Source organism: Patiria miniata, unplaced genomic scaffold (genome assembly GCF_015706575.1).
Source record: "Patiria miniata isolate m_02_andy unplaced genomic scaffold, ASM1570657v1 HiC_scaffold_13, whole genome shotgun sequence".
Lineage (NCBI taxonomy): Eukaryota > Metazoa > Echinodermata > Asteroidea > Valvatida > Asterinidae > Patiria > Patiria miniata.
The window spans coordinates 11772223-11833170 of NW_024037051.1; the positions used below are offsets into that span (position 1 = coordinate 11772223).

A 60948-nucleotide genomic window follows, 5' to 3' on the forward strand; every position below is an offset into this window, starting at 1 on the left:
GCCATATTGCTTGGTCATTAGGGCCGCCATGAAACCTTGATTTTATTTACAGTTGGCGTCGATGCTCGTTCACACACCCCCAACAATCAGATTCGGTGATTGGTCCAATGCAAAGCTATTCCTCTGTCATCCGACTCGGTGCTTTCACGGTAATAAGCCATCAATAATAACAAATTTGACATGCGCAGCGGTGTATCGGGGGGGGGGGGGAGGAGGAGGGGGGGGAGTCGCACCCCACGCCCCCATTAGAGTTTTTTTTTTTTTTAATCAAATTCAGGATCTTGATTGGAACTGCACCAACTGAGTTTGGATCGTGGTTTCACAAACTGGGGATGATTATAAAAACTCCATTCGTCAATCGCTTTCTTATGTGATGTTCAATAGCATTGACGTGTGGCTTATTTCCGTGAGATCAAAATGCCTCCAATGAATTGCCACTTGGCTATATAGCTTCGCCATTAGCTTGAGCACACTTTTTTTTCTTCGCGTCATCCACACGTTATTCTATACATGCATTGACACACAGTTTAACCTTTTAACATACAGATTCAGTCATTTGTACATTGCCAGAATGTATTACATGAGTATACATTAAAATGACAGAAATATTATTGATGTCCCCTAAAGTGGCGCAGTACCTAACGGCTAACGTGATGACGGACTTCGATTGTTTTTGCCTCTAGTTCCTTGCTCGAGCAAAAGTTTTACCCCGAAATTTCACAGTTAGTGAAATGTTAAGCTCTAAACATTCCCGTTCGTAAACGTTGGTTGGTATATCCTTTATTACAATTAGCTAAAGAGCGAAATTTTACTCTGGTGCGATTTTCCGATTGTATTTTGAAGTGGGCAGTGAAGCCTTTAAAAAAGCGCCCAAAAAATAAGAAAATAATGGTTTGAAAAACATTTAGGCCTAGTTATAGAAGAGTGGAGATACTAATGGTTTATCAGAATTTGTCAACCTTAAAGATATTCTTACAAGGTTGACTTGGGAATTGGCCGATTTTGCGCCAAATTTCCCGACGCAACTGTTTTCGAATTTCGGACTCAGTTTCAGGACACTAAACTTGTTCACAAGGAGTTCATCTTCATGCATTAGGTAATAGTAGTAGTATTTAATTGAATGAATTTAAAACTTGTCAACAAAGAGATTTGGCAACACTCATGAGGAAAGTCGAGGAAAAAGTTGAGGCGCACCACTTTGGAAAACTCCACTATTTACATTGTAAAAACAGTGTAATGAATTTACAAAATAATATAAATGCGCAGATAATAATATAATACTGTACGTTATTAGTGCCTACCATTATGCACTCTATAGCCCGGTTCATACTCGGCACGAAAGCGAAAGCGAACGCGAATTTGTGACGTCATGGCAAGTATTCGCGCTGCGAATTCGTAAAAGTTGAACATGTTTCAACTCGGGCGAATTTCGCAGCGAATGTTTCATGACGTCAAATTCGCTTCGCATTCGCTTTCGCATGAAGAATGAACCGGGCTTATCGCAGAACAAGAAGCTTTACTGTTATGATTCTTGGTTTGACTCCTCGCACCTCCAAAATTAACAAAGAATAATTCAGCAAAACTACAACGTTATTCTTCTTGATCATAATATATGCCAAAAATAGTTGGCACGGCTGCCAACGCAGGAATTTATTGCAAGATCTATCATGACGGGATAGACTTGCAGGCCCGATGGCGCCGTTTTGTGTCACGTATCAAGGAACAACTTGCCGCGTAAAATCAGAAGTTCTTCATCTGAGACATGGCAGGAAAAACGATGAATTTTTGCTTCAAGAAGGCCATTGATTTTACATATACCTGAATATCTCTTGGGGGTATGCAGGATGCGAATAGTTTCTGTTCAGAACTCGCATTCAAGGTAGAGAAATAATCAGGTTGAAATTGGTTCAGTCAACGAGACCAGAAAATAATGTATGACTGCGACCACGTGTTTGTCCGATTCAGAACGTATCTATTACGTGTGGTTGTGCGAACTCTCCTGCTCAAACTTCCGCAATCCTCATTGTTACACGAATCGATGACTTCGGAGGATCAATCTTCACGGTAAGTCGTTCACCAAGCGCCCGTTTTCGTCGGCTGTCATGCAGTACATGCGAGGAGCAGTCGGCATCTCGCAGACGACGTTCCTGCCGATCCTTGGTGTGCAACCAACGGATTTCCATTTACCCTCGCCGTCCACGCCGTACAAGGCACAAACCGGAGTTTCTTTATTCTTAGGATTTCCAGGTGCCCAGTTGGTATAGCTCATTCCCTCATTCCCAGCGCACACGAAGCTAGAATCAGCAGACTTGCGCTTGCAGCCGATCCAAACTCCGGCCCCAGAAAGAGACTTGAGTCGTTCCGTCATCATCCGCCAGATGAAATCATTCTCAGGCTGAGAATTGGGCATCACCAGGTGGCTTCCTCTGCTCTCGCAGAACTCAGAAGCGTCCATCCAGCTCACACGGTTGAAGTAGATGGCGTAGCAGGACTGGTTCCAGTTCTTCCAGCCGGGAGGGCAAGCAGATCCTTGTGAGAACGCCCTCTGAAGTATTATGAGATATGCGACGAACTTGTCGTACCGAGATACCATTGTAGTATTGGTTTTGGGATCCAAGAACTTCAAAGCTGTAATACCATTAGAGTTTTGTACTTAAAGATTAATATCAAGTAAATCTCACAGACAAAGCACGAATGTTAGGACATGCCTGCACTCCAGATTTACTTCTGATGTTTTTGCTAGGCTAAAGCTTAGTCAGATGTGTTGCATCGCAATACACAGGTGACGGTTGACGTGTCTGCTCATCATGGAGTGCCACGCGATAATGGCGTCGGCGGGCTCGTAGGTCGCAAGAGGTAAGCCACTAGAGAGAGAGAGAGGTAAAAAAATATAAAGTCCATAGTCAAAGTTATAGTCAACTGTGTTCTTCCAGCATGATGGGTCGGAAAGCAGATGTCCCATGGAGCCTAACTACACGATGGAAATGAAGTAATTAAGTCATTAAAATTGCTGTTATTTGCCCTCGCTTAACGAGTTTTTATGAGGAGGGACCGTTGATGATTGAGGCGATGGAAACAATATTGAGGTATCTCTTTCTGCAACAGGTTGTCTGTTCTTTGCTTGTTAGGCCTTCTTTTTTATGAAAAAAATACCATTATTAAAAGAACTCTTTTTATATTTAATCACTTTTTCATTAGACTATATCAATATGGTATTAGATTGATTGATTTAAAAAAAAAAAAAGGATTCTATTTTTTTACATCCAATAGATGTTCTGGGTAGTATAGAACAGATGTTCAGTAGCCTGCAAGACCAGTTCTCCATGTACGAAACAGTGCAGTGTTTTATAAATTTGAAAAAGAAAACTACAGAATCAACCTTTGCCGAAGTCATCAGTGGGAATTTCAAATGCAATTTCTGCTTTGAAAGACATTAGGGGATTCCTAATGGGTCATGGTAATGAGACACTCAGCCGTTTCAGTCCAACTCTAAACCCCAGGGGCACATCAATTTGTATGGAGTACTTGCCGTTGTCTCTTGTGACTTTTCTCTTCTCGATCATTAACATGCAGGAAAAGAGCTGTCTCGTTTGTTGCCAGCGGTTAGTTGTAGATGGAAGGAAGTTCAACAGGTGAACAAGAAACGACAAAATAATCTACGTGGTCAGATTGTTTCCCCAGCAAAGGGGAAAGGGAGAGAGATAGCCTGTTTCCCAGCCCCTCTAAATATATGGGGACCGGTAGCTATACCTCCAATTTAAAGCCATTGATTGGATTACCGCAGCGCGCGCGCATCATTTTGAATCGTTGTGCGTGGACAATACTTGATCTGGTACACCGCCCCCTCTGGAGACATGCACACAATAGGGAACATTAAAAGAGGGCAATTTCTATAGGTGAATACGTTTCCACAAGGCTTTCACGAAATAGATTTCTGGATTTTACTCAAAAACTAGGAATTTCCAAGGTATGTTGGTCGCAAATGGTAGAGTTTTAGAAAAGGGATATTAAGTTCGCATATAATTTGCACACAGTAGGAGGATATGGCGTGTCAAACGTTGCAATATTCAATATTTTGCAATATATATGTTGGATGTTCAATATGTGTTTGTTATCTTTTACATTTATGTGCGATGTTCAATTTAAGTGTGCGATGTTTTTCATTATTTGCGCGATGTTTAATATATTTGTGCGGTGTTTTACAATAAAAGTGCGATGTTCAATATATGTGTGCGATGTTTTACAATTATATGCGATTTTCAATTTATATGTGCGATGTTTTTGACGATATATATGTGCGATGTTTTCAATATTATGTTCGATTTTTGCATTAAATGTGCGATGTTTTTCGATACAATTGTGTGTGTTGTTTTACAATATATTTGCGATATTCTCAAATATGTGAGCAATGTTTCACACATATGTTTGACATTTCGAGCTATTTGTATTCGATGTTTCATCGGTATGTTTGCATTCGATCTTTTGCAATATGCATTCGATATTTCCCTTTTCATTCGATGTTTCTTTAAGAGTCTGGCTACTAGACAGCGAAAGTCTGACTATTATGCCTAAAGTCAGTGTATGAGACGTCAGGGGATCGCGTAAAGTAATTAGAGCCAGACCTAAACGGTAAAAACCGGAATTGTGGGTAATTCTTTAAGCATACGCAATGCGTTCATCATTGTTTGGGCAGTACCCCCAGCTGTGCCTGTACTACCCATAGTGTTATGTACATCATCTATGCATTGAGGAATGCATGACACATGGTCTGAGCTCCAAGGCCGATGTGCACCTGTCCCGTTTAATGATCCAGTTACCTGATAATTTGTTAGCATAAGCTGATGTAAAATTGGGCAAAATTAGATGTTTATGAAAAAAAATCAAATTGTAAGGGGTTAACCTTGCATTTTTTTTTGAAAATTGCAGATTGTATGGGGTTAGATGTTTATGAAACATTTCAAATTGTATGGGGTGAACATAGCGAAATTGGGCAAAATCAGATGTTTCCGAAAAATTTCAGATGTAAGGGATTAAGGCCAAAAAAAAGTCTCCGGTTTCTGGTACGCGTGCGCGTCGCCGTAGCCATGCGCGTCGGCAAAATGAAAAAGTTTTTTTTTCAATGAACGATGATGTCTCAAAACCGCCAAACTCACTGGTTTGACTGCTGCAAAATTTTAACGTGTTTTTAGATGGGTTTATGATCGAGAATAAGCTTTATTTGGCCTCTCTGGTCTCCCATGATATTTGCACTAAGTTTAGTCGGGCACCATTTGCAGTCATCAGCCGACATTTGAAGCAAAAAAAAAAAAAGTAAAAAAAAAAAAAAAAGCCGCGTCGCCGCACCACTTTTTGGGCAAGCTCCATACCAGAAACCGGAGACTTTTTTTGGCCTTACCTTGCTTTTTTAGTGAAATTTTGCAAAGTTAGATGTTACGAAAAATTTCAAATTGAAAGGGGTTAACCTCGCATTGTTTTAAAACGAAAATTGGAAAAAACAAATGTTTCTGGAAAATTGCAGATTGTAAGGGGTTAACCTTGCTTTTTGAATAAGATTGGGGAAAATTAGATGTTCATGAAAAAAATTCAAATTGTAAAATTTGGAGCATATTTTACTAAAATTGGGCACAAATCAGATGCTTCTAAAAAATCCAGATGTAAAGTTTCCGCAAAAACAGCTTTTGAAAAAGAGCCCAATGTTGAACTTTATTGAGTCTGAGGTCTATCGAGGGGACGATCCTTATTTCAACTCCCGGAGATTCGCTGACAGTCTCTATTTTTCTTTTTAAGAAAGACGAAATAGCTGAAGAGGGAGGTGAGAATCTATATGTGCCCAGATACAAAGAGTAGAAATCTACGCGTCTGCCTTTTGAAAATACACAATTGCGGTGTTCATTGTTGCGTAATGATCCGCCTAGCACACGACTGTTTTGCCCATTAGGCTGTGTTATGCAGCTTCCTAACAAACCAAACACACTGGGCTCATTATATCGGCTTGTTTTTACCCATTAAGGTAAAGCAAATGGACCCAGAAATCTTCCTGGCGCGTTTGCTCACCTATAAAGACAACTTTTCTCAGTTTAAGGAAAATTCTAAGGTAACGAAATGGCCGAGTGGTTACGATTCGTCGTCCACGGTTAGCGGGGTCCCGGGTTCGAATCCCGCTGGTGTCTTTTTGGTTTTTAACGTATGAGTTCAATTATTCACTATAAGAGATTTAATTTCCCGTCGTAAAGTACCAACAGAACCTTAGCTTAATCGGTAAGCACTGCTGCTGGTACTGTCCGCGAGTTCCAGGTTGGCGCCTTCGTACAGGTTCAGGGCATGTGGTCCACTCGGAGGATCAGGGCTTAGGGGCCGCCCTGTTCCTCCCTTAGCTCTTTGCTTTTACATGGTGCCTGGCCCTCCGGGGTTATATGGATGGATAGGGAAGGAAGTGTGTATTGGTCGGGGACGCCGAGACCCCGGAAGAGAACTAAGGGATCGGCTGGGGCATTGTTATGGCTCAGACCGATCCCTGAAAGCTTGACTAGCACATAACTTTTTGATTTTTTTGACCCTCTATCTTTTATACTTTGGTTTAGTTTGATATCTACAGCTGCTCGGCAGGTATACGGGTAGTATCAAAACTGAAACAAAGGTGTATGTCATAAATCAATGAATATTTCATAATTGACTATAATCAAAACGGAGTTTCGTTTGATCAATTTGACTATCATTATATAATGACGCGATTGACAATTGACGTAAGAAACGCCATAAATTATACCGGGAAAGAATAAAGATGTACATTGTAATATAAATATTATTTATACATCTTTCAAATAACGTGTCTTTAATTGTGAGCATTCCAAACAATTCGCAATAGTAATATAATGGTATATGATAGCACGATCAATGCGTCTCTATTAAATTTAAAAATATAAAATTTAGGCCCCTATGTGTGAAATATTCTTTGATTGACTATGAGCATTCCATACGAATGAGTTAATTCGCAAAATATAGAAACAACAAAAGAGAAAGGAAAAAGAGAAAATTCCTTTACCCTAAAAACTGGAAAAATAATTTGTTTTAAAAAAGTCAAATGGGACACTTCATGTATTAATTTAACACTTTGCAAGGAGTTAGCCTTACATTTAAGCAAAATTGGGAAAAATCAGATGTTTGTGGAAAATTGCAGCTTGTAAGGGGTTAACCTTGCTTTTGTAGTAACATTTGGCAAAATAAGATGTGTATGAAAAATTTCAAATTGTAAGGGGTTAACCTTTCTTTTTTAGTAAAATTGGGAAAATTTAAATGTTTATGAAAAATTTCAGATTGTAAGGGGTTAACTTTGCATTTTTAGCAAAATTTGACAAAATCAGATTTGTATGAAAAATCAAAAATTGTAAGAGGTTAACCTTGCCAAATTAGGGCAAAATCAGATGTTTCTGGCAAATTGCAGATTGAAAGGGGTAAACCTTGCTTTTTAAAGCGAAATTGGGAAAAATCAGATGTTTCTTGAAAATTGAAGATTGAAAGGGGTTAACTTGGCATTTTTAGCATAACTGGGCAATATCAGATTGATATGAAAAATCTCAAATTGTAAGGGGTGAACCTTGTATTTTTAGCGAAATTGGTCAAAATCAGATCTTTCTGGACAATTTCAGATTGTAAGGGGTTAACCTTGCTTTTTTAGTGATGTTTGGCAAAATAAGATGTGAATGAAAAATTTCAAATTGTAAGGGGTTAACCGTGCTTTTTGTAGTAAAATTGGGCAAATTTAAATGTTTATGAAAAATCTCAAATTGTAAGGGGTGAACCTTGCATTTTTTAGCAAAATAGGGAAAAATCAGGTGTTTATGAAAAATGTTAGATTGTAAGGGGTTCACCTTGCATTTTAAGCAAAATTGGGAAAAATCAGATTTGTATGAAAAATCAAAAATTGTAAGAGGTTAACCTTTGCCCAATTATCCCCGCATGCTACCAAAGACACAAGAGACCGGAATCAGAGGCTGCACACTCAGCATTCATTGTTACCTGTGGCCTGAGCAGCCGTTTATTCATGCCAAACATCATGTTCCCGCCCGAAGCTGATAGCGCAGAACTGCAAATATATTTGGCAATAACGTAAAAGGTTGTTCCCGCCCGAAGCTGATAGCGCAGAACTGCAATTACATGTATACATAGCAACAATACCACAGATTGTTCAGCATTATTCTCACAGATTGTTCCCGCCCGAAGCTGATAGCGGAGAACAGCAATTACATGTATACATAGCAACAATACCACAGATTGTTCAGCATTATTCTCACAGATTGTTCCCGCCCGAAGCTGATAGCGCAGAACTGCAAATACATGTATACATAGCAACAATACCACAGATTGTTTAGCATTATTCTCACAGTTTGTTCCCGCCCGAAGCTGATAGCGCAGAACTGCAATTACATGTATACATAGCAACAATACCACAGATTGTTCAGCATTATTCTCACAGATTGTTCCCGCCCGAAGCTGATAGCGCAGAACAGCAATTACATGTATACATAGCAACAATACCACAGATTGTTCAGCATTATTCTCACAGATTGTTCCCGCCCGAAGCTGATAGCGCAGAACAGCAAATACATGTATACATAGCAACAATACCACAGATTGTTTAGCATTATTCTCACAGATTGTTCCCGCCCGAAGCTGATAGCGCAGAACTGCAATTATACTTAGCAAGTATAGTTAAAACAATCTTGTCCAAGTCTGCTCCCCTCCAAAGCTTGATAGCAAAACCGCAATTATAAGCAAAACAGTACTGACACTGTTAGTTCCGGTCCAAAGCTGGTGACGCGGAACTCTGCAATTAGCCATGAGCAACATAATAATAACTTCAAGTGTAACTTATGAATATATCAATCAGCAAAATAGGTAAGAGAATACAGACTGCATGCCTTTTGCGATTAATCCCTTAAACATCTTGTGCCTGAATTACCGACAAAGGCAGGGGTCAAGGGCTTTGCCCCCAAATCCCAGAAGCATCATAAATAATGAATAAAGTGGCCAATATCTGAGGCCTATTTGCGGTCTTGGAATGCAATTCCCGCCAAACTGTACTCCGTCGGTGATATTGCCGATTCTAAGAAAGGCGAAAACCCCCTCAAAAACCACAGAGGGAAAAAAGGGGGGAAATTCCTTTCTGGCTCCGCTAATAAATGGCAACCGAGTACTGCAAGTTCATGATCACTGCGTCAAACACTCTAGAATCGGCAAATTATCACTCAAACATATCGTGCAATACGAAAACATCAATTTTTACCATGGCAATGTTTATGCAGAATATGTGCAATTAGGTGGCTACGAACGGGGAGGAGGAGGGAATTTTTTCAGCAAGACAAAACTTTCTTGCCGGACCTAACTGCGTGGCTGCTCAAGCAAAAGTGACCGTGTGCTCGAACTTTCAGTAACAGTCCAATTACAGTGAACTAGTTCATGCACTTAAATCATCGTGGCCACAAGGGGAGTGACCTGGAATGGCTAACCTTCCAACCAGCCCTGTCAACGGTCCAGCGGTGATAAATTATTTGAAGCTTCAATTCCATTTGCCTCAAATCGATTAGGGCAAAATCAGATGTTTCTGGAAAATTGCAGATTGTAAGGGCATTTTTAGCATAACTGGGCAATATCAGATTGATATGAAAAATCTCAAATTGTAAGGGGTGAACCTTGTATTTTTAACGAAATTGGGCAAATCTTAAAATTAATGTGGCCTGACGTTGCGAACTTAGCAAGTTCTTCTTCAGAGGCTAAAACAGAAATGACAGAGATACATACATTAACATGGGGGTGCACACAAACATGCAGGGCTGAAAGAAGAAACACAAAAGGAGGATTAGGAGGGAAAGGTGTGGAAAGATGCAGGGGAGGGTGGATGAGAGAACAAAGAAACAAAGGGAGATGGCAAACCACAAGGGGTCTGGTGTAAACAGGGGAGGGACCAGAAAGGGGAAGGATCAAAGGTCACAGGGAGTGGGAACGGACAAAAGAGTGTGAGAGTGAAGGGATGATGCGGGGGGGGGACAGTATAGAGGTGGAAAGGAATGAAAGATGGCGGGAGATGTGTAAACGCAAACAAGGAAGACCAGATGGATTATCTGTAACAGAGGACAATGGAGGAAGAAAGGGATTAATCATTTCCAAGTTGGATGTTGAGACCATGTGGTTGAATAGTTCGAAGACGATTCATCCACACCTTCTCTCTGCTGAGGCGAACTGACTCTTTGCGATGGCCAAGAGATTCAATGCCCTGCAAAATCATATCAGAAATGGAGTGGTGAGGCAGGTTGAAGTGATGACCAACAGGGGTGTCTAGTTTCTTGGTGTTGACCGTTGACCGATGGGCATAGAAACGCTTCTTGGGCGTATTCTTAGTCTCACCTACATACTGCACTCCACAGACCCTGCAAGAAATGAGATATATGACATTAGAGGTGTTACAAGTGATGTTACCAATGGTTCTGTGGGTAGTGACAGAAGAGTGGCCAGAAAAGGAGTCAGACTCCTGGATATGAATCTGGCAGACAACACATCTGGAACTGCACTTGAAAGTACCATGCTGGGTGGGAGGGGATGCATCTAAGGATGGGACTTCAGCTCGAACAATCAAGTCCCGTAGATTTCGAGGACGCCTGTAAGCCAATGTGGGGCCGTTGGGGATGGCGCGGGCAAGGCGATCTGAAGTATGGAGGATATGATGATTGTCATTAGTGATTTTGCGGAGGGGAGGGAGATTGGGGTGAAACGTGGTAACCAAGGGAATCATGGGTTTGGCCATGGCATCAGGGGCCTTTCCCGTGAGAGCTTGATTTCTGGGGATAGATTTAGCTCTGGCAATGGCACGATGAACTTGGCGAGAGCTGTGACCCCTGGCCACCAAGTTGTTCTTCAGTATCTGTGTATGGCGGGAGAAATCGGAATCATTAGAACAAATTCTTCTGAGTCTGAGTGCCTGGCTAAACGCTATGCCAGTTTTGCAGTGCCTGGGGTGACAGCTGGAGGAGTGGAGGTACTGGTGGGTGTCTGTGGGTTTGGAATACAGGTCAGTGGTTAGTGAGTTGCCTTGCTTGCGGACGGTGACATCCAGAAAGTGGGTTTGGTGAGCCGAGAACTCCGATGTGAATTTGATGGTTCTGTGGAAGGAATTGATGTGGTTAGTGAAGGTCAAGAGACTGTCCTCATCACTGGTCCAGATGAAGAAAACATCATCAATATATCTCCACCAGATCCAAGGGCGACATGGGGCCGAGGCAAGAATGCGTTCTTCGAGGTCACCCATGAAGAGGCAAGCCATCGACGGGGCCATGCGAGTGCCCATTGCAGTGCCGTGTACCTGTAGATAGTGTTCACCAAGAAAGGAAAAATTGTTCTTCGTTAGTATAAGTCTCATGAGGGTGCCAACATCACTGATGGGAGGAGTCGTGTGTCCTGCCTTGGCCAGAGCCAAGGAGCAAGCACGAACTCCCTCCTCATGTGGGATGTTGATGTTGGCCGGCTGAGTACATTAGCCATACATGTATGTATATGTATTGAAATTGGGCAAAATGAGAGTTTTTCTGGACAATTTCAGATTGTAAGAGGTTAACCTTGCTTTTTTAGTGATATTTGGCAAAATAAGATGTGAATGAAAAATTTCAAATTGTAAGGGGGGTTAACCTTGCTTTTTTAAGTAAAATTGGGCAAATTTTAATGTGCATGAAAAATTTGAAATTGTTAGGGGTTAACCTTGCATTTTTTTGTAAAATACGGCAAAACCAGGTGTTAATGAAAAATTTCAGATCGTAAAGGGTTCACCTTGCATTTTTAGCAAAATTGGGAATGATCAGATTTGTATGAAAAATCAAAAATTGTAAGAGGTTAACCTTTGCCAAATTAGGGCAAAATCAGATGTTTCAGGAAAAGTGCAGATTGAAAGGGGTTAACCTTGCATTTTTAGCAAAATTGGGCAAAAGGAGATTTTTATGAAAAATCTCAAATTGTAATGGGTGATCCTTGCATATATTAGCATAATTGGGCAAAATCAGATGTTTTTGAAAAAAAATCCGATGTAAGAAATTAACCTTACTTTTTTCTTCAGTGAAATTTGGTAAAAATTAGGTGTTTATGAAAAATTTCAAATTGTAAGGGGTTAAGATTGCATTTTGTTTTAGCAAAATAGGGCAAAATCAGATGTTTATGGAAAATTTCAAATTGTAAGGGGTTAACCTTGCATTTTAGCAAAATTGGGCAAAATCAGATGTTTCTGGAAAATTTCAGATGTAAGGGATTATCCTTGCTTTGTTAGTGAAATTTGGCAAAGTTAGATGTTTATGAAAAATCTCAAATTGTAAGGGGTGAACCTTGTATTTTTAACGAAATTGGGCATAATCAGATCTTTCTGTCAAATTTCAGATTGTAAGGGTTTTTTTTAGAGATTTTTGGCAAAATAAGATGTGAATGAAAAATTTCAAATTGTAAGGGGTTGACCTTGCTTTTTTAGTAAAATAGGGCAAATTTAAATGTTTATGAAAAATCTCACATTGTAAGGGGTGAACCTTGCATTTTTTAGCAAAATAGGGCAAAATCAGGTGTTTATGAAAAATGTCAGATTGTAAGGGTTTAACCTTGCATTTTATCAAAATTTGGAAAAATCAGATTTGTATGAAAATTCAAAAATTGTAAGAGGTTAACCTTTGCCCAATTATGGCAAAATCAGATGTTTCTGGAAGTTGCAGATTGAAAGGGGTTAACCTTGCATTTTTAGGAAAACTGGGCAATATCAAATGTTTATGAAAAATCTCAAATTGTAAGGGGTGGAGCTTGCATTTTTAGCAAAATTGGGCAAAATCAGATGTTTCTAAATAATTCCAGATGTAAGGGGGTTAACCTTGCTTTTTTAGGAAAATTGGGCAAATTTTAATGTGCATGAAAACAATTCAAATTGTTAGGGGTTAACCTTGCATTTTTTAGCAAAATACGGCAAAACCAGGTGTTCATGAAAAATTTAAGATTGTAAAGGGTTCACCATGCATTTTGAGCAAAATTGGGAAAAATCAGATTTGTATGAAAAATCAAAAATTGTAAGGGGTTAACCTTTGCCCAATTAGGGCAAAATCAGATGTATCTGGAAAATTGCAGATTAAAAGGGGTTAACCATGCATTTTTTGAAAAAATGGGCAATATCAGATTTTAATGAAAAATCTCAAATTGTAAGTGGTGAACCTTGCATTTTTAGAAAAATTGGGCAAAATCAGATGTTTCTGAAAAATTTCAGATGTAAGGGGGTTAACCTTGCTTTTTAAGCAAAATTGGGAAAAATCAGATTTGTATGAAAAATCAAAAATTGTAAGAGGTTAACCTTTGCCCAATTAGGGCAAAATCAGATGTTTCTGGAAAATTGCAGATTGTAAGGGGTTAACTTGGCATTTTTAGCATAACTGGGCAATATCAGATTGATATGAAAAATCTCAAATTGTAAGGGGTGAACCTTGTATTTTTAACGAAATTGGGCAAAATGAGAGTTTTTCTGGACAATTTCAGATTGTAAGAGGTTAACCTTGCTTTTTTAGTGATATTTGGCAAAATAAGATGTGAATGAAAATTTCAAATTGTAAGGGGGGTTAACCTTGCTTTTTTTTAGTAAAATTGGGCAAATTTTAATGTGCATGAAAAATTTGAAATTGTTAGGGGTTAACCTTGCATTTTTTTGTAAAATACGGCAAAACCAGGTGTTCATGAAAAATGTCAGATCGTAAAGGGTTCACCTTGCAATTTTAGCAAAAATTGGGAATAATCAGATTTGTATGAAAAATCAAAAATTGTAAGAGGTTAACCTTTGCCAAATTAGGGCAAAATCAGATGTTTCTGGAAAAGTGCAGATTGAAAGGGTTAACCTTGCATTTTTAGCAAAATTGGGAAAAATCAGATTTGTATGAAAAATCAAAAATTGTAAGAAGTTAACCTTTGCCAAATTAGGGCAAAATCAGATGTTTCTGGAAAATTGCAGATTGAAAGGGGTTAACCTTGCATTTTTAGCAAAATTGGGCAAAAGGAGATTTTTATGAAAAATCTCAAATTGTAATGGGTGATCCTTGCAAAACCAGGTGTTCATGAAAAATTTAAGATTGTAAAGGGTTCACCATGCATTTTGAGCTAAATTGGGAAAAATCAGATTTGTATGAAAAATCAAAAATTGTAAGGGGTTAACCTTTGCCCAATTAGGGCAAAATCAGATGTTTCTGGAAAATTGCAGATTGAAAGGGGTTAACCTTGCATTTTTTGAAAAAATGGGCAATATCAGATTTTAATGAAAAATCTCAAATTGTAAGTGGTGAACCTTGCATTTTTAGAAAAATTGGGCAAAATCAGATGTTTCTGAAAAATTTCAGATGTAAGGGGGTTAACCTTGCTTTTTAGAAAAATTGGGAAAAATCAGATTTGTATGAAAAATCAAAAATTGTAAGGGGTTAACCTTTGCCAAATTAGGGCACAATCAGATGTTTCTGGAAAATTGCAGATTGAAAGGGGTTAACCTGGCATTTTAAGCAAAATTGTAAGGGGTGAACCTTGCATATATTAGCAAAATTGGGCAAAATCAGATGTTTCTGAAAAAAATTCCGATGCAAGGAATTAACCTTACTTTTCTTTTTGTGAAATTCGGTAAAAATTAGATGTTTATGAAAAATTTCAAATTGTAAGGGGTTCAGCTTGCATTTTTTTTTAGCAAAACAGGGCAAAATCAGATGTTTATGGAAAATTTCAAATTGTAAGGGGTTAACCTTGCATTTTAGCAAAATTGGGCAAAATCAGATGTTTCTGGAAAATTTCAGATGTAAGGGGTTAACCTTGCATTTTAGCAAAATTTGGTAAAGTTAGATGTTTATGAAAAATTTCAAACGATAAAGCGAAATTGGGAAAAAAATTGATGTTTCTGTAAAATTGCAGATTGTAAGGGGTTAACCTTGTATTTCTAGCAAAATTGGGCAAAAAGAAATGTTTATGAAAAATTTTAAACTGTAAGAGGTGTACATTGTATATTTAGTAAAATTTGACAAAATCCGATTTGTATGAAAAATCTAAAATGGTAAGGGGTTACCCTTGCTTTTTTAGCAAAATTTGGAGCATATTTTACTAACATTGGGTTGAATCAGATGCTTCTATGAATCCAGATGTAAAGTTTCCGCTAAAAATACAAGGTTCGCCCCTTACAATTTGAGTTTTTTTATATAAATTTGATATTGCCCAGTTATGCCTAAAAAGCAAGGTTAACCCCTTTCAATCTGCAATTTTCCAGAAACATCTGATTTTGCCCTAATTTGGCAAGGTTAACCCCTTACAATTTTTGATTTATCATACAAATCTGATTTTGCCCAATTTTGCTAAAACTGTAACCCCTTACAATCTGAAATTTTCCATAAACACCTGATTTTGCCCTATTTTTCCAAAAATGCAAGTTCAACCACTGACAATTTGAAATTTTTCATAAACATTTAAATTTTCCCAATTTTACTAAAAAAGTAAAGGTTAACACCTAACAATTTGAAATTTTCCATAAACATCTGATTTTGCCCTTTTTTGCTAAAGAAAATGCAATCTGAACCCCTTACAATTTGAAATGTTCCATAAACATCTAATTTTTACCAAATTTCACTAAAAAAAAAGTAAGGTTAATTCCTTATGTCGGAATTTTTTTCAGAAACATCTGATTTTGCCCAATTTTGCTTAAATGCAAGGTTAACCCATTTCAATCTGCAATTTTCAAGAAACATCTGATTTTGCCCTAATTTGGCAAAGGTTAACCCCTTACCATTTTTGATTTTTCATACAAATCTGATTTTTCCCAATTTTGCTAAAATTGCAAGGTGAACCCTTTACAATCTGAAATTTTTCATGAACACCTGGTTTTGCCGTATTTTGCTAAAAAATGCAAGGTTAACCCCTAACAATTTGAAATTTTCAGACGTAAGGGGGTTAACCTTGCTTTTTTAGTGCCCTAATTTGGCAAAGGTTAACCCCTTACAATTTTTGATTTTTCATACAAATCTTATTTTCCCAATTTCGCTAAAAAAGAAAAGTTAACCCCCTTACATCTGAAATTTTTCAAAAACATCTGATGTTGCCCAATTTTGCTAAAAATGAAAGGTTCACCCCTTACAATTTGAGATTTTTCATAAACATTTAAATTTGCCAAATTTTACTAAAAAAGCAAGGTTAACTCCTTACAATTTGAAATTTTTCATTCACATCTTATTTTGCCAAATATCACTAAAAGAAAAGCAAGTTAACCCCTTACAATCTGAAATTTTCCAGAAAGATCTGATTCTGCCCAATTTCGCTAAAAAAACAAGGTTCACCCCTCACAATTTGAGATTTTTCATATCAATCTGATATTGCCCAGTTATGCTAAAAATGCCAAGTTAACCCCTTACAATCTGCAATTTTCAAGAAACATCTGATTTTTCCCAATTTCGCTTAAAAAAGCATGGTTTACCCCTTTCAATCTGCAATTTTCCAGAAACATCTGATTTTGCCCTAATTTGGCAAGGTTAACCTCTTACAATCTGAAATTTTCCATAAACACCTGATTTTGCCCTATTTTCCAAAAAAATGCAAGGTTAACCATTAACAATTTGAAATGTTTCAAAAACATTTAAATTTTCCCAATTTTACTAAAAAAGCAAGGTTAACCCCTTACAATTTGAAATTTTTCATACACATCTTATTTTGTCAAATTTTACTACAAAAGCAAGGTTAACCCCTTACAATCTGAAATTTTCCAGAAAGATCTGATTTTGCCCAATTTCAATAAAAAATGCAAGGTTCACCCCTTACAATTTGAAATGTGGCATCTAAATTTTACTAAAAATGCAAGTCTAACCCCTTACAAGCTGCAATTTTCCAGAAACATCTGATTTTTCCCAATTTTGCTAAAATGTCAGGTTAACCCCTTGCAAACTGTTAAATCAATACATGAAGTGTCCCATTTGACTTTTTTAAAACAAATTATTTTTCCAGTTTTTAGGGTAAAGGAATTTTCTCTTTTTCCTTTCTCTTTTATTGTTGCTATATTTTGCGAATTAACTCATTCGTATGGAATGCTCATAGTCAATCAAAGAATATTTCACACATAGGGGCCTAAATTATATATTTTTTTATTTAATAGAGACGCATTGATCGTGCTATACCATATACCATTCTATTACTATTGCGAATTACTGTATTGTTTGGAATGCTCACAATTAAAGACACGTTATTTGAAAGATGTATCAATAATATTTATATTACAATGTACATCTTTATTCTTTCCCGGTATAATTTATGGCGTTTCTTACGTCAATTGGCAATCGCGTCATTATATAATGATAGTCAAATTGATCAAACGAAACTCCGTTTTGATTATAGTCAATTATGAAATATTCATTGATTTATGACATACACTTTTGTTTCAATTTTGATACTACCCGTAGACCTGCCTAGCAGCTGTAGATATCAAACTAAACCAAAGTATAAAAGATAGAGGGTCAAAAAAATCAAAAAGTTATGTGCTAGTCAAGCTTTCAAGGATCGGTCTGAGCCATAACAATGCCCCAGCCGATCCCTTAGTTCTCTTCCGGGGTCTCGGCGTCCCCGACCAATACACACTTCCTTCCCTATCCATCCATATAACCCCGGAGGGCCAGGCACCATGTAAAAGCAAAGAGCTAAGGGAGGAACAGGGCGGCCCCTAAGCCCTGATCCTCCGAGTGGACCACATGCCCTGAACCTGTACGAAGGCGCCAACCTGGAACTCGCGGACAGTACCAGCAGCAGTGCTTACCGATTAAGCTAAGGTTCTGTTGGTACTTTACGACGGGAAATTAAATCTCTTATAGTGAATAATTGAACTCATTCGTTAAAAACCAAAAAGACACCAGCAGGATTCGAACCCGGGACCCCGCTAACCGTGGACGACGAATCGTAACCACTCGGCCATTTCGTTACCTTAGAATGTTCCTTAAACTGAGAAAAGTTGTCTTTACAGGTGAGCAAACGCGCCAGGAAGATTACTGGGTCCATTTGCTTTACCCTAATGGGTAAAAACAAGTCGATATAATGAGCCCAGTGTGTTTGGTTTGTTAGGAAGCTGCATAACACAGCCTAATGTGCAAAACAGTCGTGTGCTAGGCGGATCATTACGCAACAATGAACACCGCAATTGTGTATTTTCAAAAGGCAGACGCGTAGATTTCTACTATTTGTATCTGGGCACGTATAGATTCTCACCTCCCTCTTCAGCTATTTCGACTTTCTTAAAAAGCAAAATAGAGACTGTCAGCGAATCTCCGGGAGTTGAAATAAGGATCGTCCCCTCGATAGACCTCAGACTCAGTAAAGTTCAACATTGGGCTCTTTTTCAACAGCTGTTTTTGTGGAAACTTTACATCTGGATTTTTTAGAAGCATCTGATTTTTCCCAAAAAATATGCTCCAAATTTTGCTAAAAAAGCAAGGTTAACCCCTTACCATTTTAGACTTTTCATACAAATCTGATTTTGCCGAATTTTACTAAATATACAAGGTATACCTCTTACAATTTAAAATTTTTCATAAACATTTCTTTTTGCCCAATTTTGCTAGAAATACAGGGTTAAGCCCTAACAATCTGCAATTTTCCAGAATCATCTCATTGTGTCCTATTTTGCTTTAAAAAAATTAATGCAAGGTTAACCCCTTACAATCTGACATTTTTTTCATGAACATCTAATTTTTCCCAATCGTATTTAAAAAGCAAGGTTAACCCTTACAATCTGCAATTTTCCAGAAACATCACATTTTTTTCCCAATGTCGCTTAAAAAATGCAAGGTTAACCCCTTATAATTTGAAATTTTTCATAAACATCTAACTTTGCCAAATTTCAATAAAAAAGCAAGGATAATCCCTTACATCTGAAATTTTTCGGAAACATCTGATTTTGCCCAATTTCGCTAAAATATGCAATGTTCACCCCTTACAATTTGAAATTTTTCATAAACATCTAACCCCATACAATCTGCAATTTTCCAGAAACATCTGATTTTTCCCGATTTTGCTAAAAAAAAATGCAAGGTTAACTCCTTACAATTTGATTTTTTTTCAAAAACATCTAATTTTGCCCAATTTTACATCTGGAATTTTTCAAACAAATTATCAGGTAACTGGATCATTAAACGGGACAGGTGCACATCGGCCTTGGAGCTCAGACCATGTGTCATGCACTCCTCAATGCATAGATGATGCCCATAACACTATGGGTACAGGCACAGCTGGGGGTACTGCCCAAACAATGATGAACGCATTGCGTATGCTTAAAGAATTACCCACAATTCCGGTTTTTACCGTGTAGGTCTGGCTCTAATCACTTTTACGCGATCCCCTGACGTCTCATACACTGACTTTAGGCAAAATAGTCAGACTTTCGCGGTCTAGTAACCAGACTTTGACTCTTAACGAAACATCGAATGAAAAGTGAAACATCAAATGCATATTGCAAAAGATCGAATGCAAACATACCGTACCGATGAAACATCGAATACAAATAGCTCGAAATGTCAAACATATGTGTAAAACATTGCTCACATATTTGAGAATATCGCAAATATATTGTAAAACAACACACACAATTGTATCGAAAAACATCGCACATTTAATGCAAAAAATCGAACATAATATTGAAAACATCGCACATATATATCGTCAAAAACATCGCACATATCTATTGAAAATCGCATATAAATGTAAAACATCGCACACATATATTGAACATCGCACATATATTGTAAAACATCGCACAAATATATTAAACATCGCGCAAATAATGAAAAACATCGCACACTTATATTGAACATCGCACATAAATGTAAAAGATAACAAACACATATTGAACATCCAACATATATATTGCAAAATATTGAATATTGCAACGTTTGACATAGTCTGGTTCCCAGACCAAAAGATTCCGACTATTCCTGATGAATCTTAGGTCAGGTAGCCTCCGGTAATTAATACAATGTATTACAATTTACATCACGTGACTAAAACGGGAGGAATTCCTCCTTTTTCCGAAACTGTCCGAAGTTTGCCGAATTCATTTCGTCGACAATAGGATAGTGTCCGAGTATTTCCGAGTATAATATATGTTTTATTAACTGCTAATTGCTTATTAAAAACTTTAAAAAAACTAGTTGATAATTAATATCCATTGCTTTTATTTAGAAAACTTGAAATTCAACGACGATTTTGCACTCGGATCGTATACGGAGGGGCGAACTTTTTGCTGCGTCATGCACAAGTTTGAATTTGACGACCGTTACCGGCATTTTCCAAAACGCGGCGTGGTCTCAATTCGGCTCCGCCTGCTAACAGTGCTGTTTGGGTGTCCAACTTTGAAGATTCCAGGTTAAAATTAGTCAATGTTTTTTTACAGAAGTATTAAACTGTATATCATAACTGTATGATATATGAAGCAAGTGATTTTTTTTTTTTTTAATTATCGGAACATTAAAAGCTTTATGTGATAAAGCGAATTCGGAAACGAAGTTGAGCTTTGAAAAAGGGCCGTCAATGTCGTCATGTTTATTTTTAGCCACGGAGGCTGCCTGACCTACAATTTAGACGTGTAGACGTCGGGGGAAATTGTCAGGTCGGGGAACCAGACTACGTTTGACACGCCATAGGAGGAAAGCCTCCTAATGCATCCTGGATTCACTGCTAGGTACCTTTCCCCATATTTGAAGTCTGAAGGACAATGGGGACAAGGAGCCAGACTAGAAGAGAGACTGGATATTATCTGATGCATGGGGGCGCTGTTCAATGAGGACAGAACTGCATCGCCTACACAAAAGGTGGCGCTATTCGTATGGCGGGATATTTTGCTCATAGTGACACGAGTTTGCTGGGAAAACGATGATTTTGCCGTCAACGACATACTTATGTGTGGGAATGGGTTGTCACACTTGTAGGAAAAAATTCCCGGATAAGTTAAGGGCACATTAAGAAGAAAATGTTAGATTAGTTTTGGGAAAGTTTGGTACTTTTTCCACAACACTAACATTGCATATCTTCATGGATTCCTATTTTAATGATTTAAAATTCTGGAATTGACGATTTCTAGAGAGGGCCTATAGCTAAGCACCTTTCTTCCCGCTTCATATACAGCGGCGCTGAAGGAACAATGATGTGAATTCTCACATTCTTCTCGTACTTTTTGGTAATTTTAAGTTAATTTTTTTAATGGGGCTTGGCACCGTGAGGGTGAGTATTGGGGAAAGTACCCATTTGACTGTCCGGCCCACACGAAGGGAAGACATTTTCTGTGCGGTAGGTAGCCATTTTTTTGCTCCAACTGACTTAAGTCCCGTTTAAAATTATCTCCTCTAAGGTAGGACGACGAACCGTGCAAGGGAACTGCAGCTGAACATTCTAAAAGCGGGGTGGGGGAAGGAGAGGGGGCTGAACATCATATGAAGCATAGGGGGCGCTTCAATGCTACACTACCAGACAACACAGGGGCGGCTCCAGGAGGGGGGGGGGGGTTGGGGGTGTTGCAGGCATGTGTTCCCTTTTTTCAAAATGACTTTTCTAATTTTTATTTTGGTGGTAAGGGTGGTAGCCCCTCCCTAGCGGCGTAGCTAAGGGGGGGGGGGGGGGGGGGCTAACGCCCCCTATAAAAAGTCGGCGCCCCCCCCCCAAAAAAAAAAACCATCGCCAGCCTTTTTTCACGACCACATTTTGTTACACGAGTGCCCCTGTTTGAAGTCTCGCCAACATATTTAATTGCTTTTGGATTTTACGGAGGCCGGGTGACCGTTGAAAAAAAGCTGTATACTTTTTAACACGGACGCAATTTTTTTTTTGCGTCCCCATTGTAACACCACGCGACCCCCCTTTGATGAGAACGCAGGCTACGCCGTTGCCTCCCCCCCCCCCCCCCCTCCATGTTGACCCGTATCCGCTACTGCAACATGTAACGGTAGGTGGCGCTATATTCATGACATTTGTGCCTGAACATTACATAATTTCTGATTAATTTGGGAATTATTCCCTCGAAGAGATTAATTTGACGGTTCGTATATGCTGACGGGGGAAAAGTCAGTGGAGGTTGTAACACCCAATATCTCCCTGTCTTATCAAATTTACAGAATCCACAAGACACAAACAGACAACAAGAGCTATAACTTATCCAGTCGTGTACTCTTAATTGATTGCATAACTGTGTAAAGAGGGGTATTTATTTACACCAGACATGTCATTTCTATTCACCTCTTACGAAACACAAACACAAAATGTAAAACTGATGTTACACTTCACAGAGACTTTGCAAGTCAGCCATCTTGGAGGTGCAGTTGTTTTCTTCTACAGGGATGCACACGAGCAGACCCTCCGACCTATTGTGCATGCACTGTTGCTCAAAAAACAACAACAACAACAACAACAACAACACACCTCTTTACGTTCACGTTGTCATGCAAATACAAGCAGAACTAGCACAGCCTATACTACAAACACAATAATAATTGTACACTTTATAATTTCAAATATGTACAGATTTGAATATTCTAAATATCATACAATGATGACCCAAAAATACGATTTTTTTTTACATTTTGTTTTATATTACACACATGTGTGTTTTGATTTTTGAAGTTCATTTTAATATACCTTTATCATGCTGCCACCATTTCAGTCATGTTCCCTGTTTCCAATAACAGTACTGAATGATAATGCTTTTTGTGCAAAAAGGAACCAGACTATTTTTCATTCCAGTCTCGTTTTGGTTTAAATGGGGAAAAATCAAGATGGCCGCAATATGATGATGGTATATTGTCAAACGACTTAGAATCATTTCATACGTACATTAACTATAGTAATATTCACATGTCCTTTTAAAACATAACAAAAAAATACTTGGTCTTGGGTATTTGTTCAAAAAGTATCTTACTTAATATATACAACCTATACAATTTAGAAACCCGAGACCCAACTTGAAAATGCTCCAAGCCAGATCAGCGGTCGTGCTGATTCTCATACATCAAAGTTTGTCATATGCTTTAAAAATGGAAATAAAGTTGAGTTAGGAGATTCGTTTTTTTTCCAATCCCAAAACGTAAACATGTTACTCACGATTTTTTAGCAGTTACGTATCACTCCTAAACTAGGAGCTTCGTCAGACTGGCAACCATGACGACCAAGAAAGGGCATAAAAGGCAGTCGAGCATTGGACATGGTTGCCAGTCTGGCGAAGCTCCTAGTTTAGGAGTGAAACATAATTACTAAAAAATCGTGAGTAACATCTTCACGTTTTTGGATTGGAAAAAAAATAATCTCTAACTCATGTTTTGCCAACAATCCAGATGGAAATATAGTTATTCACTTAATCTACGCCAGACTTGCAAAATTCATTCCTTCAATGCATTTAGTTCCAACATTGTATATTAAAGTTACTCGTGTCAAGGTTTGAGTCTGTCTTTTTATTTCAGATGTGTGACAATTCCACTTCAACTCAAATATGTATTGGGATCTTCTGGGATTTCACATTTCAACCTTGTAAAACAGAAGATCTCAGAGAGGTATAACCTAAGATGATTAACTTCAGTCTACTTCCCGATTTTCCTAACATAGACTACGAAGAATAATTAGCCTGCCATGCATGGGTGTATTGAGTAGTCTTAAGTGTGGTGATTCGTATGTAAGATGTCAAAATCGTCTCTCTCCTTGAACTCGATAGCCAGGCAGAGACCGAGTGCCGACACCAGCAGCGTGATGGTCTCGATGTTCCGTACCGGCGGATGCTCGTTGCAGTAGGCTAGGATCTGATCACAGAACGCGTCGCAGTTCCCTTCCCGGCCTCCGAGACGCATCTCACCGACGTGGCGCCGGAATCGGACCCAGAGCCCGTTCAGATCCAGCCCGCCCACGGCCACCAGCGGCAGAAGCAGGAACATGCTGATCTCGGACCAGATGAGAAGGTCTAGCTCCTTATTGGTTTGGAAAGGCTGCGTTGTCTGGTTGTGCCTGCTGTCGTAGGTGGCGTAGTCGTAATAGACCTGGGTTGCAATGGACCACGTGGCTACGGCAATGCTGAACATGATCCAGATGGTAGACAGGCTGCCCAAGCTGCCAAAATCTTCCATGAAGAGCGTCAGTCGCCGACGGCATCGGCCCAAGATGCCTCTGTGCTTCCGGAGGAACGCCAACTCCATCTCAAACTGCCTCTGGAAGGAGAGCCGCATCAGGACCACGAGGTAACAGAAGGCGCCCCAGATCTGCATACCGACGGTGCAAGACACCAGGGAGATGTTGATGATCGGACTATGTATGTACTCAAAGGGAACGTAGTATACCACAACCCTCCATAAGCTGTTGAAGAGCGGCCAGACCAAGCAGACCAGCAGGAAGGCCTTGTAAGGCAGACCTCGTTCCCTCAGATCCAGGTGCTGAAGCCGCTTAATGATGTACTGGATGCCGAGGGCGTTGGTCCAGGCGTAACTCCGACACTGCCTCTGCCAATCACGGAGCATGTTGGTGACATTGGCGGCAAGACAAAGGACTGGGACATGGACGACAAAGAGCATGAAGCCGGAGTAGATGACTAGGTCAACTTTCCGGTCGTCGTTGCCCCAGTAATTTACGAGGTAGGGCAGGAAGGCGACCATGTTGGGGACGATCACGAGGATGAGCCAAATCACAGAGAGGGCGGCGCTACCACGGTGGTTCCATCTTGTGACGCCTGAATTGGACAAACGAAATGAAAAATCTCAATTTCATAGGCATCGTAAAATACAATATAACGAGCGTAATGCTTCATGTCCTTTCATGTCCTGTCGCCTATTCATATCTCGTCTTGGATCGTCTAAACATGTCTCGGCCGCATTCCATCTCGTCTCCCTTGCTTCGTCATTTCTCACCCTTCGTCTATAGCCGAACCTCTTTTTGGGTTTTTTTCTGTCTCATTTCTTGTTTTAATTCCAACAATTACGGTTAAACCAAGTTTTCTTTGTTCGGTTTCATTCGCTTTTGTTATTTAAAGAGTGCAGTAAATAGCTGAAGGAAGTATATAAGTTAATGTAAAACATTCCAATGCTTTGAGCACTATTATTAAAAAACGTGTTAACACAGCAGGTCACGGCACACTCTCAGAACCAGTGTTGTTCGACTCGAGTCCAGGACTCGGACTCGAGTCACATTCTTCGTGACTCGGACTCGACCATGGTGACTCGGACTCGACCATGGTGACTCGTTACTCAAGTCACGTATTTTCATCAAACGAAAAAAAAACACCATAATGTATAGGGATGGGAAAGGATCATTGAGGAATAATGTTTGGATGATAAAACATGGAGGGAAGGGATGGAGGAGGGTTTTTTTTAGGGACGGGAATTAAAAGGAAAACACATGTTGGGTCTAAACAACATGTACACACACAAGGTAAACTATATACACTGGGATTTATTTAAAAGACAGAATGGATGATTAAAAAATAATTTTAAAAACAATTTAATTAGTTGGGTGAACAACTAAGAACAAGTGACTCGTGACTCCAACTCGGACTCGAGGCTTGTGACTCGAGACTCGGACTCGGACTCGAGGCTTGTGACTCGGGGCTGGGACTCGAACTCGAGGCTTGTGACTCGGGGCTCGGACTCGAGGCTTGTGACTCGGGACTCGGACTCGAACTCGAGGATTGTGACTCGGGAATCGGAATCGGACTCGAGGCTTGTGACTCGTGACTCGGACTCGGACTCGAGGCTTGTGACTCGGGAATCGGACTCGAGGCTTGTGACTCGGGACTCGGACTCGAGGCTTGTGACTCGTGACTCGGACTCGACGTTGATGACTCGACAACACTGCTCAGAACACGCCCTCTGTTCTTCGTTCGACTCCTATCTTTTAAAAATAAACAGTTTCTATCTGAGGGAATCGAAAGCTAAGGACCGGTGATCATCTTACAGTACTCCATTGTTGCTTTTTATGATCTCGGTGTTCACCCAGATACGCAAACCGAGATGGTCTTAAATTGATTTAGGGGAAACACGCGCTCAGAATCCGGAAAGTTTTATTTTCATATACATGTATTGCGTTTAGTTTCAGTTCACAAGGGAAACATTTGATACTCAGTGTGCTTCAGTTTTTGATCAAAAGACACTGACATGAGATGTGTAGTCACTTCAATATCGCAACAAGGAAGAGTAGTTACAATTTTATTGTTTCAGTGTTCGTTGTAGGGCATATTATGTTGTCTATAAAAAGTAAACATGCGGTTGAGAACTGCCTACTAAACACAAAGGGTGATTGCGATGCATTTCCTTGTACAGTGTTAGTCAAACAAAAGTGGTTTTCAATTCGTGTCAAGGTTCAAATCAGGATGAATGTGCACGACGATTAATAAGACTATTATAATATGTCGAGTGGGAAAAAACTGGGGAAAGTGGATGCATTTCCGCAAGAACGATCCTATGCGCTGAGACCAAATGTGGTTAGACGGCAGCTTACGTTTAAAAAGATCAAAATTTTAGATGCGAATGTTGACACATTCAAGGCAAAAAGAAGATACATTTAAAAAGCTATAGCAAATTTAAAATGAGTAGCTTGCAGTATTTATTAAGAGGAAGATTTAGATTGAATTATTCAGCCAATGATTAAAAAACAATCACAAAAATTTGTAATGTTGAACTCGCATAAAAGAAAACTTGATGTCAATTTAAAATACCATGTATATACAATTAAACAATTACCACAAAAAATAGTACAACAATATAAAAACAATAACAATCTACATACACATTTTATCAATGAAAAGTTCCAAATGTCAAAAACCCACATAGCTGATGGTATAAAACTATTTGTGAAACGGTTGGTTTATGCATTCACAATTTATAAATTAAACATTACCAATGTTAAAATCCCGCACGGCCGACGGTATAAAACTATTTCTGAAACGGTTGGGGTTTTTTTGCGCCTATTAATCTCATCCTTCTTCCTGAAGGCATCATGTGGAAGAACTCATTTGTTGGGTGATGCATATCATTAACAATATTTTCGACGCGCTTCCTCATTCTCTCATCCTAAATTGTCTTCATGTCATCCAACTTAACTTCAAATATGTACGACGCGTTTTTTTTAAAATAAACTGGAACGAAGTTCTGTCAATTCAAGTGAATTCTCCTGACATTATAAGTTAGATTAGATTAGATCAAGTTAAGTTAAGTTAGATTAGATTAGATTTAATTAGATTGAAAATATCAGAACAATCCTTTTTTAAGGGAAAGGCCTATATTTTATGCCTATTTTTGATGAAGCTCTTTAAATGCTGACTTCATTTTCTTTAATGGAAATAATGGGGTGCGAAACTACAGAGGCAATGTACCTTCTTGAGTTTGTCTACCAATGTTGGAAACAAAGGTCATGTGCGGCACCCTTTCTCTGTGGCGAAAAACGTATAGGGCCTACAGATTCAACATCGATAAATGTGGACTCCTCTTATTAATAATTCTTGCTTCTTATTTGAAAGTGTTTGTTTTGTATGTGAAGTACAGATCCAAGAAGCCATTCAGCCTGCTAAAGGTTGGTAAAAAAAACATAACTGTCAACCTACCAATGTCTTCTTCGGTGTAAGGCCGGTATCGTCCATAGGCGTCCCACCATTCGCTTCGGCACACCAGACATGGGTCATCACGAACCAGGAAACCCGTCTCCTCTTCACCGTTGCCCGCTTCTTCACGGACCGTGGGTTGGGCGTTGATCGCGCGGGGCTCTCCACCCTCCGGACCCTCCTCGTCTTCCGAGGGACAGGCCCCCGGATACAGGTACTCCGGCACCCCTTCCCCTCTGATCACGCACCGCATCTCGGCAGCGGTGAGCCGGCACTGGAGGCACTGCCTCCGCCTGGCCACCGCGGGCCGGTGGTTGTACAAGCCGATCAGCTTCAGCAGAAGCCAGATGAACCACGGCCAGCGGGATGGTTTGGCAGCGAGTTTGCGGTCATCTCGGGCGGCCGGCCCCGAGTCGCTTCTCTCCAACAGTTCGTGGTCGGCTGTCCCGCTATACCAAGGGTACGCGGACTCCGAGTCGAGGAGACGCTGGTTGCCGCGTGAAGCCGTCGACATGCTGCCGATGAATGACGCGCAGTAAGATCGAGCTACTTGGATGAGTGAAAACGAAACTGGAACCTTTAAGAGCCAGAGCAGTTTGATCTCCTAGTGAAAGTTGCAATCTTCACGAATGTGGTGAAAGGTTGCCAGCTTGTATATAGGCCTGTGCCAGCAGTGGTTTGCTGTCAGATGTTTAGTACAATTTGTATGTATATACGAAACTATTGCTGTCAAAGCGATCACAAATTCTGCTTATAACAAAGGTGACTGGTGAGTTGTTGGCCCACTCACACTCCACGGATGAAATGAAGGCACAAATGATTGCTGCTTGTTTAAACCTACCCAAATAAACCACTGACCACAATTCGCCCTTTCAATCGAATCATCATTAAAACTATGTATTTGGCAACGCGTCCCACGGAGTTTCCTGGTCGTGTTTTCCAAGTTCGTGAGCTTTGGGTCAACAATGAAAAGGCAAGAATCAACGGGGCACCAGTCTAGGAAGATGATTCCTTTATTAAACCGGAAATGCAAGTGGAATAGAATTATTTATATAAAGCGATCGGAAGTTCTGCTCAAAATGTGTCATTATTAGCTTTTCGCTGTTCCTCATTCATCACTGATGCCCGCGTCTGCTATTCTTTAGTCGCACGCACGCCGGGAACCATCCCAGCGATAAGGACTGGACCGGGCAAGTTAAACCATTGTTTTGACTTCCCTGTGAAAAGAGGAACTTGAAGCTGAAAAATAAACACTTCATCGTATAATGACAACGACTTCCAAAACAATTAACTAGGGCCTCATCTTACTCGAGACTTCCGGGTTCGCTGATCACAAAATAAATACTGCATACAGTGAATCATAAATTTAAACAATAATATTAATACCGTACTTCTTTTTGCTATCGAAAGAAAAACATCTTTAAAAGGGGAACAAAAGTTAAAACAATAAATATTCCATTTCCTCATCCATTAGGCCAAAAAAAAAGTCTCCGGTTTCTGGTATGGAGCTTGCCCAAAAAGTGGTGCGGCGACGCGGCTTCTTTTTTTTTTTTACCTGTTTTTTTTGCTTCAAATGTCGGCTGATGACTGCAAATGGTGCCCGACTAAACTTAGTGCAAATATAATGGGAGTCCAGAGAGGCCACATAAAGCTTATTTTCGATCATAACCCCATCTAAAAACACGTTAAAACTGTGCAGCAGCAGGATTCCAGTCAAACCAGTGAGTTTGGCGGTTTTGAGACATCATCTTTTATTGAAAAAAAAAAACGTTTTCATTTTGCCGACGCGCATGGCTACGGCGACGCGCGCGCATACCAGAAACCGGAGACTTTTTTTTGGGCCTTAGTACTGATAACAAAATGGAGGTCACGGACTGAGTACTTTTTCGTTCATAGATGTATAATAATATTCTGACACACAATATTTCAACCACTTGACCACGGTACTTCGAAGAGACACCGTTTGGCCGTAGCAAGCATTGCGGTTGACAAATCTGCTCAAGATGAAAACAAGTGCGAGTGTACAATAAGCTCTGGCCGTCTTGCACGAAAGTCTTGCATGAAATCCATCCAAATCCCCGCCCGAGCTGAAAAATGCGACGCCCAAATGTGACGCCGACGGGTTCATGGAACTCCATATTTTAGATAGATTTATAGTGACTTCACTGCAAATATTAGGCCACCATTTACAAACTTTTTTTTCTCAATTAACAAACGTCTTTCCCAATTGTTACAAACAATTTTGCTCAGTATTTTATTTATTTTGGTTGCTTTTTTTTTTTAATTAAAAGTTGGTAGTTACATTTTGTTGGAAGCTTATGGGGTCATATTTTGGTCCATTTTGATCAATTTTCCGGGGATAGCCCGACCGACTACCAAGCTTCGTAGAAGCTCCTGCCATGGCCAGATCTTAAAAAAGTGTGGCCTCCCGGATTTGCGGTGTATTGCGAGAGGTGGCGCCCCCTTCCCCGCCTTGAGGCCTGTGCCCCCTTGATGTCACAAACCTCAGAATTTGGATTGAATGTATACTTTTTACGGAATGCCCCGTCCAAAAATGCCAAACAGCGGGCCCATTGGCAGCTATGAAACGTAAGCCCCATGGCCGTATCTCCTAGTACAAACTAAAGAATGCGATCAAGTTAAATGAGTCTTTTCTCGGGAATTTTTATTTGGAGATTAAAACCAAAATAGGGCCACTTCATCACCTCACTTCGTCACATCTCTTAGTGTTCAGACGTCTTTAATTTGTGAACTAAAGATGGTTACAGCATGCGGTTTTTCACAGCAGTAATGCTGAGATTGTGCTCTTGTCAAATCTGTTATAAAAAAAAACATTGACCAGGGTCGACAAACGACCCATTTAGCTTGATCGCATCACCTATTTTCAACAAACACAAGATATAAAACTTTTTACACGTAGGAAGTCCTTCAAATCGCTACTTCTGCCATTGCTTTATCGGAGTCTTTTCTTATTAAAAGGCACCTAGCATCAATTTGCATTCATCTCAAAAATTACCTACACCGGTACCGAATTCTTATGAAAAATATAGGGTTCGTACAATGTACCTGTACTAAAACCCCATTTTATCCGTCTTGCTTGCTGTCATTTCGAAGAAATCAATAAACGTGGGTGATTTCCAACGATATCGGTCGATTGATGACTGATAAAAAAAACCCACAAAGACTGCTATTGACGAAATTGGGTTAGATTAAAAGGTAGTGCATGGTTTTCACTGTTTACTCGAAACGTGTAATGCCCACCGAGCGGAAACTTCAGGTTGGGTTTCAAAACATACTTCTTTGGATTCCGAGTGGTGTTACTATTAGAAACAATCAAAATGCACGAAAAGCACATTATCTTCGCTTTCGGTGGAGCGTTTAATATAATTGAGATCCAGCCCTACCTACAACACCCTACACAATGATCATTGTTGCTTTACTGTTACGGTCGAAACTGTCGAAACTTCCGCGAAATAATAAAAAATTTCCCTAAATGTTTCTCTTTGTTTGTCACGGAGGTAGCCTTGACAAAACAAAACAAGCAGACAGAATGAAAACTGTTCATAACTCTTTTATCTTTAATTGAAAAACGTAAAACGTGTCTACGGTATGTTAAACACATATTGGGAATCATTTTAAGGAAGGACGGGGAAATGATGTTATTGGTATTCTAAGATATGTTGATGATTACAGCAACCAATTTCGTTAAGCTCCAAAAAAGCTGAAAATTGGTTAGAAACAGTAATTACCGAAGCCGGAACAGGTGACAAGTTCAAGTGCTATGTGAGGGGTTCTGCTAAGCCAAAATCAATTCTAAGCAATATTGTGCCCAAATTGGCACCTGATGGAACCAATTGTTTTTGTTTTTGGAAAACCCATAAACGATTCTAATACGATCTGTATTACTTCAAGTACAAGCAAAGACACTCAAATTGCCTCTCCTATTTTTCTTCTCAATTCAAATTTTGGTTTAACAGTTTCCCCTATTCTTAATTTGCAAAACAGATAAACGGTTACATAAACAGTTTTGGGATAAAATCAAACATGATTACAAACTTATTTACATTTCTTCCCGGAAGTTAGAAAACTTGTGTTCGAAAGGGTACTCCAAAACTGTGATCTTTTGAAAACGGTCAGCCAGCATCTATGAACAAAAATTAGCCACATGTTACAGTTTTGTTAACCTGTTTTGAAGTCTATCAATGGACCATGTGACATTACTTTTTAAAACGCACAACTGAGACAAAGCCTGATGCCATGAGGTCTCAGGCCTATTACTGTAGATAAACCCTTAGATAAACCCTCGTGTCTTTTCACAAACCATATGGAGTTAAGGTTTAACAATCCTACAAAATGTTACATTTTAAATGCAGTTCGGAAAAAAAACATACAGGCTTTACGACCAAACAGCACATTTTGGGTTTTAAAGTTGAGACGGTAACCTAACCACAGTTCTTATCCTTAATCAAAACAAGGATGTGATGTGATGTTTCTCAATACACAGATTAGATTGTTTGACAACAAAACCAACTCAAACATGATTTACAAATGTCAAAACTTCATAAACCATGTACATGTACATCCGTGTATCAATGTGTAGCTAAAAATAACCGGTACAAATCTAGGAAGGAAAGTAATGAACTTTGGATCGGTTTACAAGTACATGTATCATGTCTCTGTGACAAATGACAATAGTCTTTGCCTGGGCTCACACTTCCTGAAACGGGGCCATTTTCAAAGAGCTACACTGTAGTAGATAATGGCAGATCGTTCAAGTAGTATTTGAGTAAGTCCTCACGAGTCCATCACAAATAATCCAGTTTCAAGTCAAGTTGCAAGCTGTTCAAATAAACGGTGACAAAGGTACTGCTCTAGTTATTGTTTGCTCCATGTGGCTTGGTGACCGAGGTTCAATTTCTTGGCTCTGCCTACCGTTACTCTTAGCGAAAAATCCCTGCTTACCGTAGCAGAAAATGATGTGCTTACTGTAAGTGTATGTTTACGGATTAGCGAGGAATTTCGGCTTCTGCGCATGCGTACATACAGTAACTGAGGATTCCGTGCTTACAGGGTAAGCGCGGATTTTTTTCTGCTAGCGCGGTTAGCACATAATGGTGATCGTAAGCGCGGAATTCTGTGGTAAGCAGAGCCGTGAAATTGGGCCCTGATTTGGTGATGGCCTTGTGATGGACTCAACCACAACACAGACACTAGCCACTGCAAAATAGACTGCAGTGCATTTCAATGTTTATCAAATTTGTTGGGCAGCCCGATGCCATAGACCTTATGCATTAGGGCGGAGTTAGAGGGCCATGGTTTTGTATTGCGTGGATAGGCAAGAGTACACCTTTTGTGTACTCATTGTTACTTAATTGAAATACCAAAGGATTGCCTCAGAGACACCTGTAACGCATAAGGTCTATTGGTCCGGTGTCAATAGTGCAACTGTTAACATCATTTCTGATAAATGTTTGTTATTCGAAAGAAGAGGAGGGATCATGGTGGGCGTGGCTAGGCCGTCATTTCTTCCTGTCAATCTCTATGTTCCTTGCTTCTTCTCTACCCGGGTTCTCCCACACAACAGCAATGCAACTTTTTTTTAATTCTTGAAAATCTGCAAATAAGGGGATGGGGGGGGGGGGAAACACCGATTCAATCTTTTGTACAGATCAATTCGGGCGATTCACAATGCAGAGCGCCACCAATAGTTTGCCACGGAGAGTTCCTTTTTACCCAGTGCATTGTGGGAGATGGTCGACAAATTTGAAGCGCGGGACATTTGAAATTGTTCGTTTTTCCGGTCAGTAGTTTCGTAAGCGTATGATTCGAGTATATGTTTGCCCTTTTCTTTTCTTTGTATCAATATGGTGATTTTTGGTAAGGCGGCAGAACGCTTTGCCCCAATCTATAACAAATTAGCTCAAGTTGTCTACTGACACTCATTCAAATGGGCCATATTTTGTCGACCGTAAACTAGAAAAGTTGACTCTCCATGGCAAACTCTTGGTGGCGCACTGCATTGTGAATCGCCCGAACTGATCACTACGTCAATGTTAACACCATTTTCTTGCGCCTTGAACCATGGAAACATGTAGCTAGTCTTGGAGCAAGAGGTTCTTAGCGGGATAATTCACGATAGACAGTACAGCCTTTGTACCGGGCAGTAGCATGCACGTTCCTATTCACGAACCACACACAAAGAACATCTTGGGAATTTTGCATTGCAACAGGGCATGACTTACGTTTGTAATATTCAAAATGCACAGCGTATGTGCATTGGTGGAAACAAAAGAGCTGTTCCGAAAACAATTAGTCAGGGGAAGCACCGTACACGTACAAACAGAGGCACTATGTACTAAACCGTACCGGCTGACTGTAAGGTTTGGTCGAATTATGGCCACATCCAAATTGATGAAGAGCACTGATGATAAGCCTTCCCAGGCCAGGTTTCTTTGCTGCCAAATCGACTGCTTCGTCCACACGGTCAACATTTTTTTTTTTAATCCAATGACGTTTACAGGCTTGCTTGCAAGCTGCAGTATGTACAGTTTCTGCTAGGAATTTCCCGAGCAGAAACACAAAGTTCCCAAGACGTTCTTTGCGGACTGTTGGTGAGTGTGTTTTGGGCGCCCGCTCTGGTGAATCGCTGCACAGTCTGATAACCTGTGCGCGCTGAAACCGCACCACTAAGTGCATCTTGCGCAAGACTGATTTTATTCAAACCTGTTGCGCCTCACCATCAGGCTTATGAGTTCAAACGTCTATTCCAGTGGTGTACCCTTTGCGACCATTGAGAAGGTACTTTTGCACAAGTCCATAAGAGTGTCAAATTTTTCACTAGCTTTGGCTGTTTTTTTTTCACACATTGGCATTGTTTCCAGTTTCAGGCTTCGGGCAATGGAGCTGGAGCTCCCGACAAATCCGGAGTTTCAAAAACAGCTTTTGAAAGCACCGAATGTTCACAATTTTGAGAGCGGAATATCTGATTTCTGACTAATTTTTTCAAGCCCTGTTAACCGATACAAAGTAAACCATGATTAGGATGCAGCCTACTAGCTGCTACCTGATTATCACGTAACCTTGTGATACTGTGCATCTTACCTATGAGGGTTATTCAAACGTTTCCGTCTTGTCTGCTATATATTCTACCAGGTCTTTGGGCGTGAACAACTTCTCTGCATGGTTGTCTGGAATCTCCAGGGCTGTCAACGTGGAAAACGAGACAATGAGTTGGGTAAGTTTAAACTCATAACAGTTTTCCCCTCTGTATTCACTAATCCACGTTCTGTCACAACACAAGGACAATGTTACAGGTTGTAATTGTATGGTAACTCTAACTTATAAAAGCTGTAACATTTTGTACCTACACTGGTCCTGCTCTCATTAAGTATAGACACAAGAACGGTAGTATAGGTTTTCCCAGCTATTTTAACACTTTTATCACACAAATTCCCTATATCATTACTTTAATTTCGTCCCTGATCATCGCCCAGCTCACATCTCAAATTGAATTTCAAAAAGTCACCACTAGATTTCATTTAAGGTTCAGTATAATTCAAATTTTTAGCATACCGATTCGTCCGAAATCTCTGAAATTCGTCTCGTGAAGCAATCGGCGTTGAATTGACAAAGCAAATTCGTTTTTTGTCATTCATTTTCATGTTGTTATCATTACATTTCGTTTCTGGTTACTTAAAACTTAACGATTAAAAATGTGCCCAATCTTTGGACTTTTTTAAAGAATTGTGCACGTTAATTACAGTTTTAATGTTAAGCAAATAGTTCCTTATAAATGAAAGAAGTTAGCTGTAAGTTTTGAGTTTTCTTTGACAGTTAACAATAAAATCAGAAATGGGACTTTCACAATATGCTCTTTGTTTAGCATATGGAAATTATGCATTGACATCAGACCGTGACCTTCTTAATGTTGCCCTTTGATATATGTACATGTATATGAATAAAACAACAGAAATGCGGTATATGTCTATCAAAGAGCAACATTAAGAAGACGCTTAGTGTCCATGTCATTTGAAATGTCAATTCTTGACTCTAATGTTAATTGTGAAACACAAAATAAAAATGCATACCTTATACAGCTAACAACTTTTATTTATACATATAGGGTAATGGATGTTGAAATTATCATTGTTTTAATGCGCACAATTCTTCAAATAAGTCTAAAGATTGGGCGCTTTTTCTTATCGTATGCACTTTACGTCACAAGAAACGAAATGTTATGACAACAACTTGAAAACGAATGACAAAAAACGAATTTGCTTTGTCAATTCAACGCCGATTGATTCACGAGACGAAATTCAAAGATTTTGGACGAATCGGAATGCTAACAACTTGAATTATACTGCACCTTAAATGAAATCTAGTGGTGTTTTTTGGAAATTCAAATTGAGATGGTGAGCTTGGCGATGATTGGGGACGAAATTAAAGTAATGATATAGGGAATTCGAGTGATAGAAGTGTTAAAATAGCTGTAAAACCTATAATATTGCATGTACCGTAATTTTCGGAATATAAGCCGCAGCACGCAAAATCTGCAAATTAAGATTTGAAGTCGGCGTATAAGCCGCACCGGCGTATAAGCCGCACCGACCGCAGCGGTTTCAATTTTGTAAGGCATCCAACTTCTAGACAAAATGCTCTGAACCAGTTCCATTTACATTACAGAGCTATAAAAAGGGCCACAAAAGTTATAGCAAATCATTTACAGTCGATACTCTTACAAACAAATAGGAAAATTGATGGTGAGAAATATAAAACGGGAATTGCTGGCCCGTTTTTTCTTTTTGTAAACAGTGGAAATATTGGTAATTATTGTTCCCAAGAAAGTACACCCCTTTATTATCACAAATGGTGTGGTCCATGGGGAATGCATGCAGCATGCATGCAGCACTGCACTATCGATATCACGTACGGCCGGTTAGGTTGTCGATGTCGAAGAGATCGAGACAGCTTTCACTAGCCGTACTTTTTACCGCTTGGTACCTTTTCATGGGACGTGCTTTCGGTTTGTTAATGACTTTCTTAATTGATTTATTCATTTCAGCAACAGATCTTTTCTTATACCAGTACATTAAATATATACATTTGAATATCATTTTTATTCTTCAAGGCTCGGCGTATAAGCCGCCCTGTGTATAATCCGCAGTAAACATTTTCATGGGCAAATTCAACGTATAAGCCGCAGCTTATATCCCGAAAATTACGGTAAAGCTTTTTATTGGACAGCATTTGCGCATGCATGGAAACGTAGTTCTATTTTTAAGAGATGACTTTACGTTCTCATGAAGGCCTTTTTGCTAAGATGTAGCCTCAATCCTGCAAAATCCTCAAATTAGCCTCATGGAAAAATAGCATATAGCCTCAATCCTGCAAATTCCTCCATTATTTCTTGAATATGGTCCGTGGAGGGGTGACCACTTCCTGAATCCAACAAAATCCTGCGGCAGTGACTGTCAATAAGTTGAGGCTTGGCCAGCGACATCCTAGTGCAGTACGGGGGATTTCAAGCATAATCCAGGCCTACATTTATGCATGGCTGAGCAAAAACAACACAAGGTCTGGCCCAAGATCTTGATGAAGTGCATCCTACGAAATCAGTAACGCACTTTTGTCATGTAACCTCAATCCTCCAAATTTATCCACTTTGGCAAAAAAGATTTTGAAGGAAGTCAGGTTGCAACATTCTTTCCCATGTACCTGTAGATGCTACAGGTTTGTTCAAATTATGTGTGCAAACAAAATGTGGTTACATGTAAGTATAAAAAAAAAAAGAACTGAGGATGAACCTGTGTTAACAGGAACGGAGTGCCCATCTCTCTTTCGTTAGCGATCGGGCCAAACTCATATGCGGCTGTGAGGGGATCACCACACCTCCTCCACAGCGAGTCTGTTACCTTCCCAGCATTGAATAATGCCGGTACCCACTTAACACCTGGGTTGAGAGGAGTAATTGAGGTAAAGCGCCTTACTCAAGGGCACAACAGGCATGGCTACGGCGGGGCTCAAACCCACAACCTCATGATCATGAATCCTGTGCTCCCATCAATTATGCCATGTTTGTAATTACGACTGACACCTGCACAGCTGCAGTACATGTACATGTACATGCTTTCTTCAAATATAGTCAAAAGCTGTTATTTCTCACCGAATTCATCCTCGACCGCCATGATGATTTCAACAACATCTAGACTGTCTAGACCCAGATCGTTGAGGAAATGACATTCCACGGAGAGCTGTAAAAACAGGGAAAAATAAAAACATCATTTCTGAAATGAAAGGGAAACATCGCCTTTTACGAAATGCCGATTTTGGTTTGGCTTCCAACTTCATCTCTAACCCTAATTTCATTAGAATCCTGTCATGTTCATATGAGCATTCACAGAGCATTGCCAAAGAGAATGGACCAATATAGTAACAGATTCTGTCAAGTTAGGGACTTAAATTATGAAGCTGGTAACCTGGAGCCCAAGGTGATGATGAAGCCGAGATTTCGCAAACGCCCTAAGATGACCACAAAAACGTTCACAGTTGGACATTCAATTATAATAATAATGCGCATTTTATATTTATAAAGCGCACAGATCCCCAGTACAGGTCTCTTTCAAGTGACGTCACTTCCTACAGCTTGCCACATGCATCGGCATTTTGGCCGTCAAATTTTCGTGATGCGCATCGCCCGCACCGTATTTCAACCAAATTTCTATCAACGCGCACGCATGTTTAGAATATTTTTAACTGCACGTAAACGCTCCTGATGGCATTGGATACACAGTTGCGATTTCCCTACAGAGATGACGTCCTATGAGAGGGATCTATTGGCGCTCAAGGCGTTACATAATAATGTTATTAAAATTATTACCGAGAATGGGTCATTTGGGAGACATTCCCATAGACTTGTGCACAAAATTTTCCAAACTTAAATGTGCCCTAACCCAATATTCCCTTGTCCTTTTTCCACAAATATCGGTATTTTTACTAATTAGACCACGAGCAACAAATATATAAACCTGATTGCGACAGTAAAACTTTGCCTCTAAAGGGGGGCTGTGGAATTAGGGAGACATGAAAATGTCTCCCTAATGACCAGTGTCTCCCTATTGTCGAAGAAATTACGATAACGTGTCTCCCTAATGGTACATTTGTGGAAATAAATGTTATCATTACATGTATAAGTGTTTAGTTACTACAATGATTATGTTTTGACATACCTCTGTGATTAATATTTAACATGCGTGCACTATGTTTCACATGTCACGTGTGCAATTACATATGACGCACCCCATCTGGAATACATGTACATTATATACAGTGTATTGTGGCACTGGTCTGGTGAGACGCACTTCGGCACTTGTTTTTGCTCATGTGCCCAGTGGGCAGGGCGTCCTAACCATCCTCACTCCTCCAAAATCCTCCTGGCGGTTTTGGAGGATTCTAAAGGATTGAGGATGAATGGTGATTGAATCACATGAGGATTTGAGGATGAATGGTGATTGAAGCATAGGAGGATTTTGGAGGATTGAGGATGAATGGTGATTGAAGCATAGGAGGATTTTGGAGGATTGAGGATGAATGGTGTTTGAAGATGAGGACGATTTTGGAGGATTGAGGATGAATGCATTTTGAGGCAGGACTGTCTGATGATTTGGAAGGATTTAGGCATTGGTTATCCTTCATTTAAACACGATTGCAAAATTTTAGGATGAGGAGGATTTTGAAGGATTGGCGATGAATGCATTTTGAGGCAGGATTGTCTGCTGATTTTGAAAGATTTAGGTGCTGTGGCAAAATTTTGGAGGATTGAGGATGGTTCTTAGCAAAAAGGGCCTAGGGGGTTAGGTTTAATGGATGGGTCTCTACATTCTGTAAGCTACGCACCTTGTCTGGACTGACTTTGTCAAAAAGCTTCAGCACTCCCAAGACTCGCTCCTCAATCTGTGAAAACGTTAGGTCGGGTAGCTCGGCATAATGGCGGACACCTTGGATTGCGCTTGGCCTAAATACTTGGATCTGCAGACAGAAGGGTATAAATAATGCACACATTATTTTTGAAGGGGGAGAAAATGGCTCTCATTACAGCAGACGTAACATGTGTTTCAAATGGTTATGGATTTGTCCAAAATTTGGGACTCTCAATACTGTGTATGAGAGTCCCAAAACTTGAGGTACTGAAAACATGCAATACAAGAAAATAGACTGACATCTGAAACAACCAGTCCAGCAACTCTTCAGTACTGCATCAATCAACTGTCAGCTGACTGTGCCAAAAGAAATATCTAGAATGTCGGGTACTACATGTAGGTCACAATTTCTACACATTTCTCCACAGTCACGCACCAGACTAACAACAATGAACGAAGAAGTCAATCTTGTCAAACAGTTGGACCATATAGATGGACATGTTCAAGTTTAGTCTTCAGCTTCATTTTGAAATCACTTGACTTTCCTCTCATGTGCAAGCCGCTGCCAAATATTGAAGAAAAGTCTCCTTCAATCTCTTCAAACTTTGGTGGTGAAATAATGAGGACCTTTTTCTTTGCCCAAGTCCCAGTCTGGTGGTATTTTGGTGTTGGGGAACATAGGTATGCACCCGGTCACACTACCAGCATGCATTGGGCGTTAGCACTACCATGTTGGAATTTTAATAGTTACACTAAATCCTGTGCAAACAAGCCTCAAAATTTGCTCTGGAAATGACATGAAAGGTAGATATCTGAGGAAATGCCAATTTGTTTTTATTGCTAGTAACAAGGTGAGTGTGCTTCAAAAGCATAAATAAACTAAAAGCAAAGTGTGAATGTGAAAATCACAAAAAAATTAATTCTCCTTGTCACTCCAGCAGTCCTTCTGTTATTTACGGCATAATTATACTCCATAATTTCAAATTACGTCGGTGAAGAGAAAACGGCTTTATTGTAAACCAAGATGAATATTATGAAAAAAAATACTAGATTGTTCAGTCCCAGCTTGGACCATCGCCAGTGGGTTCAATTTTCGTCTGGTGCCTTGTCGTGAAAAGCACTCGTGGAAAGCAAGACAACGCACCAGACGAAAATTGAACCCACTAGCGGCGCTTGAAAGCGGTGTGGTACCCACATACATCCCGCACATTTTTTTCGGTAATCATCACATGATACATTTTATTTGCATAATTAACTAAACAAGATGGATGACAGCCATTGGAACTAGACGCCGAAATTGTCAAAAATTTTCACATTTTAGTTTTTTTGGTTCTGTTTCAAGTTGATCATTAGCATCATGAATGACTGCTGAAAAGTGGAGGTACAAAAAATGTATCCTCGAGAGACCAGTTTTCGCGGGTATAGGGCTTTTTCTTTGTTTTGAAAAAAATTAACAAGTGCAAGATACCAATGGATGTCCTATTTACCTTCCTTAGTTCATGGGCAATATGCAAACAACAATAAAAACTGGACGACCTTCGCAGTTTTCACACAACGGAACGATCTCCGACGTCCTCGCGAAGCGCCTCCACGCGTCGAGCGTGACCTATTTCCGTGGGTTGCGGGGGGTACGGTGTCCCGGTAAAGTCATACGTGGAATAAATGTATGTCATGACTCGGCGTGTCTCCATCAGGCTCCATTGTCGGTAGCTATCTTATATTTTCCAAAAATCAACCTTCTATACTTCGAAAATATATCATATGGTATTAAAGCTATAAATTTCAAATGAAAAATAAATAAATGACATTTTACATATTTTTCTTTGCTTTTCTACTTTCAGGTTTTCTTGAGTGGTCGTGTTTTATTTTTAATTGTAGCCTATTTCTTATTAAACCTAAACCTCTGTAAATCATAGCTGACCTCATTTGACCTTCGACCTTTGACATGAAATATATCCTACATCATCTTTGGTACTTAATTAGGTCAATTTTTCATGTAAATTCAGACGAATAGGCCTACTTAGGTAACGAGAGTAATTAAAAAAACATTAAATAAACTTTAACATACATGTACGAACACAACGGTCACAGGAAATGTTAGGACTGGTGTCTCCCGAAACATTCGTTTGGGCAACACAAAACTTCAATCGGCAAACTTGTAAATGTAATTTATAAATGGGCAATTGAAATGTATCGTTTCGAGTTTCCTGCCTGGAATATGATCGACTTAACGTACATTCAGTGATCTTGCCTTTGGGGGGGGGGGGGATTTGCCGGGAAAAAAAAACGATTGCTGAAATGGGAAGTTACCTATTTTTACTAAAAAGTTGGAAATGAAAGCAGTTATCCCCAATGGACCCCTACACATATCCCCACTTTTGAAATATTAAAAAGGTTTCCAGCTGGGGTCTTTATTTGTTTTCTTTTTTATGACGATAATTTCTCCTCTTGCGGGCCAACCTCCGATACTTGGGGGAAATCCCCTTCTTTTGTTGCTGGGTTAGAGGTGCACTTGTTTAGAGCTCTAGCCGGAGCGTACATGGCACGATCAACGACACCACTATTCAAAGGGTAAATCCCTCCTTTCTTGAAAGAGCTCCTTAAGTTCTCTGGAGAGAGGGCCTTTGTATATGCATTGCATGCAATCTCACAGACTGAATATCTATCAATCCCTGTCGTTGAGTTGGCTCGCATTTGTCGGTGGCAGAGGGAATTATATATCTTCTCAAATGGCCCAAAGCATGCTAGATCAAGTGGCTGTAGGACGTGACTTGTATGTGCAGGCAAGACAAAGAGCAAGATGTGTTGATCTCTTGCCCAGTCAATCAGTGGTAGGTTGATGTGAGATCGATGACCATCATAGAGAAGGAGTATTGGCTCATCTTCCGTTCGGCTCGCAGTGACATATTTCAAGAAGTGTGTTGAAAGGTATGTCATGAAGACAGCAGTATTCGACCAACCACTTTCGCTGACGGTCCCATCTGTTCCAGGTAAGCAGCCATTGAGTAGCTCCTGCCTCATACGTTGTCCTGGGAATACAAAGTATGGAGGTACTTGCTGACCCAGAGCATTCCCAGCACCGATGATGGTAACGGTCATCCCTCTGCCGCTTGTCACAGCAAGTGGGGTGGATGAGGAGGACGATCCAACGATGAAAGGTGGGGAATGGTTTTGTTTCAGACCCTTTTCGTCAACATTGAAGATGTGTTCAGGTGCATCCTTCAATTTGTATTTTGTCAGCATCTCATCGAGCTTGGCGAAGTATGCCATCACTACTTCTTCAGAGGTTGCCTTCGCTCTGTACAGATCCAGGCTGCGTGGCTTCTTGACACTCAGCTCAGGCCATCTGGTCATAAAGTTGCGAAAGCATTTGAGGCTGAGTGGATGATCTTCGTCCCTTTTGTTGAGACTGACAGCATATATTGTGGCTGTATCGATAACTTCGGCCCTGCTATATCCATAACCCAGTAGCGCCATCTTCTTCAGGTGGTCCACCAAGTTGTTCTCCTCTTCGAGGCTGAACACAGGAGCTGGTCCCGATCTTGTTGCTTCGGGGTCAACCTTCCCCAGAACACGATCCCGTAATGTGGACTCAGGGACCCCGTACCTCCTCGCAGCACCCCCAACTGACCCATTCTCATCAATCACGAGACAAAATGCTTTTGACAAAGCTGTTGGTGAGTAGTTTCTGTAAGAAGTTGTTCTGGATTGCAACAGAGGGCTTGTGCACATGTTCTATAGGATAAGAACATTTATATAGATTTTGCTATTGGTGTCACATAATCAGTTGCTCATAAAACTAGTTAATATAATATTTTAATATAATATAATATTTTATTAATAATCTTCTTTTTATCAGATATAAATCAACCTTTGTTGTGCATTATTGTTGAGTTTGGAGTAATTATTTAAGTATTTATTTAAGTAGGCCTATATCATTCATTTTACTCTGATAATGTATAGTCTTATTAAAGAAAGCACAACACACGCTCTTTTCATGAACAAATGTATATTTTTAATATCTCACATGCACATTAATAACCGTCTTATACAAAATAAGCCTTTGCTGTATGTTAATTCATTCCTTCATTTTGAGGAAAATACCGATTTTTCTAGACAGTGAGAAAAATGATATAAGCCACATGTCTTTTATAGGCCTCCATACTTTTTTCCCAGCATGCTCGGCACTCAAACCAGTCACGTGATTTTGATCATTACAAATTTTTTTTCGAAACTTTGTAAGCTGAAACTTTCAATGATTATGCAATAATTATTTATGGCTCTAGCAATATAAACATGTTTTGTACCTTGCGAATTAGGCCTAAATAACCCAAATTTTGATATTTACAAGTACAACTTACCGGTAGAGCCTTTACTTTCCACATTTTTGGGTCAGCGGAGAGGAGAGGAGATCGTCAGCAACTAGAAAAGTTTATTTCGTCACGGGGAGTTGTTTACAGCGCGCCGCGTAACGCAGAAGGTGAGGACGCGGAAATAGGGCACCGCGAAAACAGGTCCTCCCACGATACATGTATGGCCTAGCCCGACTGCGTCTGGCCGTACAGTACTATCGCAAGCTCTGTAGTACGGCCAGACGCCCGATGCTTCCACAGAGACTGAATTTTGTTGGCCGCCGATGTAGCGATTTTGCTACATCTTTCGATCGCGATTATCTTTTCATCCAGGACACAAATTCCCAAAGTTAAGGTTCGTAGTCGTAGAGCAACTCATACCTTTTCGAAAAAACGTTCTTTGGTCTCAATATTTTCATCCATCTGGCCACAAGACAAATTTCAGTCATCAGATTCCACAAATATCGTCCCCTATGCGATCCCCCATGCGATTTCAAAATGGCGGCCGCGCTGTAATGTATGCAATATGCAGGCGCGCCCGCGCAAACTCATGAATATGCATAAACAGTCTGTGACGTAGACTTCGTGTTTTTGGGCGTGCGGGGCCGCACGCACGCACGTCCAAAAACACGAGGTCATACGTCACAGACTGTTTATGCATATTCATGAGTTTGCGCGGGCGCGCCTGCATATTGCATACATTACAGCGCGGCCGCCATTTTGAAATCGCATGGGGGATCGCATGGGGGACGATATTTGTGGAATCTTGATGACTGAAATTCGTCTTGTGGCCAGATGGATGAAAATATTGAGACCAAAGAACGTTTTTTCGAAAAGGTATGAGTTGCTCTACGACTACGAACCTTAACTTTGGAAATTTGTGTCCTGGATGAAAAGATAATCGCGATCGAAAGATGTAGCAAAATCGCTACATCGGCGGCCAACAAAATTCAGTCTCTGTGGAAGCATCGGGCGTCTGGCCGTACTACAGAGCTTGCGATAGTACTGTACGGCCAGACGCAGTCGGGCTAATGTATGGCCATGGAATCTGGGCATGCCAGGGTGGGATTATGAGGTGAAAATGGACCATTTTGGGAAGGCCCTTTTTTTAGGGTCTCTTACGACCACGTTCTCACGCCGTGGTTACATTTGTATGTCTCCAGCGTTACATGTGAATTCCTGATGAGCTTGTTATCCCAATCCCAATGAATGGAGCTTTACGTTCATCCGTGTTCACTTTATATACTGTAGCCTAGACAGACATGACAATTGACAGAGTAACCCTCGGCCTACATCATCGATCTGACCATGGAGCTATAAAAAGGATAGCTCCATGATCTGACTGAAATTAAACCGTACATAACGCGCGCGCGCACGGTCACGACGGTACGCCGGCTGGATGCATGCACATGACATGCCCGATGCTACGGCGCGCGCCGCGCCGGGGAATAAATCGTCTAGGCTAAAACTAGTACCTGCGTACGTACCTCTGAAACACCTTTAAAACATGAGAAATGTCTACTCCGGACTATTTGTGCTGAACAGCATCCGTTCTTCAAAACTGACGATGCCGCCACTCTGCAAACTGTACTCCTGAAATTATGCAATTGAGCAAAACTTCGCAGGTTCGCCAAAGCAGACACACGACCGATGGCAGCCATTTTGATTTGTAAAAGTTAGATATCCCGTCATGCATTGGAAATAACTTGGCTGGTTTCCGAACATTTTTATGGACTCCGCGTTCAGATTTTGTCGGATACCATTTTCATACCGCGTGTTTTACATTAGTTTTTAATACCATTTAGATCCCTAAAACCTGCAATTTCCCAAATTTTATAATGTAATGAATGTTTACATCGATTTTGGTCAGCTTGGATTGAAACTGAAGGAAAAATCACTGCGCGAATATAAACGCCACGCATGTATAAATCAATTATTTTCTCCTGTATAAATGCCTACGGCCATACTACGTTGAATACACCGGTTCTCGTCCGATCACCGAAGTTAAGCAACGTCGGGCTCGGATAGTACTTGGATGGGAGACCGCCTGGGAATACCGGGTGTTGTAGGCTTTTTGTTTTCGATTTGGAGTATTTTTTTTTTACGACACATACCTTTCTTACAATCAACAAATATTTACATATTTTTAAGCTTTGACAGGGTGCTAGCTAAGGCGTGATAATTTTCTTAAATCCTTCCTCCATGATAAACCCAAAACAATCATTACAACAAATTAAAAAATATATATAACACTGAAAACACTGCAAGACAGCACTAAGCCCTTTTTGCTGAAAAGCAAACTGAATTCAGTTCTTTTCAGTAGCTCGATCGTCAAGCTTGATAAACACATGATAGTGAGCAAAATGTTGCCCTCCCCCCACCCCTTAAAAGTTTATACCCTAATTAACACTCTATTTTTAATGAAAACTGTGCTGCTGTTTTTAACGAGCTGTGAAATTGTTATACTTTTTTTTACATAAATATCGATGCCTCTGAATGGTGGGTAAAATAATGAGACAGTCTTTTTGGCCAAACTTTTTAACCTACATCTCAAACTTTTTAACCATTTTCTAAAATGATATTTCCTGACAACTGGGGGCGCTGTTGGGATTTCACGGTATGCACCGTACCCATTGATCTCCATACACAGTCTGTGTATATGGAGATCAATGACCGTACCCATGACCGTACCAAATATCCTATATAGGTTACAGACTATGGCGTGTCAAACGTTGCAATATTCAATATTTTGCAATATATATGTTGGATGTTCAATATCTTTTACATTTATGTACGATGTTCAATATAAGTGTGCGATGTTTTTCATTATCTGCGCGATGTTTAATATATTTGTGCGATGTTTTACAATATATATGCAATTTTCAATTTATATGTGCGATGTTTTTGACGATATATCCCTTACAGAAATGTCCCATGTAATTCCCATGGGAAATTTTCCCATGGGACCCCATGGGAATTGCATGGTGAATTGGACACCATGTAGCATGGGATTTTTTCCATGGGAGTTTTCCCATTGGCTTTTTCCCATGGGAAATTTTATATGGGTTTTTTCCCATGTATGGTTTCCTTTCATTTCTCAAAAAAAATTATTGCTCCATGGTAATTTTCAATAACAACTTACTATACATTTTAACACTGTGTATTAAGTGCTATTCACCAAATAGGTAAAGCACATCACGGAACTCCGATGGGGGTTGTTCCAGGTTGTAGGAGTGGCTTGTGCACTCTATGTACAAAGTTTACATTATTGCTCCCATACCACTTGTCAAGTTGTACCATATTATCACAGTGTTCCCAATTTATTTTCTCATAAATGTTTCCAACCATAATAATAAATGAATCAATATTATCCAAAGTTTGAATGACACATTGTCCACATAAAAAAATACTGTATGCATCATTTAACTTCACTTATCACCAGAAAAATTCAAAAATGTGCAATTACAACACTCGTTATTGTAAGAGATTCTCACAAAAATGTCCCATGGTGGTCCCATGGTGTCCCATGGTGTTCCCATGGTGTCCCATGGTGTTTATCCCATTGTGTTCAATTGGTGAACATCCACAGGAGTTTCCCATGGTCAGCTTAACAAATATAATTCTTGATAACCTCTATGACCAAAGGGAAATATTTTTAATTGGATTCAAATTTACAGCTAGGCGAATAAGTAATTAAATCAAAAAAAGGTTTGCCTATAACTTGGGAGTGCAATTGGGTCTATGATGGTTTTTCATGGCACATGCATGTTCTCCAGTATAACCCGGCAGTGGCCCCCGTGCTGCCTTTTAAATCTCCATGGTGTTCCCATTGTATCCATAATTCATATCACCCACATTATGGTGTTCCCATGGCGTCCGAATCCTCGTGGTGTACCCATGTGTCTAAAATCCCCATATCCTCATGGTGTACCCATGTGTCTAAAATCCCCATGATGTTCCCATGGTGTCCAGTAAATCCCCATGGTGTTCCCATGGTGACATACAATCCCAATGGTGTTCCCATGGTGTCCATAAAATCCCCATGGTGTTCCCATGGTGTCCATAAAATCGCCATGGGGTTCCCATGGTGTTCCCATGGTGTCCATAAATTCCCATGATGTTCCCATGGTGTTCATTAATTCCACATGGTGTTCCCATGATGTCCATAAAATCGCCATGGTGTTCCCATGGTGTCCGTAAAATCCCCATGGTGTTCCCATGGAGCTCATAAAATCCCCATGGTGTTCCCATGTTGTCCATGCAATCTCCATGGTGTTCCCATGGGTTTCCCATGATGATCATTTTAACTTACATGGTGTTCTTGATGACCCCATGGGTTTCCCATGGGGTCCCATGGGAATCCCATGGGACCCCATGGGAATCCCATGGGATGCTCATGGGACATTTCTGTAAGGGATATGTGCGATGTTTTCAATATTATGTTCGATTTTTTGCATTAAATGTGCGATGTTTTTCGATACAATTGGGTGTGTTGTTTTACAATATATTGGCGATATTCTCAAATATGTGAGCAATGTTTTACACATATGTTTGACATTTCGAGCTATTTGTATTCGATGTTTCATCGGTATGTTTGCATTCGATCTTTTACAATATGCATTTGATGTTTCCCTTTTCATTCGATGTTTCGTTAAAAGTCAAAGTCTGGTTACTAGACCGCGAAAGTCTGACTATTTTGCCTAAAGTCAGTGTATGAGACGTCAGGGGATCGCGTAAAGTGATTAGAGCCAGGCCTAAACGGTAAAAACCGGAATTGTTGGTAATTCGAAGCATACGCAATGCGTTCATCATTGTTTGGGCAGTACCCCCAGCTGTGCCTGTACTACCCATAGTGTTATGTGCATCATCTATGCATTGAGGAGTGCATGACGCATGGTCTGAGCTCCAAGGCCGATGTGCACCTGTCCCGTTTAATGATCCAGTTACCTGATAATTTGTAAGAGGTGTATCTTGTATATTTAGTAAAATTTGGCAAAATCAGATTTGTATGAAAAATCTAAAATGGTAAGGGGTTAACCTTGCTTTTTCAGCAAAATTTGGAGCATATTTTACTAAAATTGGGCAAAATCAGATGCTTCTAAAAAATCCAGATGTAAAGTTTCCGCAAAAACAGCGGTTGAAAAAGAACCCAATGTTGAACTTTACTGAATCTGAGGTCTATCGAGGGGACGATCCTTATTTCAACTCCCAGAGATTCGGTGACAGTCTCTATTTTTCTTTTTAAGAAAGTCGAAATAGCTGAAGCGAGGTGAGAATCTATATGTGCCCAGATACAAAGAGTACTGCGTCTGCCTTTTGAAAATGCACAATTGCAGTGTTCATTGTTGCGTAATGATCCGCCTAGCACACGACCGTTTTGCACATTAGGCTGTGTTATGCAGATTCCTAACAAACCAAACACACTGTGCTCATTATATCGACTTGTTTTTACCCATTAAGGTAAAGCAAATGGACCCAGTAATCTTCCTGGCGCGTTTGCTCACCTATAAAGACAACTTTTCTCTGTTTAAGGAAAATTCTAAGGTAACGAAATGGCCGAGTGGTTACGATTCGTCGTCCACGGTTAGCGGGGTCCCGGGTTCGAATCCCGCTGGTGTCTTTTTGGCTTTTAACGGATGAGTTCAATTATTCACTATAAGAGATTTAATTTCCCGTCGTAACGTACCAACAGTACCTTAGCTTAATCGGTAAGCACTGCTGCTGGTACTGTCCGCGAGTTCCAGGTTGGCGCCTTCGTACAGGTTCAGGGCATGTGGTTCACTCGGAGGATCAGGGCTTAGGGGCCGCCCTGTTCCTCCCTTAGCTCTTTGCTTTTACATGGTGCCTGGCCCTCCGGGGTTATATGGATGGATAGGGAAGGAAGTGTGTATTGGTCGGGGACGCCGAGACCCCGGAAGAGAACTAAGGGATCGGCTGGGGCATTGTTATGGCTCAGACCGATCCCTGAAAGCTTGACTAGCACATAACTTTTTGATTTTTTTTGACCCTCTATCTTTTATACTTTGGTTTAGTTTGATATCTACAGCTGCTCGGCAGGTCTACGGGTAGTATCAAAATTGAAACAAAGGTGTATGTCATAAATCAATGAATATTTCATAATTGACTATAATCAAAACGGAGTTTCGTTTGATCAATTTGACTATCATTATATAATGACGCGATTGCCAATTGACGTAAGAAACGCCATAAATTATTCCGGGAAAGAATAAAGATGTACATTGTAATATAAATATTATTTATACATCTTTCAAATAACGTGTCTTTAATTGTGAGCATTCCAAACAATACAGTATTTCGCAAAAGTAATAGAATGGTATATGATAGCACGATCAATGCGTCTCTATTAAATTTAAAAAAATATAATTTAGGCCCCTATGTGTGAAATATTCTTTGATTGACTATGAGCATTCAATACGAATGAGTTAATTCGCAAAATATAGCAACAACAAAAGAGAAAGGAAAAAGAGAAAATTCCTTTACCCTAAAAACTGGAAATATAATTTGTTTTAAAAAAGTCAAATGGGACACTTCATGTATTGATTTAACAGTTTGCAAGGAGTTAGCCTTACATTTTAGCAAAATTGGGAAAAATCAGATGTTTCTGGAAAATTGCAGCTTGTAAGGGGTTAACCTTGCATTTTTAGTAAAATTAATTTAGATGTTTATGAAACATTTCAAATAGTAAGGGGTGAACCTTGCATTTTTTAGCGAATTTGGGCAAAATCAGATCTTTCTGGAAAATTTCAGATTGTAAGGGGTTAACCTTGCTTTTTTAGTAAAATTGGGAAAATTTAAATGTTTATGAAAAATTTCAAATTGTCAGTGGTTAACCTTGCATTTTTTAGCAAAATATGGCAAAATCAGGTGTTTATGGAAAATTTCAGATTGTAAGGGGTTAACTTTTTTTTAGTAAAATTAATTTAGATGTTTATGAAACATTTCAAATAGTAAGGGGTGAACCTTGCATTTTTTAGCGAAATTGGGCAAAATAAGATGTGTATGAAAAATTTCAAATTGTAAGGGGTTAACCTTTCTTTTTTAGTAAAATTGGGAAAATTTAAATGTTTATGAAAAATTTCAAATTGTCAGTGGTTAACCTTGCATTTTTTAGCAAAATATGGCAAAATCAGGTGTTTATGGAAAATTTCAGATTGTAAGGGGTTAACTTTGCTTTTTTAAGCGAAATTTGGAAAAATCAGATGTTTCTTGAAAATTGCAGATTGTAAGGGGGTTAACTTGGCATTTTTAGCAAAATTGGGCAAAATCAGATTTCTATGAAAAATCCAAAATTCCAAGAGGTTAACCTTGCCAAATTAGGGCAAAATCAGATGTTTCTGGAAAATTGCAGATTGAAAGGGGTTAACCTTGCTTTTTTAAGCGAAATTGGGAAAAATCAGATGTTTCTTGAAAATTGGGCAAAATCAGATTTGTATGAAAAATCAAAAATTGTAAGAGGTTAACCTTGCCAAATAAGGGCAAAATCAGATGTTTCTGGAAAATTGCAGATTGAAAGGGGTTAACCTTGCTTTTTTAATTGGGAAAAATCAGATGTTTCTTGAAAATTGCAGATTGTAAGGGGTTAACTTGGCATTTTTAGCATAACTGGGCAATATCAGAATTATATGAAAAATCTCAAATTGTAAGGGGTGAACCTTGTATTTTTAGCGAAATTGGGCAAAATCAGATCTTTCTGGAAAATTTCAGATTGTAAGGGGTTAACCTAGCTTTTTTAGTGATATTTGGCAAAATAAGATGTGAATATAAAATTTCAAATTGTAAGGGGTTAACCTTGCTTTTTTAGTAAAATTGGGCAAATTTAAATGTTTATGAAACATTTCAAATTGTAAGGGGTGAACCTTGCATTTTTTAGCAAAATGGGGCAAAATCAGGTGTTTATGAAAAATGTCATAACCCCTTGCATTTTTAGCAAAATTGGGAAAAATCAGATTTGTTTGAAAAATCAAAAATTGTAAGAGGTAAACCTTTGCCCAATTAGGGCAAAATCAGATGTTTCTGGAAAAATTGCAGATTGAAAAGGGGTTTACCTTGCATTTTTAGCAAAATTGGGCAAAATCAGATGTTTCTGAAAATTTCAGATGTAAGGAGGTTAACTTTGCTTTTTTAGTAAAATTGGGCAAATTTTTGTGTGCATATGCATTTTAAGCAAAATTGGGCACAATGAGATTTTTATGAAAAATCTCAAATTGTAAGGGGTGAACCTTGCATATATTAGCAAAATTGGGCAAAATCAGATGTTTCTGAAAAAAATTCCGATGTAAGGAATTAACCTTACTTTTTTTTTAGTGAAATTTGGTAAAAATTAGATGTTTCTGAACAATTTCAAATTGTAAGGGGTTAAGATTGCATTTTTTTTTTTAAATGCAAGGTTAACCCCTTTCAATCTGCAATTTTCCAGAAACATCTGATTTTGCCCTAATTTGCTAAAAAATGCAAGGTTAACCCCTAACAATATGGAATTTTTCATGCACATTAAAATTTGCCCAATTTTACTTAAAAAAGCAAGGTTAACCCCCTTACATCTGAAATTTTTAGATGTAAGGGGGTTAACCTTCCTTTTTAGTGCCCTAATTTGGCAAAGGTTAACCCCTTACAATTTTTGATTTTTATACAAATCTGATTTTTTTCCCCATTTTGCTAAAAAAGCAAGGTTAACCCCCTTACATCTGAAATTTTTCAGAAACATCTGATTTTGCCCAATTTTGCTAAAAATGCAAGGTTCACCCCTTATAATTTGAGATTTTTCATAAAAATCTGATATTGCCCAGTTTTGCTAAAAATGCAAGGTTAACCCCTTTCAATCTGCTATTTTCCAGAAACCTCTGATTTTGCCCTAATTGGGCAAAGGTTAACCTCTTACAATTTTTGATTTTTCATACCAATCTGATTTTTCCCAATTTTGCTAAAAATGCAAGGTCAACCCCTTACAATCTAACATTTTTCATAAAAACCCGATTTTGCCCTATTTTGCAAAAAAATGCAAGGTTCACCCCTTACAATTTGAGATTTTTCATGAACATTTAATTTGCCCGATTTCGCTAAAAATACAGGGTTCACCCCTTACAATTTGAGATTTTACATATCAATCTGATATTGCCCAGTTATGCTAAAAAAGCCAAGTTAACCCCTTACAATCTGCAATTTTCAAGAAACATCTGATTTTTCCCATTTTCGCTTAAAAAAGCAAGGTTAACCCCTTTCAATCTGCAATTTTCCAGAAACATCTGATTTTGCCCTAATTTGGCAAGGTTAACCTCTTACAATTTTTGATTTTTTCATACAAATCTGATTTTGCCCAATTTTGCTAAAAATGCACAGTTAACCCCTTACAATCTGAAATTTTCCAAAAACACCTGATTTTGCCCTATTTTGCTAAAAAATGCAAGGTTAACCACTGACAATTTGAAATTTTTCATAAACATTTAAATTTTCCCAATTTTACCAAAAAAAGAAAGGTTAACCCCTTACAATTTGAAAATTTGTCATACACATCTTATTTTGCCAAATTTTACTACAAAAGCAAGGTATAACCCCTTACAATCTGAAATTTTCCAGAAAGATCTGATTTTGCCCAATTTCGCTAAAAAATGCAAGGTTCACCCCTAACTATTTGAAATGTTTCATAAACATCTAAATTTTACTAAAAATGCAAGGTTAACCCCTAACAAGCTGCAATTTTCCAGAAACATCTGATTTTTCCCAATATTGCTAAAATGTAAGGCTAACTCCTTGCAAACTGTTAAATCAATACATGAAGTGTCCCATATTCTTTCCCGGTATAATTTATGGCGTTTCTTACGTCAATTGGCAATCGCGTCATTATATAATGATAGTCAAATTGATCAAACGAAACTCCGTTTTGATTATAGTCAATTATGAAATATTCATTGATTTATGACATACACCTTTGTTTCAATTTTGATACTACCCGTAGACCTGCCGAGCAGCTGTAGATATCAAACTAAACCAAAGTATAAAAGATAGAGGGTCAAAAAATCAAAAAGTTATGTGCTAGTCAAGCTTTCAGGGATCGGTCTGAGCCATAACAATGCCCCAGCCGATCCCTTAGTTCTCTTCCGGGGTCTCGGCGTCCCCGACCAATACACACTTCCTTCCCTATCCATCCATATAACCCCGGAGGGCCAGGCACCATGTAAAAGCAAAGAGCTAAGGGAGGAACAGGGCGGCCCCTAAGCCCTGATCCTCCGAGTGGACCACATGCCCTGAACCTGTACGAAGGCGCCAACCTGGAACTCGCGGACAGTACCAGCAGCAGTGCTTACCGATTAAGCTAAGGTACTGTTGGTACTTTACGACGGGAAATTAAATCTCTTATAGTGAATAATTGAACTCATACGTTAAAAGCCAAAAAGACACCAGCGGGATTCGAACCCGGGACCCCGCTAACCGTGGACGACGAATCGTAACCACTCGGCCATTTCGTTACCTTAGAATTTTCCTTAAACTAAGAAAAGTTGTCTTTATAGGTGAGCAAACGCGCCAGGAAGATTACTGGGTCCATTTGCTTCACCTTAATGGGTAAAAACAAGTCGATATAATGAGAACAGTGTGTTTGGTTTGTTAGGAAGCTGCATAACACAGCCTAATGTGCAAAACGGTCGTGTGCTAGGCGGATCATTGCGCAACAATGAACACCGCAATTGTGTATTTTCAAAAGGCATACGCGTAGATTTCTACTCTTTGTATCTGGGCACATATATATTCTCACCTTCCTCTTCAGCTATTTCGACTTTCTTAAAAAGAAAAATAGAGACTGTGATGTCAGCGAATCTCCGGGAGTTGAAATAAGGATCGTCCCCTCGATAGACCTTAGACTCAGTAAAGTTCAACATTGGGCTCTTTTTCAACAGCTGTTTTTGCGGAAACTTTACATCTTTATTTTTTAGAAGCATCTGATTTTGCCCAATTTTAGTAAAATATGCTCCAAATTTTGCTAAAAAAGCAAGATTAACCCCTTACCATTTTAGATTTTTCATACAAATCTGATTTTGCCAAATTTTACTAAATATACAAGGTACACCTCTTACAATTTAAAATTTTTCATAAACATTTCTTTTTGCCCAATTTTGCTAGAAATACAAGGTTAAGCCCTAACAATCTGCAATTTTCCAGAATCATCTGATTGTGTCCTATTTTGCTAAAAAAAAAAATTAACCCCTTACAATTTGAATTTTTTTCATGAACATCTAATTTTTCCCAATCTTATTCAAAAAGCAAGGTTAACCCCTTACAATCTGCAATTTTCCAGAAACATTTGATTTTTTCCCATTTTCGCTTTAAAAAATGCAAGGTTAACCCCTTACAATTTGATTTTTTTTCATAAACATCTAATTTTGCCCAATTTTACATCAGCTTTTGCTAACAAATTATCAGGTAACTGGATCATTAAACGGGACAGGTGCACATCGGCCTTGGAGCTCAGACCATGTGTCATGCACTCCTCAATGCATAGATGATGCACATAACACTATGGGTAGTACAGGCACAGCTGGGGGTACTGCCCAAACAATGATGAACGCATTGCGTATGCTTTAAGAATTACCCACAATTCCGGTTTTTACCGTTTAGGTCTGGCTCTAATCACTTTACGCGATCCCCTGACGTCTCATACACTGACTTTAGGCAAAATAGTCAGACTTTCGCGGTCTAGTATCCAGACTTTGACTCTTAACGAAACATCGAATGAAAAGGGAAACATCAAATGCATATTGCATAAGATCGAATGCAAACATACCGATGAAACATCGAATACAAATAGCTCGAAATGTCAAACATATGTGTAAAACATTGCTCACATATTTGAGAATATCGCCAATATATTGTAAAACAACACACACAATTGTATCGAAAAACATCGCACATTTAATGCAAAAAATCGAACATAATATTGAAAACATCGCACATATATATCGTCAAAAACATCGCACATATAAATTGAAAATCGCATATAAATGTAAAACATCGCACACATATATTGAACATCGCACATATATTGTAAAACATCGCAAAAATATATTAAACATCGCGCAAATAATGAAAAACATCGCACACTTATATTGAACATCGCACATAAATGTAAAACTGATAACAAACACATATTGAACATCCAACATATATATTGCAAAATATTGAATATTGCAACGTTTGACACGCCATAACAGACCAGTAAATAACCTTCCATAGACCCCAATGGTAAATGCTCCCACTTCAGAAATTCGGGGAAAATACTCACAACTCTCCAAGGTGTTCGAGACACACATCAAATTAAAGCTTATTACATCATCTTCCATTTTCTCTTAATTTTTTGGGGGTCAACTGATGACTTTTAGGAGAAATTTCCATCCGAAGATGATCACCCCTGAAAATAGTCCTGAAGCCCATCGCCATTTTGAAAAACGATGCCTACACTCCATTGCAAAATAGAGCGCTTTAAGGGCCCCAATTTCATCCAAGTTGAACGGAACTACAAGTTCACAGTCCTGTGCACGGCGTCCACCCATATTTTTTACAAACCCTCAAATTCATGGCCCACAGCATGCTCAAATACTGAAGATTTTGAGGGCATGCAAATCTTGATTTGGCCGGCGTAGGCAATATCGGACCGATTTACTGGTCTGCAACCATAAAGGCTGTAAACATTCTTAGACTGAAAATGAAGGTAAATTTGACACAAAGTACACTTCACAGATAGATTAAAAACTTTTGCATGTGTCCAAGTGGATGAATATAAAATGAAGAATGTGCTTTTTTATGTTGCGTACGACCATAGAGCAAGGAACAACAAATTCAAACGCTACCAATCGACCCCATCACCCCCATTTTTTGAATAATAGACTGATTCACGATCGCTAAAAGTATAATTGCACAAATGATGAAGATGGCCATGTAAAAGTACACATTAAAACAAGGGATTCTTACACATTGTTGAAGTAAAAGAAATAATACAAATGAAGACAATATGAATTTCATTTTCATATAAAATAACCTTTATTCTCTAATGTACAATATTTACTTGTAACCATCATCGCATTCCAGTACAAAATTTATTTGTATATGACATTGAGCAGGTTAACTTTTTGGCTTAGTCAATTTCTTTTGTATTGCTCTAACAACAAAATCTAAGCAGTATTGGAAAAGACTACATTACCGTGACAAGGAAAAGCACACAACTTTATCCGTTTAATTTTCACACTTCAAACTTTACCTCTGAATATAACTTAATTAATTGAAAGATTTGCAACAAACTTATAAGTTAGAGAAGACCATTTGCAGCTATCCAAAAAGTAACTGACAACATTATTGTTGAAAAGCTTTACTTGGTTTAAAGATGATAATGGCACTAAACTCCCTGTGAAATTATTCTTTCTGGCATGCTGTCATTTTGAAGAAAACAATAAAAGAAGGCCATTTCCAAAGATGCGTCAAGTGACACATTTGTGGAACTTTCTGTTAGATGTTGGTTTGTAATTCAGCGAATCCGTGAATGGGTGCACGCGCAAGCGTTGGCACGTCGCACATGCGGTTGATATTATTCGTCGGTTCAGTGCATGACATCGCGCAGAGCTGCAATCGGTTGAATGAGAACGTGTTCTGGATGCTGATTTGAGTCGCAATTCAAAACATGACTCGGCAACTTTCATTGCTTCCAAAAAAATGCACAAATGATCTACTCTACCTTTAACAGTACATGTAATTGTAATCTAAAAAGTATTTCATTTCTCAGATATCATTAAAGTATATCATTGTCTCCAGGTCAACAACTTGGAGACAATGGATGAAATATTCTTGAAGTATTAAATACAGCCCAATACACCTTAAGCAATAGTTTTTGTATCGTTATAGTAGGCATGAGTTAACCTCACAATGCAATCATTGTTAATAAATTAAAATGAAAACCGTCCGAGATACCAGCAAGGCATATCTGAACAATGACATGAGATAGAATCAACTTTGTAGCTTATCTACAAACTGAAGACAGATTGCTGTTGAACACAATGTAAAAACCAGGCAAGTAATTAGCTCAAAATAATATTTATTTTACAGGGCTCATTTTTTTTAATGCAATCCTTGAAATTGCACCTTTGTGTCCCATTTAACTTCATTTTCAATTTTCATTTTGCAATTTGTAAGGGTATTTTGGTGTCTTTTTAGGTTATTTTTGCTAATGCCGATTTTTGTATTCACAAGCAGAGGGGGGTGTCATTTCAGGCAGAAACCTCAATGTTACGGTTATTTCAACGCCAAAATGTGCCAGAATTCTGGATATTTTGCTGCAGTAATTTGTCTTTTCTTTGGTGATTCCCGCTGCTGTTTCAGCACATGACAGTAAGCCAGTGAGCACAGTTTTCTCACAAATGTTTTTCAGTGAGCAAAGTTTTTGGTTTCACAATTTGAACAGAAAACCCCCAAAACTGAGTGAACAGTGTCTTTGTGAAATGGCATCACAAGCAACAGCGCCCTTTGTTTGTCAGGAAAAGCATAGACAATTTTAAATGTTTAAAAAAGTACACATAAAGTTACACATTGTCCCGGACATATTCCGGGGAAATGCTCATTAGCAACTGCCTGACTCACCAATACTGATCACTTGTGACCCATTTCATTGGCCCATCCACAGCTCACAATAACCCTTAACCATGTAAACTTGATGTCTGATGTGGCTATTGTTCAAATTTGAATTTTATAATAACACATTTTAAAAGAAATCCAGGGGGGATATTATTGTGAAACAAAATGGCCATCTTTACATTGCGTCTGTGCATAACCATTTCCTGTGCATAATAAGAAATGGTTAAAACTATTAAAACTGGGAGAGTTTTCACTTTATTAAAGCACAATGCCGGGAAAATGTCCCTCTATTTCAAATAACTAAGTATATTTGTCATTTTTTTGACACACATTATAACCTTTTTAATTTCATGGGCCTTTTTGTTTGGCATGTAACACAGCAGTACATTAAAAAAAAGTTTAGTTTTTTACAGAATAATGAACCGTACAATTTGAAAACAGCAAATTATTATCCAAATTTGAGGAACTGCACTTCTTAGTTCTGCCATTTTTTACTTATCAATAACATTCCTCAGAAATAAAATTTTCAGTAAAAATGTATTTATTAATTGGGTTATTGACAACGATTACAAAACCAAAATAACATATTATTTTTCCCCATTTTTTTTTGGGCAAATAGTGGAATTCAGCAATTCCTTTTTTTCTCTGCACACTTGAGAATTTTTTCAGTGTATATTCCAGTACTGCAAAGTATATATACTTCAAACTAACAATCTGGTCATTCAGAAGTTCGATATTTCATTGCAAAGTTCAAGAAAAAAATCTACACAAAGTGCAAAGTACGAACTACTTGGGTTTTTTTTTCTCACACTTTTTAAAAACTGATCTTTAAGCACAAAATATGCAGTCTTTGCATATAACTGACAGTGTGTTAGTTGCTTTCATTAATTTATAATTAGAGAATAACAGTGTAAGGACCTGGTCCTCACTGCTTGATAATGACTGGCTTTGGGGATGGTCGCTGTTGATGGACCGAGACGAAATGGACAGAAATTGAGATTGAGATTGTTTGGGGTTTTTTTGGGGGGGGGGGGGGCAACTGAGCGTAACTTTCCAACGTACCCGCCGAGCGTATGTGGTTTTAGTCGGTTAACAAATGCTGCCAATGCACGGTAACATCTTTCAGACCAGCTGGGCCCAATTTCACGGTGCTGCTAAGCACACAAAAAATTGCTTAGCTCAAAAACAAACAAAGGTGTATGCCATAAATCAATGAATATTTCATAATTGACTATAATCAAAACGGAGTTTCGTTTGATCAATTTGACTATCATTATATAATGACGCGATTGCCAATTGACGTAAGAAACGCCATAAATTATTCCGGGAAAGAATAAAGATGTACATTGTAATATAAATATTATTTATACATCTTTCAAATAACGTGTCTTTAATTGTGAGCATTCCAAACAATACAGTATTTCGCAAAAGTAATAGAATGGTATATGATAGCACGATCAATGCGTCTCTATTAAATTTAAAAAAATATAATTTAGGCCCCTATGTGTGAAATATTCTTTGATTGACTATGAGCATTCCATACGAATGAGTTAATTCGCAAAATATAGCAACAACAAAAGAGAAAGGAAAAAGAGAAAATTCCTTTACCCTAAAAACTGGAAATATAATTTGTTTTAAAAAAGTCGAATGGGACACTTCATGTATTGATTTAACAGTTTGCAAGGAGTTAGCCTTACATTTTAGCAAAATTGGGAAAAATCAGATGTTTCTGGAAAATTGCAGCTTGTAAGGGGTTAACCTTGCAATTTTAGTAAAATTAATTTAGATGTTTATGAAACATTTCAAATAGTAAGGGGTGAACCTTGCATTTTTTAGCGAAATTGGGCAAAATCAGATCTTTCTGGAAAATTTCAGATTGTAAGGGTTTAACCTTGCTTTTTTAGTAAAATTGGGAAAATTTAAATGTTTATGAAAAATTTCAAATTGTCAGTGGTTAACCTTGCATTTTTTAGCAAAATATGGCAAAATCAGGTGTTTATGGAAAATTTCAGATTGTAAGGGGTTAACTTTTTTTTAGTAAAATTAATTTAGATGTTTATGAAACATTTCAAATAGTAAGGGGTGAACCTTGCATTTTTTTTAGCGAAATTGGGCAAAATAAGATGTGTATGAAAAATTTCAAATTGTAAGGGGTTAACCTTTCTTTTTTAGTAAAATTGGGAAAATTTAAATGTTAAATTTAAATATGAAAAATCTCAAATTGTAAGGGGTGAACCTTGTATTTTTAGCGAAATTGGGCAAAATCAGATCTTTCTGGAAAATTTCAGATTGTAAGGGGTTAACCTAGCTTTTTTAGTGATATTTGGCAAAATAAGATGTGAATATAAAATTTCAAATTGTAAGGGGTTAACCTTGCTTTTTTAGTAAAATTGGGCAAATTTAAATGTTTATGAAACATTTCAAATTGTAAGGGGTGAACCTTGCATTT

At 38.9% G+C, this 60948-nt stretch overlaps 3 protein-coding genes and 1 non-coding gene across 4 annotated transcripts; 1 reads left to right on the forward strand and 3 right to left on the reverse strand.

Moving 5' to 3' along the window:
* Nucleotides 1-2059: 2059 nt before the first annotated feature.
* On the reverse strand, nt 2060-2593 carry LOC119721586 (snaclec coagulation factor IX-binding protein subunit A-like). The gene has a single exon (XM_038191665.1). It carries the CDS (start codon nt 2591-2593, stop codon nt 2060-2062), a length of 534 nt encoding a protein of 177 aa, XP_038047593.1.
* Nucleotides 2594-22703: 20110 nt separating this feature from the next.
* LOC119721289 lies at nt 22704-29134 on the reverse strand. The gene is made up of 2 exons (XM_038191293.1): nt 27608-29134; nt 22704-24742 (listed from the first exon to the last, which is right to left on the reverse strand). The coding sequence occupies exons 1-2, from the start codon at nt 28116-28118 to the stop codon at nt 23682-23684; spliced, it is 1572 nt and encodes a 523-aa protein (XP_038047221.1). The 5' UTR covers nt 28119-29134; the 3' UTR covers nt 22704-23681.
* Nucleotides 29135-31157: 2023 nt separating this feature from the next.
* LOC119721290 (acyl carrier protein, mitochondrial-like) lies at nt 31158-45558 on the reverse strand. The gene is made up of 5 exons (XM_038191294.1): nt 45359-45558; nt 39497-39628; nt 37767-37854; nt 34706-34806; nt 31158-33218 (listed from the first exon to the last, which is right to left on the reverse strand). The coding sequence occupies exons 1-4, from the start codon at nt 45530-45532 to the stop codon at nt 34715-34717; spliced, it is 486 nt and encodes a 161-aa protein (XP_038047222.1). The 5' UTR covers nt 45533-45558; the 3' UTR covers nt 31158-33218; nt 34706-34714.
* A 266-nt stretch (nt 45559-45824) lies between these two features.
* Nucleotides 45825-45943, forward strand: LOC119721664. Its single transcript, XR_005270256.1, has one exon. It is a non-coding gene; the product is annotated as a 5S ribosomal RNA (ribosomal RNA).
* The last annotated feature ends 15005 nt before the right edge of the window (nt 45944-60948 follow it).

What these genes read in the sequence shown, in the direction of transcription:
- LOC119721586 (XM_038191665.1), bottom strand. Translation starts at nt 2,593, where the DNA reads ATGGTATCTCGGTACGACAAGTTCGTCGCATATCTCATAATACTTCAG.
- LOC119721289 (XM_038191293.1), bottom strand. Translation starts at nt 28,118, where the DNA reads ATGTCGACGGCTTCACGCGGCAACCAGCGTCTCCTCGACTCGGAGTCC. An exon ending in TTACACCGAAGAAGACATTG is followed by an intron (nt 24,743 to 27,607) that starts GTAGGTTGACAG and finishes TGTCCAATTCAG; the next exon opens with GCGTCACAAGATGGAACCAC.
- LOC119721290 (XM_038191294.1), bottom strand. Translation starts at nt 45,532, where the DNA reads ATGGCTGCCATCGGTCGTGTGTCTGCTTTGGCGAACCTGCGAAGTTTT. An exon ending in GTTTTAAAGGTGTTTCAGAG is followed by an intron (nt 39,629 to 45,358) that starts GTACGTACGCAG and finishes TTCTGTCTGCAG; the next exon opens with ATCCAAGTATTTAGGCCAAG. An exon ending in GGCGGTCGAGGATGAATTCG is followed by an intron (nt 34,807 to 37,766) that starts GTGAGAAATAAC and finishes CCACGTTGACAG; the next exon opens with CCCTGGAGATTCCAGACAAC.